The sequence below is a fragment of the Aquarana catesbeiana genome, linkage group LG02 (assembly GCF_042186555.1).
Source record: "Aquarana catesbeiana isolate 2022-GZ linkage group LG02, ASM4218655v1, whole genome shotgun sequence".
In the NCBI taxonomy this organism is placed as follows: Eukaryota; Metazoa; Chordata; class Amphibia; order Anura; family Ranidae; genus Aquarana; species Aquarana catesbeiana.
The window spans coordinates 292,347,432-292,419,520 of record NC_133325.1 but is presented as its reverse complement, the minus strand read 5'-3'; positions in this window follow the sequence as shown (position 1 = coordinate 292,419,520).

Here is a 72,089-nt window from a genome sequence, read left to right as displayed (position 1 = left end):
GAGAGGCCATCGGGACTGGGGCTTTTACCTGTCTTCATTTGTCTTAGTGCCGTAGAGAGTTCGTCGGTTGTGAGAGGAGTGTCTAAGGAGTTTGCGTCTTCTGTAGAGATCGGGGTAGGTCCATATTGCTCTAGAAAGTTCAAAAGGGTGGTTTTTCTGTTTAGTGAGGCTTCAGTGTGCTGGTTTGGGGACAAATTGTACAGTTTGGTGAAGTATTGCACGAATTGTTTAGAGATATCATCATTTTTCACGAATGATTCCCCAGCCGCGTTAGAGATTTTATGAATGGTATGGGAGGCCTTTTTGGATTGGAGTGCTCTAGCTAGCAGTTTGCTGGATTTGTTACCATATTCGTAGTATAATTTTTGTGTTAGCAAGAATTTACGCTTCAGTGTTTTGTTCAGTACGTCCAATAGGTCCTCTCTGGCCTGTGTCAGATCAGTTAGCGAAGCCGTTGCGGTGGAGGCTTTGTGGGCCTGTTCTAACTTATGTATACGTGCAGTGAGTTCGGTGATGCGCGCGTGTTTTAATTTATTGCGGTTGGTGGCTATAGACAACAATTCCCCCCTAATGACACATTTGTGAGCATTCCAAGTGGTCACAGGGGAGACGTCAGTAGTGCAGTTAGTGGCAAAGTAGTCGGTTAGGCGTTTAGTCAGTCTGTCCATGTTTAGCTCATCCGTCAGTAGGGAGCTGTCTAGTCGCCATATGTGCGCCTTTGTATACCTTGTCGGTAATTGAAGGGTAAAAGCAATAGGGTTGTGATCCGAGAGAAGGGATGGTTCAATGGTGGCCTTAGTAAGGTTGTTCAGGTCATTCTGGGAAAGAAAGAAGTGGTCCAGTCTGGTATACTTGTCATGTGGCGGTGAATAGTATGTGTAATCCTTTTCCTTGGGGTGCAATGTGCGCCATGTGTCATGCAGAAGTAGATTACTTAGTTGAGTTTTGATAGCCCGTAGGGCTCTGTATGAGATGGAGGAGGACCCGTTCGAGGTGTCCATTGACGGGTTCAGTGGGATATTGAAATCACCGCCAACGATAAGCGTTCCAGCCTGGAAGTTTGCTAGTAATTGTAGAGTCGTCTTGAAAAAGGGTACTTGGCCCGTGTTGGGGGCGTAAATGTTCGCAATAGTGTATGGTAGTTGGTGTATGGTGCCTTTTATAAAAAGGTATCTTCCTTGTGGGTCTCTTACCGTGTCTGTTACCTGAAGTGGGCAGCGTTTTGAGATGAGGATAGTGACCCCTTTGGATTTTGCCTCCACATTTGAGGCGTGGAATGCCATGGGGAAATAGTTACTTTGCAATTTAGGGATAGAGTCCGTACGGAAATGCGTTTCCTGTATGAGCGCAATATGTGTTCGAGATTGTTGGAGGGAGAGTAGTAATCTCGAGCGTTTTTCAGGGGTGTTTAGACCTCTTATGTTCACCGAATGTAATTGAAGTGATTGGGTTATGGGAGGTAGAAGACCCTGTGTTGGGGGTGAGCGTGTCCTGTCCTCCATGTTTGGGAAATGGGAGAGGAGAGGGGGGGTGGGTGTGTTGAGGTGTGCGGTCGATGTATAGGTAGAGTGTGTGACCAGCGATAGATGTACCGATGAGGAGTGGAACCCTATGTCCACTGACCTCCCTAACTATAAATCGGTGGGGTACAGGTCTTGCGTGGGATGCCACGCCCCTGAAGGGATGTAGAAATCCACAACAGGCCTGTGTGGGAGGTGACCTATAACCAGGCGATGGAGAAGGACAAGGGAGTGTGTAATGAGGGAGGATACCAAGTCCTCCGCCACAGGAGGGTATGAAGCAAATGACTGAGGTATGTAGCTTCGTGGTGTTTTTAGGCGTGAGCGATAAGGACTTTAGGTGGCTAACCTAGGTATGTCTAACAGTATGGGCACCCTAGGGTGCTGAGATCCAACAGAGTAACAAAATGGGGAAACAAAAAAAAAACAAAAAAAAACGAAAAAAAGATTAATGCAAACATGCCTTTAGGTGAAGCGACTTCAAGTGCCGTGTATTAATGTCCACCGGACCCCAAACCCGCAATGGGGTGAGGACCGGTGTCGGCTGCAATTTCTCAGGAAGCACCTTACCTTACCCCCGGAGGTGTCGGTTGGTGCTGATAAAGTAGGGGGTGGGCCAAAAACCGCATCTTGAAATCACTTTTCCCGAGGCTAACAGTTACAACCTTAATAATGGACTGCTCAATAAAGTGGCGTCACATAATGGGGTAGCCAAAACGATTAACCTGGGTCCTAAACCAGGAGCCTGAACTTGTTGTCACAATAGAATAACAGAAAGGCACAACAGGTAAAAATTGGCCGGTAGGCGAGGGGGGTGTATAGCAAGTGAAAGGTCTACCGGTTATTGCGTGCTCCTGTACGTGGGTGAGGGGTTCACTGCAACGAAGCGTGTCCAGCATAACGTTCAGCCTGTGGATAGGGAAAGACGCCTTCCGTAATGAGGTGGGACAGGTCCCTTTAGCAGGCAAGGGCTGATATTTTGTTTACAGCCAGACCGGGGCCGCTGGGAAGGTCCCCCACGCGTCTGTTTGATGTAGAGGTGTGTAAAGTCCAAATTCCGGGACAAGGTAGCAGTAGCTAATGTGAGTTCCTCGCTGTTATGTGACGGTGTAGTGCGGCAGTCTGCGTAGGCGTCCAGTGTGACGTAGGCGTTCAGTGGTGCCGGATTGCATTCTGGGTTGTGTAGTTTCGAAAGGGGAAGTACATTCGGTTTGAGCCCATCTGTATGAGGCGTGGACATCTATCCGAGCAAGCTTCGAGTCAGGTCTGAAGAGCGGTGAATAGTAGTGTCCCAGTAGTTAGCTTTTCTCGCCTCGTAGCTTATGATAGGAAAAAGGTCCAGGAGGCACAATAACAGAGCCCGCATCCTTTCTGCAGGGCTAGAGTTGGGCTTCTGAGGGGACATTCAGGGAAGAGCACGTATAAAAACAACAAGAACAAAGTGTAAAACAAAAGAAATTAAACTGAGAACGGAATATTGAGATATGAACTGAGAGTATCAGGCATGGTCGTTCGTGATAGAGGCAGAGCGGTGTCAGCGAGAGAGAGAGCTGCGCATGTTAGACATGCCTGTGACGGTCCCTTCTTGGGCCCCTGGATCTCTGCGAGAGGTCATGGCTGTTGGCCGGTAGTTGGAACGGTATGAGGTATGGCTTCTATGCGTTGAAGGGGATCGCGCCCTGCTGAGCGGTGGCGTTTGTGTCTCCATAGAGACTTCTCTCATCATCTCCCGGGTTGGAGGCCTGGGGCGAAAGGCTGCGTACCAGTTGGGCACAGATACAAGTGGGATGCCGAGGGTGGCGCAAAAATGGGGTAGGTCTTCAGGGACCTTGAGGATGGCTGTACGGCTGTGGGCAGCAGCCGTGAGGCAGAAGGGGAATTTCCATTTATAAGCTATTTGTTTGTCCTGTAGGACCTCTAGCAGGGGTCTGAGGTTGCGCCTGTGTTGAAGCGTAATTCCGGAGAGATCTTGGAAGATCTGTACTTGCGTACCCTCATACAGGATCTGTGATCTGCCCCGCGCCATTTTGATAATGTCCTCCTTAAGTCGGAAGTCCACTATACAACAGATTATGTCCCGTGGAGGGTCATTCTCCCTGCCCTTAGGTCGTAGGGCACGGTGAATCCGTTCCATGGCTATCGGGGTTTGGGTAGGGCGGTTGAGGAGATTGTTAAAGACGGATATTACTGCTGAGGATATTTGTTCTCCTTCAACGGACTCGGGGAGGCCTCTGATGCGTAAATTATGCCTTCTGCCCCTGTTGTCGAGGTCCTCGAGGTGCCTCTGCATATCCCTCATCTGCCTAGTGTGAAAACCAATGTCTTCCGTGACTGATTGTAAAATGATTTCCTGACTTTCAGCGACCTTTTCTACCGCCTGCACCCTGTCATTAAGTGAACGGAGTTCAAGCTTAAGGTCAGAAATGGCCGCCGACAGGGTTCCCTTAATATCCTCTGCTATGGAGCGGAGGTCTTGAATGTTTAGGGGCGGGTGGGGCCTGAGTTCTATCCCTTCACCTCCATCGGGAGAGAGCAGTGGTTGGGGCGGCATTACTGACTGGTGTAGTGGTTGCGGGGGCGGCTGTGATGAGTGTGCCGGCGTGTGGCGGGAGGGCGCCATGTTGCCTCTGCCCGTCCGAAACATCTCAGGGATATTCTGCCCCTGTGTCCCGGCCAAATCTCTCGGGGATCTCGAGCGTGATGCCGACGAGTTCTGTGATGCGGTCCCCATAGTTTAGTGTGGGTGCGGTGCGGCGGTACCTCGGTAAATAGACAGCTTTGTCCTGTGGCGGACGGAGCTCCGGGATTAGGCGACTGTCTCCATGCCAGGTCAGGCCACGCCCCTTTGCACTCACAGAATTATGCCGCATACACATGATCGGACTTTCTGGCATTCTTGGTCCGGCACACTTTCTGACGGACTTTGTCCGCCAGGTGCGCCGGACTTTAAAACAGACGGACTTGCCCACACATGACCGGACTTTCCGGCGGGCTAAGTCCACCCGTCTTTCCGACGGACTTTCGCCGGAGTTACGGCGGACTTTCAGAATGAACGGACTTGCCCACACATGGACAAGTCCGTTCATTTTGAACGTGACTCAGGTGCGACAGGACTAGAAAAGGAAGTCAATCTTGCCGCTTTTATCGGCAAGATTGACACCTTGCGAGCCCCGCCGCGGGTCATACCAGACCCTTAGGTCTAGTATGGATTTTAAAGGGAAGCCCCCCCATGTCGAAAAAACAGTGTGGGGTCCCCCCTAAAATCCATATCAGACCCCGATCCGAGCACGCAGCCCGGCCGGTCAGGAAAGGGGGTGGGGACGAGCGAGCGCCCCCCTCCTGAACCGTACCAGGCCGCATGCCCTCAACATGGGGGGGTGGGTGCTTTGGGGGAGGGTGATGTTGACCATGCCCCCTAAAACATCACAGTACCAGCATGCCCAGGGACTGTGACATCATAAGGGGGCGGGGTCTCCGCCTATATAAGTCACAACGGAGCCCTCAGAGAGCAGTCCAGCCGGAGAGAACGTCGTGTCAACATCTGGAGAAGAGAAGAGGGAAGAAGACAAGAAGCCAAGAAGCTCAGAAGTCCGGACCTCCGCTGGCAAGAGAGCGGCCTGAAGACAGCGGAGGAGCCAGCCGAAGAACTGGAACACCGGGAGAAGAGGAACCGGAGGGACCCCCGAAGCCGGAAGAAGACCCCCGAAGCCGGAGGAAGACCCCCCGGAGCTGTTTAATAAATTATTTTAAAAACCTGTGTAGTGTGTTTTATTATTGACACTTTTTCCCTAGGTGAATGGGTAGGGGTACCATGTACCCCATACTCATTCACAAAGGGTGGGGGGCCGGGATCTGGGGGCCCTCTTATTATAGGGGGCTCCCGGATTCCGATAAGCCCCCCGCCCGCAGACCCCGACAACCAACGGCCAGGGTTGTCGGGAAGAGGCCCTTGTCCTCATCAACATGGGAACAAGGTGCTTTGGGGTGGGGGGGCCCCCTGCAGGGCGCCCCCTCCCCCAAAGCACCCACCCCCCCATGTTGAGGGCATGCGGCCTGGTACGGTTCAGGAGGGGGGGCGCTCGCTCATCCCCACCTGACTGGCCGGGCTGCGTGTTCGGATCGAGGTCTGGTATGGATTTTAGGGGGGACTTCACGCCGTTTTTTTGGTGTAGGGGCTTCCCTTTATAATCCATACCAGACCTAAGGGCCTGGTATGCCCCGCGCTCGCCGCAATAGGAAAATTTGTTTTTCCTATTGCAGCGAGCGCAAAATGCAATACCCTGCCCTCGCGTCTTATCTGGTCCGTTGGACCAGCATACACACAAGCGGGCTTTCCATCGGACCAGCACACAGACGAGCGGACTTTCCGCCAGAAACTGAGTCTGACGGAAAGATTTAAAACTTGTTTCAAATCTAGGTCCGGCGGGCTTTTGGGAAAAAGTCCGCGGGAAAAGTCCGCCGGAGCCTACACATGGTCGGATTGTTCGGCGGACTCTGGTCCGCCGGACCAAGTATGCTGGAAAGTCCGACCGTGTGTGCGCGGCATTAGAATCTAAGATGACTGCAGGAGAAGTAAGTCAGTTCATTGGAGAAAAACTATTGGTATGCTAGGCAGAACTTTTTGATAAATCTTTAACTTATAAATATAATATACAACACTGGATTCATATTTGTGTGGATTTAACTGGCTGCAGCCTTTTATTATAGGTATCTATATATATATATATATATATATATATATATATATATATACAGCATATGATCAAATACCGATATTAATATATCAACAATAACAACAACACATTTTAGCTTAGCTATTAAAGCTCAAGCTAATAAAACAATAACTTAAAGTCCCTTTTCTAAAGAAAAGGACAAAAACCTCATAATGTGAGCCACAAGGGAGGTCCACAACATAGGCGGGATGTTCTTCCTTCTTCTGATCCCCACCGACTGCACTGCTAATGATGCATTTTTTTTCTTTTTATAGATCCCTGCCAGGACCATTGCAGACATTATAACCTAATCATAGGTAAGTAATAACAACTGCCATAAACTGGTTTACACTGTAATTTATTTGTCTACCAGCATCCCATATGTCTAAAGTCTTCCAGAGACCAAGGTCATTTCCAGCCAAATGGAAGATAATAACGTTAGGAACAGGCCATTGTAAATACAATAAAGATAACACTTTACGTAACTCAGTCCATTTTAAGCCGTGATGCCCGTACCAATATATGTCAAAGCAAGATGTAGGTAAATCTAAATTTGGCCCATAACAGCGAAATTCAGCTCTTCTATGAGCCCAATATATGTAAGTAGGGTTGTCCCGATACCACTTTTTTAGGACCGAGTACAAGTACTGATACTTTTTTCAAGTACTCGCCGATACCGATTACGATACTTTTTTTTTAATGTCACGTGACAGTGTTTTGTTTTTTTTAACAGTGTTTTCTTTTTTTTTTGGGGGGGGGAGGGGGTGAACGGTGTATGTGTGTGTGTTTTTTTGTTTTTTTTTACAATTTTTATTTTTTACAATAATATTTTTTTTATTCTTTATATGTTTTTTGTTTTTTTTTTTTGTTTTTTTTTAATCAGCCCTGTTGGGGGGCTTTGGTGAGATAGACCTCACCAGACTTAACAGACCTTAACAGATAGACTTAACAGACCTCTGATATCTCCCCCTTGAGACAAAGAAAGAGACTGAGAATAGAGATTCCCCAGTCCCTTTCTCTGCAGCCTCAGCTGCACTGAGAATGAATGGAGAGAAGACAGCGGCTCCTCTCCATTCATAAACTGACACATTGTAATCACAGGAGATTACAATGTTTCAGTTATGTGACTGGACAGAGTCAGCTGACTCTGTCCATTCATACAGCGGAGAGAGACAGCAGAACGGAGGGGACAGAGAAGGAGAGGGGAATGGAGGGGACAGCGGAGAGACACAGGGAAGGAGAGGGGAATGGAGGGGACAGCGGAGAGACACAGGGAAGGAGAGGGGAACGGAGGGGACAGCGGAGAGACACAGGGAAGGAGAGGGGAACGGAGGGGACAGTGGAGAGACACAGGGAAGGAGAGAGGGACGGAGGGGGACAGCGGAGAGACACAGGGAAGGAGAGAGGAACGGAGGGGTACAGCGGAGAGACACAGCAGAACAGAGGGGACAGCGGAGAGACACAGGGAAGGAGAGAGGAACAGAGGGGGACAGCGGAGGGGGACAGAGGAAAGGAGGGGCATGGAGGAGGATGCAGTGACAGTCAGCGGTGACCGATCACCGCTGTATGTCACTAAAGCTGCTGAAAGCCACTGGGGAGAATCTTGTAACTCCCCCACGCGCCGATCACAGCTGACTTCCAGGTATCGGCGGAAGCATCGGGAGCATTTGCCCAAGTACAAGTACTTGGGCAAATGCTCGGTATCGGTGCCGATACCGATACTAGTATCGGTATCGGGACAACCCTATATGTAAGAATGTCCAATGTCCCAAGTAATGAATGGAGAATCTGAAATTCAAATAAAAACATTAGGACGAACAGAAGAATGGTAGCATTTAGACTTCCACCTACCAATATTTTTTTTTTTTTTATAAAAGATTCTGAAAAACCTAAATTTGCAGCAGCAGTAGCAGCACCAATACGGAAAGAGTGTGAGGAAATTGGAAGGTGGTCAAGCTTTAAACTACGAAGACATCTGTTCAAAACAGCATTAAATTGATAGATTGTCAAAGGATCACTATTCGCATGAATAAGGAATTGATTATCAGACGGTGGCCGCAACGCAAGTAATTCTGAGTCAGAGATACTGCACATATAGACATATCTATATGCTTGTGGATGGTAACCCAACGGCCATGAACAAATTGATCAGTTTTACTGTTGGTAACAACATGCGAAGAATCTCTGAATGCAGAACCACAGAAGAAAGCAGAAGACCCGAATCAGCAGTTCGATTAGGAGGAAGCAGCTCAGAGATCCTAAAAGCGCCATAGAACCATAAGCAAAAAGACAGTTTTAACAATGATTCAAATGGCGAAAAACATACAACCTCGGTAGCAGAGCATAGTTGGCAATCTCTTATCAGGTAAGCTGTGTTTTTTACGATAGCCCTTTAAAGCTTGTTTTACTGAAAAAAAAACTAGAGCAGGAAGATTAACCTTGCATATTAATAAAAAAAGACACTCCTGCTAATGTCTTCACAATATGAGAATAAGAGTATTTACTAGCCATTAAAAAATTTTAAAAATGACAATACTAAATCTTCTGTAATGCATTCATTTGACACTTTGCGATACCGCAAAAAAGAACACCACAGATTCCACGCAGCTCCATAACATGCCCACATGGATGGAGCCAAAGAATTTCGAATAGCAATCTTCACAGGAATCATATCAGTTTCCATAAATGCGGAGGACACAACAGTCCGATTTGGTCTGCATCTGGAACTAATTCCCGAAATCTGCCCATCTGTTGATGAGACAACTAGTCTGCAATGAGATTATTAATGCTCGGAACATATTTAGCCTTTATCATATATTCAATTCTAAACATTGAACTACTAAATAATGGAAAATAGAAATAACTGGAAGTGATTTGGAAACCAAACAGTTAATCGCAAAAACAACCCCTTTATTATCTGAATGCAATATAATTCTCTTATTTTTATAATGTTTTCCCAAAAGTTCAAGAGCTACGATAACAGGAAACAACTCCAAAAGGACAATATTAGTAGTAAAACCTTTATCAATCCAAGAAGAATGACATCTATTCGCTGACCAGTGACCCTGCCAAAAGGCCCCATGTCCGCAAGCTTCGGAAGCATCTGTAAAAAGATTAAGAGCAGATGTGACACAAAAAGGGGTTTGCCATAAAGAGCATCTATTAAAACAATATAAAAACTTGTGACAACTCAACAAATCAGCACGAATGTTGGCAGTGACCCTAACAAAATGTCTAGGAGAAGTAACTCCTGAAATAGCTCTATAAAGGTGTTTCGAGAGTATTCTTCCCATAGGTATCACTCTAGAAGCAAATGATAACAAACCTAATAATGACGGAATCGCCTTTAATTGAACCTTCTGTTTAGATAAAATAAAATTCAACATCAGCCTAGTCTTTATAATTTTTAACATAGGAAGAGGAAATTCCATAGCCACAGTGTCAATTTGGACATCTAGAAACTCCAAACATGTGGTCGGAGAAACAGACTTCTCAAGAGCTAATGGAACCATAAACAACAAATTATCTGAAATTCAGTGAAAATATATAAACAATCTAAATATTCAGCCTTACCTATGAATAAAAATTCATCCAAATAGTGTACACAATTATAGGAACCTGAATGATGCATAACCATCCATTCTATAAAAGATGAAAAAAACCTCAAAATAATGACAGGAGATAGAACACCCCATCGGTAAATACTTATCAAAGAAGTATTTCTCATCAAAAGCAAAACCCAAGGAATTGAACGCAGACAGATGTATTGGCAACAGACGGAAAGCAGATTTTATGTCAGCTTTTGCCAATAAAGCAGAATTACCAACAGCTCGAATTTTAACCAAAGCATCCTCAAAGGAGGAATAAGATACAGAACACATAGCAGAATCAATTTCATCGTTTAAAGAAAAACCATCAGGGAAAGATAAATGATGTATAATACGGAAAGAGCCAGGTTCCTTTTTGGAATAACCCCCTACTAAAAATAGTAAACGGAGGATAATCAAATTCTCCCTTCCTCAAGCTCTTTGTCAATTTTAAATTTGTTAACTTATTGATGTAAATCAACTGAAGCTAAAAAACTATGCAACCTATACCGGAAAAGGAAGGTAAAAGAAAACTATAACGAAATCCAATAATTAGCATGTCCACTTTATTTCAATCTGGGTACAGATGAAGCCATGGTAACATGTTTTTCAATATCACCAGAGTTACTGCTTTTAAGAAAATTATCCCTCAAAGCAGACAGTGAATGTTGACCTATCTTCTTAAAGCAACAAACAGCTGAGTGCGGCCCTGCATAATGAGCACAACCATAAATTGTTTCTGCAGCAACAATAGATTAAGCCACAGTCTGACATTTTTTTATAACCCATTTTAACCGGTTCAATACCGGGCAATTTCACCCCCTTCCTTCCCAGGCCAATTTTTAGTTTTCAGCACTGTCGCATTTTAAACGTCAATTGCGCGGTCGTGCGATGTTGTACCCAAAAGAAATTGATGTCCTTTTTTTCACTACAAATAGAGCTTTTTTTTGGTGGTATTTGATCGCCTCTGCGGTTTTTATTTTTTGCGCTATAAACAAAAGAAGAGCGACAATTTTGAAAAAAACACAATATTTTTTACTTTTTGCTATAATAAATATCCCAATTTTTTTTTTTTAAAACACATTTTTTCCTCAGTTTTGGCCGATACGTATTCTTCTACATATTTTTGGTAAAAAAAAATCGCAATAACCGTATATTGATTGGTTTGCGCAAAAGTTATAGCGTCTACAAAATACGGGATAGATTTATGGCATTTTTAAAAAAAATATATTTTTTATTTTTTTTAGCGGCGATCGCGATTTTTTTTGGTGACTGCGACATTATGGCGGACACATCGGACACTTTTGACACATTTTTGGGACCAATCACATTTATACAGCGATCAATGCTATAAAATTGCATTGATTACTGTGTAAATGTGACAGGCAGTGAAGGGGTTAACCACTAGGGGGCGGGGAGGGGTTAATATGTTTCCTAGGGAATGATTCTAACTGAAGGGGGAGGGGAGGCACTAGGGGAGGAGACCGATCTGTGTTCCTCCGTTCTGGGAACACAGATCGCTCTCCTCAGAGCTGACAGGCTGTGGATCTGTGTGTTTACACACACAGATCCACATGCCGGCCCGGTTAACGGGCAATCGCGGGTGCCCGGCAGACATCGCGGCCGCCGGGCACACGCACCGGGTCCCGAGGAACGCGGCGGGCGCGCGCGCGCGCCCCCTAGACGGCCGGGAATCCCAGGACGTCATATGACGTCCACCCAGGATGGGAGATCCCATCTGTGGACGTCATATGACTATGGGCGGGTAGGGAAGTGGTTAAAGACTGGTGTATAGAAAACTTTTCCTGGAAAGACTTATAAAGAAAATAGGAAAGACCTATTTTTATACACCTCTAAAATGATTTCTACATGTTGGAACAGACCACTGCATAACTCCGGGTGCCACTCTCCCATAATACGTGTATATATGCAAAAGGCTTGTAATTAATTGTTGAAATGACGAGGAACTGACCTGCGCCTATCATCCTCAAATTTTTTTTCCATCTTTTTTATCAAGCCTGTTGTCGTTAATAGAGGGCAATAACGGAAGTAATTTAATATATTCTCCTTCCCATATCTTCTCTTTAATTGTAACACTTAAATGGAAACCTAAAGGTGACAATTCGCATGAAAGAACTTCTTTCATACATGCTTCTGGTATAAGAGATGCAGATTTATGAGAAGGCCCCACAGACATAGCAGGGGCAAACAACGAAACACTTTGGATTATAGGAGAATTTACAGCATTATCTACATTTTCTCTCCATACAGAAGCTAATCCTTATGGATTAGATGGATGAGGCAATACAGAAGAAGAAGGCAATCACTTAGACAATAAATTGAACATAGATAAGGCAAATTCCTGTAAAATCGAGGCATCAAAAGACTCTCCTTTGGACACTTGCAAATTTGACTGCGAAGGGTTAACAATGCTTTGTGTTATCAGATCTTCAACCGTGGAAACATTAGCAGACATATTACTTTGTGCATTGCCAGTTGCCATAGCAACCATATCAACATCAGGCATATCTACTAATAGCTCTCTGGTAACTGAAGGGTTAACTTCCAATACATCTATAGCTGAGCTTTGCGTAATGTCATCATAGAATCTCATATTTACAGATTGTTTTTTACTACTTTTCTTTTGACTTTTTTCTTCTTTTCCATTCCAGGATCTCTACGCTCCAACAGGGATTCGAACCTGTGTGGGCTCTTGCAGGTCCTCTTCGATATAGCCATCGGCCATATTGAGCATGCGCCGTCTTCAGAGACCAGAGAATATCCAAGATCATTACAGCCATCTTGCATCATGGGGTCAATGGGCAGTTCCCAATGGGAGGAAGAGGCCGTCTCAGCAGCAGGAAGATCTGGAGGCATAGGTGGGAGGACAGCAAAAGGAGGGCCATGGATGAACGAAGGAGGCTGAGACACTAAAGCAGCCAGAGGGGAAGCCATGTATGCTGGTGAAGGTGAAGGGGGAGGTAGAGAGAGAGACACAGCCGCAGCCATCATTTGCCATCATCGGATCCATCCTGCTCCATCATCTGGCACAACAATGACAATGGTACAGCTGTAGATGTGCTTCCATCCCAGCCGACTGCACTGCTAATGATGCATTTTTTTCTTTTTATAGATCCCTGCTCATGCCAGGACCATTGCAGACCTTATAAGCCAATCATAGGTAAGTAATAACAACTGACATAAACTGGTTTAAACTGTAATTTATTTGTCTACCAGCATGCCATATGTAGTGGGGGACATTTCTTGCTCCACCCCCCAATTTTATTCTTATTACAAACATCTTATGCTCAAGCCTTAGCAAAAAATGTATTGTGACTGGAGAAAATCTTGTACAAAACAAAAGACTTGCATTCATGGAATGTGTCCACTCACTTAGTGATCTGAGGACCCATTTTGGCTCTATGCAACTCAAAGCAGTTGATATTTACAGTCTCTTAATTCCTTTATGACCAGAGTACATAACATACAAATTCCTAAGCTATTTGTTTGCAGTTTCAGTATGAATTAGTTAACTAATAACTATTTGACCTATTGACCAGCTAAAAAAAAATATTGCTTTGTAAGGCTTATAAGACTTTCATTCTGTACATTTTGTATATTTAAAGCCGGGCTCCACTCATTTTTTCATTTATTAAAAGTCAGCAGCTACAAAAAGTGTAGCTGCTGACTTTTAATAAACAGACTCTCACCTGTCCCACGGTCCAGCGATGTGGCCGCCCAGAACCTCGCTCCTCTCCCCCTACTCTCCGCAGCACCAACATAGCAACTGTGGGCACTCAGTTGTGAAGCCGTAAGATGTCACGGCTGGGTGCTCACAGTTGCTTTGACGGCACTGAGATCTGCTATTGGCCAGACAATCTGTGACGTGTGCCAGAAGATTAAAGGGAGGGGCCACTTAGTGGGAGAGGAGGAGTCGCCTAGGCGGCCGAGAAGCAGAAGGAGGAAGTGGGACAAAAGGTCCCTCTAAAAAGAAGGTACCCACTCCCCCCAAAAAAAATTACATGCCAAATGTGGCATGTAAGGGGGCGAGGAGTGCTTAAAGCGAAAGTTCCACTTTTGGGTGGAACTCCGCTTTAATGACTATCCTTTGTGTTTTATGGTATGCTGATTGATTGGCAAAATTGGAAAACATATTTTTATTACTTTACACATAACAGTTTGAATAAAACTTTTAAATGTTATTTAGATATTTATTTATTCACTTTATACTTAGTAAACATTTTATCTCCTGTCTGCATATGGCACCGTGCCTTTTCCTCAAAGTGCACAGAAAAATGTACATTGCCTTTTCCAGGCTGGAGAAGTTTGTTTGAAAATAAACTTCAAATGATCAAATTAGCTATCAGTCAGCATAGTTCTTGATCATAAAGCAGAATACACACGGGCTGAATGTCAGGAGACAATGGCCAGTTAAAAAAATGGCTGAAATCCAGCCCATGTGTATGTCGGCCGGCTTCTGTCTGAATGGCAGCTCAGCGGTGGAGATCGTGTACCTTGCTTAAGTCTGAGAGAGAGCAGGGCAATTTTAGAACAGTTCTCATGCAACTGTGAACACAGGATAAGGGTTCTTTAATTCACTAGTTGCAGATGACATACAGTTAACAAATCCACTAGTGTAGTCATAATGCAGATAAGACCATTTAGGTTTTACATTTTAAAGATTTTGAGATAATTTATTTTCACCTAACATTGGGCATCCTCATCCATATCCACTTCAGCTCCGGAAGAATTTACCCCCTTCCCAAACAGAGCACTTTTTGCGATTTGGCACTGTGTCGCTTTAACTGACAATTGCGCGGTCGTGCGACGTTGTACCCAAACAAAATTGACGTCCCTTTTTTCTCACAAATAGAGATTTCTTTTGGTGGTATTTGATCGCCTCTGCGGTTTTTATTTTTTGCGCTATAAACAAAGAAAGAGTGACAATTTTGAAAAAAAGGCATTATTTTTTACTTTTTGCTATAATAAATATCCCCAAAAATATATAAAAACATTTTTTTTCCTCAGTTTAGGCCGATATGTATTCTACATATTTTTGGTAGAAAAAAAATCGCAATAAGCGTATATTGATTAGTTAGCGCAAAAGTTATAACGTCTACAAAATAGGGGATAGATTTATAGCATTTTTATTATTTTTTTTTACTAATAATGACAGCGATCTGCGATTTTTATAGTGACTGCGACAATAAGGTGGACACATCGATCAATTTTGACCCATTTTTGGACCCTTTGTCATTATTACAGAGATCAGTGCGATTAAGAATGCATTGATTACTGTAAAAATGTCACTGGCAGTGAAGGGGTTAACACTAGGGGGCGGTGAAGGGGTTAACTGTGCTCCCTGGGAGGTGATTCTAACTGAAGGGGGAGGGACTAACTAAAGGAAGTGACAGATCGTGGTTCCAAGCTAATAGGAACACACGATCTGTCACTCCTGTCAGAACAGAACAGGGAAGTGTGTGTTTACACACACTCGTCCCTGTTCTGTGTCTCCAGCTCACGATCGCTCATGGACGGTGTTCATTGCGACCGTCCGCCACGAGTATCGGAACCCCTGCTGTGCAGCGCACGCCTGCTATCCGGACCCCGCGAGCCAATGTATAGTTACGTGGTTTCACGCAGAGTAAAACTGCAGCGGCTGGTCCGGAAGTGGATATAGGAAAGTTTTATATACAGTATGAATATATACATTTTTTCACTTTTATTATTTGTAAAAAGATATGTGAAACTGTCATAGAAAATACAAAGACTCTCACAAGGGAGAAGCTTGAAGCCTCAAAGCTTTATCTTTATCGAGTAGAACCAACTTTAGCTTTAGGAAGGCCACTTAGGGTGGTATAATGATTCAGAGATGGAGATAAGAATTTGGTTCAGTGCTAACATGGGTTCACAGCAAATTCTGTGTGTTTGCAGTTCATGAACTTGGGAACTAATGTGGGAATTCAGCGTAGCCATAATGCACTGCCTGGCCTTTGTATTTAGGTCAGGTGGCTTAGAATGGCCAATAATGAGGCTTTTGGGTAAAACACCTCCCTTACTATAAAAGGTAGGTTTCCAGCAGCCATAGTAATAATTCACTTTAGCTGTGATAGGGAACTTTGCTTCTGTCCATAGGGAACCTATTGGCAGCATTTCAAAATATATTCCAACCTGGTTGAGAAACCATCTGCAGTGAGCTGGATTGCCCTCAAACACTGGGGAAGCAGGGCAGAACCAGTCATACCTCTTACATTTGTAGTATTAGTGGAAGCTGCCTGAACAGAGACTGGAGCAGCAGCAGAAAGCATGGCTTTCAACACTGGTTGTACCGCAGCAGCTGGAGTAGGAGAATCTAGATGAGCAATTAAAATCAGGAGCATTTATAACACTATGGCAAACTGACCCGGTGATCTTGCTTGTCCAATCTGGAGAGAATATTACAACTAGGTATATTACCTGCAGGATCGTAGTCAAAAACTAAAGCCAGGGTTTGGAAGCCAGAGTGGGTAATCAGATGAGCCAGGGTCAGGAAATCAGAATTCAGCGTAGTAAGGAGCAAAAACAGGAACAGGTATCGGAAGAGAAGTCAGCCAGGCAAAGTCCTACAAAGTCCTACACAGGAACAAACTGTAGATCAAAGACCACGCAAGGGCACAGAGGAAATGAGCGAAGTTGTTTAATTCGCCAAAAGGGGTTGGCTGTAGGCTAGACTAATGAGGCGGGTAATGGTTACCAGGTGAATCACTGTGGAAACAAGGAGTGGCTGGTAATTAACAGACAGATGAGCAGCCTCTGCGCACTGAAAGAAAAGAGCTGCTCATAAATAACAGGAGCCCAGCCCTGACAGCACCCTATGAATAAGCCCCTCTGTCAGAAACACTATCGGCTGATTGAAACGAGCACTTCAATTGTCAACAGCTACTTTTTTCTATTAAATGGGGTCTTTTTCCTAGATTATAACTTTAAGCTTGTGGTGATTACAGTGTATCAAGGAGTTGTTACCAAGGGTCAATTCAAGAGCTTATTTCTTTTGCATTGTTTGAACAATAAAAAAGAGTGCAAGAACAGTGTGTACCTAAACCACCTAATGTTACATCACCCACATTCTCTGCACCCCCTTTCCACATAGATAAAGTAAAAGTTAGGCAAGGCGCATGCGTGGCGACTCCTGAGATGGCGGCTTAATGGGAGCTCCGCACTGTTCCAGCCGAATAACGGCCTCAGCATTGGCCAACAACAGCAGATCACATCCCTCGCAAACCGCCCGCACTCCAGAAACACCCGAGCCTCGATTTGTATGTCAGGAGAGCGGCAGAGGAGAGACGTCGCCCGCTATCTCTGCTTCGAGGATCAGGCCCAGGGATCACCTAAGATGGGGGCCGCGCTTCATCCAGGAGGAGTCTCAGATGACAAGAACTCCATAGCGGACTTGCTCCCTGCACCTCAGGTCACTTATGGCCCTCCATCCACGCCAGTAAGTGCCCTAATTCTCCCAGCAGCATCCCCTGCATCCACAGAATCTCTCCTGGGCAGATCATTCCATGAGCTCCAGAGCTCACCAATGAACAGCCCTGCTGACCTCAGTGCATTGCATCAGGCTACTCCTTTCACCTCAGGCCAGACCCAAGGCTCAAATACATACTAGATTCTCTGAAATGCTAGCAAATGGTTTAGCCCACACTGCAGCACAAATAACCAACTCCATTAAGAGGACTTGCAGAGCCTTGGCACATGCATAGAAGCCATTGAACAGACTGTGGATCAAACAGTTCTGCAGGCTAACCAGAACACCAATTGTATCCAAACACTGAAGGATCAACTGGACACAGCACTGTCTAAAATCGATGACTTAGAAAACAGAAGCAGACGCTATAATTTTAGGGGTCTACCAAAGTCAATTTTGGATGTCCTGGGGTCAGTTAAAGCACTCATTAAGGATCTCCCCTTAATGAGCCCACAGAGCTCTCCAACCCCCTCACCAGGATGGTCTCCAAAGAGATATTGTGGTAAAACCGCACTTCTTTGCTGTAAAGGATGCAGTGATGAGGAAGGCCAGGGAGACAGATACCCTTACCATACAGGGGAACCCGATTAAAGTATTTGCAGACTTGTCCCCACAACAATCCAAAGCATGAGGTCCCTTAAACCCCTCTTGTGGTGGCTTTCCCAAAAATCGGTGAAATACTGGTGGTCTTTTCCTTTCTGACTACAGTTTCAATTTTGAAATAAAACATATTGGTTTTCCTCCTTTCAAGGAGGGGAATTTCTACTGCCTACTCTTCATCTGACTTGTCATGGTCCATGTTTGATTGGAAGTACATCTTCCCAGTTATTAACTTGTGGCAGTCCCCCACTTTACGACTTTACTGTTCCCTTTTTTTGGGGACGAAGTGACTCAAATCAGTTTCTCCCTCTGTTAAGTTGGGTTCTGAGATCACTCGGTTCTACAGTCAGTTGAGGGAGATGCTGACCTGACCTCGCTTCTCTCTCTTGGTCCTCAGCCCTACTGGCTGAGCCCTTTAAAGGGTAGTGAGCACCACACTCTCTTGATTTTCTGTTAAGCATTTTTGGGGGGGGATTATCCTCAGCGTTTCCTCGCCTAAAATGCTCTGTGATCTAGCACATCGTGGTTTGAGTGCTAAGATACATTACAATGTTCTAGCTTACTATGCACTAGTTAATTTTAAATTTGCGAGGACAGGCCTCTGGCCCATAGATTCATTACTTACTTTAGATATATTTTGTTTTAGTTTCCTCTCTTCACATTTGAGGCTTATAGGCTGGAGCGGTGTTAGTACCCTTCCCCCTGTTGTGACTCAAGGGTTTCAGGTCCCTTGGGCAGCGGCAGGATAGTGCCCTGACTATCACAGGGTGCACTAGTACTCTTATTTCCCTCTCTCTCTACTTAGAATGACAGGACTAGGCACTACTGGCCCTGTGCCTGGAGAACACGGAACAAATTCAGCTCTGAGCTCTTCTCTCCCCCCTCTTTACATCTTCTCCTTCTGCTTTCTCATGTTCCCTCTTATTTTTCAGATACCTGTGTGGGGGCCACTGCCTCTTTTGAAGGATGGTGAAATCACGCCTACGAGGATTAATCTCTCCATGGACTCCTGGTATGCCAATTGGGTACGTAGATATGTATTAATAGGGTGTTTCTCCTCTCCTCTCCATGGCACAGGGAGATTCTCTAAAGCCCTGTACACATGATCGGATTGTTGGCCAACAAAACTGTGGATTTTTGTCCAAAGGGTGTTGTCCCAAATTTGTCTTGCATACACACAGCCACACAATTGTTGGCCAACAATTATGGACGTAGTGACGTACTAGACGTACTACGTGGTTTTTCAGCTCTTTAGCGCCACCCTTTGGGCTCCTTCTGCTAATTTCATGTTAGTAGAAGTTTGGTGAGTGTTGATTCGCGCTTATCATTTCACACTTTTCAGTTTGCGCTTTTCATTTTGCACTTTTCGGTTTGCGCTTTTCATTTCGCACTTTTCAGTTTGCACTTTTCAGTTCGTTTCTGAACGGCCTTTTGTCAACCAGACATGTTGCAGAATCGGAGGAGATAATGTGTTATTTATTATTGGCCTTGGAGGTATTGCTTTGACATTATTTTTTTGGTTGAATAATGATTTGATTTGGTATATTTCCTATATTTTTGGATGCATAGAATGCGCTTTTTGGAGTTCTATTGGAAGATAGCATGCATAATTTTATTTGTTTTATTTTTTCAATGCACAATAAAAAAATTGTGTAGAATAATACCTGGCTATGTGTTTTACTTCAAATAACAGTTTGGGAGTAGGCAGTTACATTTTAACCACTTCAATACCAGGCATTTTCCCCCTTCCTGCCCAGGACAATTCTTAGCTTTCAGCGCTCTCGCACTTTGAATGACAATTGCACGGTCATGCAACACTGTACCCAAACTAAATGTTTATCATTTTCTTCCCACAAATAGAGATTTCTTTTGGTGGTATTTGATCACCTCTGTGATTTTTAATTTTTGCGCTATAAATGAAAAAAGAGTGACAATTTTGATAAAAAAACTGATGGGCACTGATAGGCGGTATTAATAGGCGGCACTGATGGCACTAATAGGTGGCACAGAAGGGAACTGATAGGCGGCACTGATGGGCACTGATGGGCACTTATAGGTGGCACTGGATAGGCAGCACTGATGAGGAGCTAGTGACAGGCTTTACTGAGTGGCACTGATTGGCACTTTGATGGGGCACTGATAGGCATCACTGATGGGGTACCAATTGGCACTTTTTTGGCACTCTTGTGGACACTGATCTGTACTTTCATGGGCACTGACAGGCTTTATAGAGGGGGACAGGCTGGCAGGTGATGGGCAGGTGATTATCAGCACAGACTCCCCCTCTGACAGGGAGAGCCGCCGATTGTCTCTCCCTGTCAGCGTGAACCGAGGAAAGCCATTTACCAGCCCTTCCTGGTTCACGTGATGATAAGCTGTGATTGGTCACAGCTGATCACGTGGTATGAAGCCTCTGTCAGAGGCTTTATACCACGATCAGAGGTGCGGTGTGTCAGACTGACACACCGCACCTCTGATCGCTGCACTGCACGCCCCCACGGGAGCGTGCAGGCTCTGTTATCCTGATCACGTCATATGACATGCGATCAGGATAACTAAACCACTTTGCCGGCGTCATTTTGCTATATGGCGGGTGGCAAGTAGTTAAAAAATACAATGTAAAATTAACAAGGGACACCAACATAGTTGTATCTTTGATCTTAAAAACTACGGGATAATGGTGCTGTGGTAACTTACCCAAATTAAAAAAAAAAAAAACATAATAATATTATTCTTGATATCACTAGAAAAAAAAGCCTTTGAAAATTTGTTTGCAATAACTCCATCAGTATCACCAGCAAAGCAGCTTCATTATTATCCCATTAAAGAAGAAGGGAATTGTGCCCTGCATTTGGAGATTTCATAATTTGTCACGTCATGAATGTTAATTCTCCATTACCAACACTAGTTTATAAGACCGACCGCTTCAGGCTCGTCTTTCCTGCCAAGCATGCGTTTGTACTTTGGACTTTTGTCCGATGGACTTGTGTACACACGCTCGGAAAATCCAACAACACACATTTGTTTTGCGGGAAATTTGAAAACCTGCTAGCCAACATTTGTTGGCGGAAATTCTGACAACAATTGTCCGATGGAGCCTACACATGGTTGGATTTTCCACCAACAGCCTGACATCGAACATTTCCCGTCGGAAAATCTGATCGTGTGTCTGAGGCATTAGAGTGGCATCTCACAACATCCAAGGCCTTAACTCTCCAAAAAAGAGACGCAAGGAATTTCAGCACTATCATTCCCAGGGTCTTGATGTCCTCCTACTCCAGGAGACTCACTTCTCTGGGAACTTTAATCCTGAGTATTTACACCATAACATTCTACCTGGCAAACGCAGAGGTCAAAGAAAGGGGAGTGGCTATCCTATTCTATAAAAGAGTCTCTTTTTCCCATTCTCAAATGCTTAAGGACAGGGAGGGTTGCTACATCCTGGTCAAAGTAATTATTGATGGCTGCCTCTACACGTTCATCTCCTATTACGCCCCGAATAAGGGTCAGGCAAAGTTCTTCTCAGAAATGCTTCAAACCCTCTCCCCCGACTTTGAGGGTAGGCTAGTAATGGGTGGAGACTCTAATATCGCATTTAATCAGCTCTTAGACTAAAAGGGAACAGGAGCACCACAGCTAAAAAAAATCCCTAAATAAAGCCTTCGCATAGCCTGTTTCTTCCATTCTATGGGTCTAGTGGACATTTGGAGGTAACTGAACCCTTCCTCGCAGAAGTTCATGCACTATTCTGCCCCTCATAAAACATACACGAGAATCAATCACATATTCCTTCCCACTTTCAACATCAACACTGCTTTGTAGGTCTCCATCTGGGACATAGCGTGCTCTGATCGTTCCCTAGTTATGCTGAAACTCTGTAAGGCCCGCTCACCTTCAGGCCCTAGACCATGGAAACTCAACAAATCCTTATTGAATGACCAAGTCAGATGCACCATGTTAGAGAAGGAGCTGCAGGAGTACTTCCTGCTGAATGTTGTGGACAATATCTCACCGGGCACCCTGTGGGGAGCTCATAAGGCGGTAATCCACAGTAAGCTTATCCAATTAGCTTCTCAGTTAAAGCAGGAGTGTCAGGTAGACATCGACAAACTAGAAAAGGATTTTAAATTACAATGCAAAATGCACATAATACCATGTAATCCCACCCCCTCCACGCTAGCTAAACTTGACATGGCTAGACTGGCTCTAAACCTGGCCCTTACCTCGGCTGTGGAAAAAAGTCTCAGATGGCAGGGAGCCTGTATTTACACACAAAAAGACAAAATAGGTTCAAAACTAGCAAACAAACTGACCCCTAAATACCGTACGATCTACATTCCTAAAATTAGGGATCTGAAGGGTGACATTACTGAAAACCCCAGCCGTATTATGGAGAATTTCCACTCCTTTTATTCCAAACTGTACAGCAAGGACAATGATGAGGACCCCAGAAGCCTTGATGCCTTTCTGGAGGGGATCCCCCTTCCCACCCTTGCCAATAGTCATCGCTCCCTTCTGGAATCCCCTATTTTGGAAGCCGAGCTTCTGGATGTAATCAAGGGGCTCCATAATGGGTCTACCCCTGGACCTGATGGATTCTCTAACCATTACTATAAGGTGTTTTCACACACCCTGTCTCCTTATATGGTCCGATATTTTAACGAATTGAGGAAAGGTAAACCTCTAGACCCTGCCGTTAACCTGGCATTTATCACTGTTATACCAAAACTGAGTAAAGATCATTGCGAAGTGTGGAACTACAGGCCTATCTCACTGGTTAATAATCACTAAATTCTTGCAAAACTATTATCCAATTGCTTAGCCTCTTTCATAGGTAAATACGTACACAAAGACCAAGTGGGCTTTATACTGGGCAGGCAGGGCCCGGACCAGATAAGGAGAGTGATAGATGTGATCTCCCTACTGAAGTTGGGGTGAGACGGAGGCTCCCCTCAGGAGGGCTACTTACTGTCCCTAGACCTCCAGAAGGCTTTTGATTTGGTTTCTTAGTCATTCCTATTCTCCATCCTTAACAGATGGGGCTTAGGCCCTAACTTCACTAGAGTTTTAGAAGCTTTCTATTCCCACCCTTCTACCCATGTCAGAATGCAGAGCATTTACACAGAAGCCTTCTCTATAGCTAGAGGGACTAGACAGGGATGTCCTCTGTCTCCTTTGATATTCGCTATAGCAATAGAGTCATTGGCCATTGCCATCAGGAACCATCCAGATATCCATGGTCGGGTGTGGCCTGTCTACACACAAATGTGCCCTTTTCGTGAATGATATCCTAAGAGATCCTCACCTCTCCCCTCATCTTGACTCCTAACATTCTCCTATTGTTACACAATTTTGGCCGAGTCTCAGGCCTGAAAGTCAATATGTCCAAATGTCAGGCTCTGAACATATCGACCCCTCCCTCGCTAGTGGAACGCCTAAGGGACCATTTCTCCTTCACCTGGAATGATAAATAAATCCCTTATTTGGAAGTTAATTTGGCCCCCTCTATTAACTGACTCTACAACATTAACTATGCCCCTCTTTACAAAAAACTTTCCACTGATCTATCAAATTGGTCATCCCTAGGGCTCTCCTGGCTAGGCAGAGTCCATGCCATCAAAATGACATTGATCCTATATCTATTCTGATCCCTCCCTATCCCAGTAATCAAGGCTCATCTCGATAAATTACAATCATCTATAATCTGACTCGTGTGGGAGAAGAAAGGACATAGTTTCTCCAAACATATACTATATAGATCCAAGCTTAAGGGTGGTCTCTTACTCCCAAATCCCTGGTGAAAGCCCTGAGAGAATTAATGGAGGCTAGTGATTGCCTTCTATTAAAAAAAAAATGGCAGCTTGATGCCTGACCCTGCTCCTGGCTGTAGAATTCTCCCCATATGCTGGCTGTTGAATGTTTGGGAGGAGAAAGTATATGCTGGTAAAGCATGGGAATTGAAGAATGATAAGCTACTGGTGGGGAGAAAACACCCCAGCTTTATAAAGTCTCTCCCTATTTCATGATTACATTGGAGGAGAGACAGGTGAAGGAGAAGGGTAGGAGTAGAGAAAGGAGGGAATGAAGGTGTATAATGGGGAGGAGGACAAAGAAGTGAAAGAGGAAGGGGAGTAAGGGGATAAGGTGGTGAAGGTGGGGACATTGTGGAAGGGTGAGCAGCCTATGGCCATAGCTTTTCTCCTTGCACCTATGCTTCCAGTGTCTATAATGTAATGAAATAAATTAAAAATATTCAACTAGCTGTTGAGTGACTGGTGTAGAAAGCATATGCTGGCAAACCAGAGGAATTGAAGGCTTGATGCCAGGCTACTGCTGTGTGCAGCCCAACTGCTGCACCATTACCAATATATACAGAACAAAAATGTAAAAAAAAAAAATATATATATATATATATATATATATATATATATATATATATATATTTATATATACATATGAATATTAAAGAAAAATAAAACATGTGAATTAAAAAAAACTACAGATGGGAATCCGCCACTCTGGTTCAACCCAGGCCAGGAAATTTCCACTAAATTATATAGGGGGAGGGGTTGCAGAGCAAAAAGCTTGGACAAAGTGGACTTAGACCAACAGATTTGTGGGTATTATAATGTAGCTTTTTTAGCCATCTAGAGCTACTAAACTATAACCAGCCCCAAATCTAGCAGTGGTTATAGCGGTTATAGTGATACTCGCTGCCAACTGGGGAAAAATCTGGTGTTTGTTGCCACCTTGAGTTTCACAGTTTAGTCAATGTATAATATTTGTAGATAATATCTCTCAAAAAATACACTCTATTGTTTGTTTAAAAAAAAAAATGGTTTGTTTTTCACACTTATATTAGGGCTTAACTGAGCTGTTAACCACTTCATCCCCGGAAGGATTTGCCCCTTAATGACCAGGCCATTTTTTGCGATACAGCACTGTGTCACTTTGACAAAATAGAGCTTTCTTTTGGTGGTATTTGATCACCTCTGCGGTTTTTATTGTTTGCACTATAAACAAAAATAGAGCAACAATTTTGGAAAAAAAAAAACAATATTTTTTAGTTTTTGCTATAATAAATATCCCCAATTTAAAAAAACAAAACACATTTCTTCATCAGTTTAGGCCAATATATATTCTTCTACATATTTTGGTAAAACAAATCACAGTAAGCGTATATCGATTGGTTTGTGCAAAAGTTATAGCATTTAAAGAATAGGGGATAGATTTATGGCATTTTAATTTTTTAATGTTTTTTACTAGTAATGGCAGTGATCAGTGATTTTTATCGGGACTGCGACATTGCGGTGGACAGATCAGACACTTTTGACACATTTTTGGGACCATTGACATTTATACAGTGACCAGTGCTTTTAAAATTAACTGATTACTGTGTAAATGCCACTGGTTGGGAAGGGGTTAACACTGGGGGATGATCAAGGGGTTAAATGTGTTCCCTCAGTGTGTTTCTTACTGTGGGGGATGTGACTGACTAGAGGAGAAACCAGATCGTTGTTCCTAGCTAGTAGTAACAGACAATCTGTCTCTCCTCTCCTGACAAAACCAGGATTTGTGTAATATAAAAATGCCCATTCTGACTCTTGTGCCCGTGATCACATGTGGCCGGCAGCCATCGCAACCGCTGGCCACACTCATCGGCTCCCCCGCCGTGCAGCGCACTTGCCTGCTCTAGCTGTTTGAAGGGCTGACGCACAGCTACGGTGATTTGCGGAAGAGAGCTGCTTGCCGTATAGCCACGCCCTGACATGTTTCGTCACAAACATGTGAATCCCATGAATAAGTCATTTGTGACGAAACATGTCGGGCGTGGCTATACAGCAAGCATCTGAAGCGTGATGGAGGACGTTGTGACATGACACGCTGCATCAAAAAGTGGAGGCTTGGGACGAGGAGTGGATGAGACAGATATAGCAGCCGCACTACCCTAGGTCTGCCGCAATCACTGTAGATCGCTTTACTAGTGCATGGAGTTTCGTGATGTGCTTACCTTTGGCTTGTTTTGAATTTGACACATGTGAGTTCAATGGTGTGAGATGTGTCTAGTTTGTAATAAATTGATTGTACTTTATTACACTATTTGTAGTGTTTTTTCATTAGCATGTGGAACAATCATTTCTTGAGGAAAAAGGAATTTTGGCATTTATGTTTAAAGTTTGGAGATCTAATTTAATCCCGAATAAGTGAGGATTGAGGCGAGTTATGCCAAACACGAGAGTGGGAGGCAAATGCAGCTGCTGAGTGCAAGTCTTTAAGTGGGAGTGGGAGGCAAATGCAGCTGCTGAGTGCAAGTCTTTAAGTGGGAGTGGAATCACAAGCACAGAGGTGTGGTGGATGATCACAAGAACAACAGAGAGTTTTTAAGTATACACCATTCATCGGTTTATTCACAGTTTATGGACTATTTAGTCACACTTTAATGACAGATATTTAAATGTGTCACATCTGTCACAGTGTGTGTGTTCCCTTTCTTTTCTTTATAATGTGTTATCAAACATTTGTTCACATTTATTTATTCACTGATTATTTAGGTGTCACTATTTTTTGTTGATACTAATAGTTAATTTTTATCTATTATTTTATGTTTCATTACTGCCAGTTTAATGCAATATAGTTCTGTGTGCGTCACTGCCAGTCTCACGCCATATAGTATTGTGTGCATTACTGCCAGTTTAATGCCATATAGTTTTGTGTGCGTTACTGCCAGTTTAATGCCATATACTGTAGTTCTGTGTGTGTTATTGCCAGTTTAACGCCATTTACTTCTGTGTGCGTTAATGCCAGTTTAACGCCATATAGTTCTGTGTGCATTACTTCCAGTTTAATGCCATATAGGTTTGTGTGCAATACTGCCAGTTTAACGCCATATAGTTGTGTATGCATTACTGACAGTTTAACGCCATATAGTTTTGTGCGTTACTGCCAGTTTAACGCCATTTACTTCTGTGTGCATTACTGCCAGTTTAATACCATATAGTTTTGTGTGAATTACTCCCAGTTTAACGCCATATAGTTCTGTGTGCGTTATTGCCAGTTTAACGCTATAAAGTTTTGTGTGTGTTACTGCCAGTTTAACGCCATATAGTTCTGTGTGCATTACTGCCAGTTTAACGCCATATATTTCTGTGCGCGTTACTGCCAGTTTAACCCCATATAGTTCTGTGTGTGTTACTGCCAGTTTAACGCCATATAGTTTTTGCATTACTGCCAATTTAATTCCATATAGTTCTGTGTGCATTACTGCCAGTTTAATGCCATATAGTTTTGTGTGCATTACTGCCAGTTTAACGCCATATAGTTTTCTGTGCGTTACTGCCAGTTTAACGCCATACAGTTCTGTGTGCGTTACTGCTAGTTTAACGGCATTTGCTTCTGTGTGCGTTACTGCCAGTTTAATGCCATATTGTTCTGTGTGTGTAACTGCCAGTTTAACACCATATAGTTTTGTGTGCATTACTGCCAGTTTAATACTATATAGATTTGTGTGCGTCAATGCCAGTTTTACGCTATATAGTTCTGTGTGCGTTACTGCCAGTTTAATGCCGTATAGTTCTGTGTGCATTACTGCCAGTTAACGCCATATAGTTTTGTGCGTTAATGCCAGTTTAAAGCCATTTACTTCAGTATGCGTTACTGCCAGTCTAACGCCATATAGTTTTGTGTGCATTACTGGAAGAAAAATTGGTAGGGGGTGCTGAAGTGGAAAATTATGTGCTTATAAGATAAATATAAGACAATAAAAAATATAATGAATAATAAAGAAGCACCAGCCTGCCTAGTTAGATTATAGCAAAAACCATTAACTAGTGAATATGGCCATATAAAAATGCCTAAAACTTGTGTGGTGATAACATCAATTGGTGCAAACAAAAAATAACAATATCCAATAATGTGATGGCCCTGATGGAGCCTAAATTAAACCACAATACATCATAACATATGCAACACAGAAATATGGCACATGACCAAATGAATAAAAAGTCCAAAAAATAATGAATCTTGTGAACAAATCTTCTATTCAGGAGAAAAGTGGAACACCTTCACTGCCTATGGATATCACATAAAGTGCTCAATGAATGGGTGTCAGCTTACCAGATGTAGTTGACCTGATTAATGAAAAAAAGGTCAAACGAGCTTTAGCAAGATAATGCTTGCTGCATGGGAGAAGACTGTAGGCTGGAATTAATCCCTCATGCTGTTAGGAACTTGCAAATGGAATATGAAACAAATGTACAGGAAACCGAATAGTGTAATCTCATTTAATAAAAATAGTAAAAACAAACAAAGCCAAGTGGCTGCTTACATTGCTGGTGCCATCGCCCGGCATTGAGGCTGGAAAGTGTAGCAGGGTATGTAGATAGATGTCCCACAGTGAAGCACTGGAAGCCGGCGTGCATTCACCTGTGACGGCGAACAGCCAGAGGGACCTGAAATGATGTAATCGCGTGACCAAGTACCGCCTCGACGTACGTTTCGTCTAACACATCTTCAAGAAGCGTACTTGGTCACTATGGAGATTTGTCTTATATCGTAGTGATTCATTAGCGTACAGGGAAAATATTTAAATGTTTAACAGCCTCAGCGCCAGTGATGAGCAGGCATTAAGACTGGCAATTAAACAATTATAAATCCTAAAGAGATTATCACAGATACCATAAAGTACAACATGAATAAAAACTTCAGTAGGTGAACGGGATCGTTGAACTATTAAAATGAATCTTCCCACACTGAAGAGGGATAGTAGATTACATATTCCATTAATAATAACCATTAAGGAAACCTTTAATATGATCAAATTGAATAAAATAATGTTATATGTTTCACAAAAGTTGTTTGAATATGGTAATAAAGCAGGATGTCTCTTGGCATATCTGACCAAACCTGACCATACCCCCATTTCTTTACCACAAATCCTTACTACTCAAGGTACAATTAGTGACGACCCAGGAGATATCCTAGACTCCTTTCTAAACTTTTACAGAAAACTGTACACTTCCAGGGTTGACTATGATGATTCCCAGTTGTCTGACTATCTGGCTGACATATCCCTTCCTTACCTGTCAGATGAGGGACGGGACATGTTGGAGGAGCCTATCAAGGTCGAGGAGATTGCAGCAGCGGTCTCCCAAATGCCTGCACATAAAACCCCTGGACCCGATGGTTTTCCAACTGAATGGTATGCTAAGTTCAAGGACCTCCTATCCCCCTTCCTTCTCAGAACCTATAAAAAAGCCCTAGAGACTGGAATCCTTCCCCCGTCGATGAGGGAAGCCTTGATAGTTCTTCTGTTAAAACCCCGAAAGGACCAACTTCACTGTGAATCTTATCGTCCAATTTCTCTTATAAACGTGGACGTTAGGATTCTGGCCAAAATATTAGCAAACCATTTAAATACTGTGGTTACATCCTTGATTAATAGTGACCAAGGTGGATTTATCCCTGGCAGGTCTACTAGAATGAACATACGCAGACTGTTCCATAACTTGCAATATCCACATGACTGCCCTTCTACACGTGTCATTGTGTCCTTAGACACCTGTAAAGCATTTGACAGTGTGGAAGTATGGTTTTGGTCCCCGTGTGATAGCATGGATAAAACTTCTGTACACCTCCCCAACGGCTAGGATAAGGGTTAATTCATCTATTACTGATCCCTTCCCAATTACTAGGGGCACTCGACAGGGGTGCCCGTTGTCGCCCCTGTTGTTTGCCCTGGCCATGGAGCCGCTTACAGTTCGCATTCGCTCCTCCCCTATAATTAAAGGTCTCCCAATTGCAAATCTAGAGGAGCGCATTTCTCTCTATGCTGATGATACACTGGTGTACCTGGCAGATGCTAATGAGTCTCTGAGGGCTTTACTGGAGGAGGTCAATACCTTTGGGGACTATTCTGGATTCTGGGTTAACTGGGAGAAGTCCAGTCTTTTTCCTCTGGACGTGAATGACCCTCCCCAGGTGCACCCGGACTCTAAGCTTCAGGTGGTGTCTTCCTTTAGATATCTTGGGGTGCTGGTTCAGGCTCCCTTATCTTTATATGCTACTAATAATCTTGACCCTTTGCTGACCCGCCTCCAGGAACAAACTAAACAGTGGATGGATTTGCCGTTAGACCTTATGGGGAGGGCCAATATTCTTAAAATGATTTATTTACCCAGACTGCTTTATATCCTCTCTAACTCCCCATGTAAAATATCCAAAGCTACTTTCAAACGCATAGATGTGATATGGGCTTCTTTGCTGTGGAGGGGCGGATCCCCCAAAGTGGCACTGGAGACCTTGAGATTGCCAGCCCATCTGGCAGGTCTGGCGTTCCCTAACTTTTTCCTTTACTACATGGCATCTCAACTGGTGCACATACATGACTGGATGAACCCAGATCCAGCTAATGCCTGTACTGCCACAGAGGGGGCTATCGCATCTTCCCATGAAACCTTACATAACATAATATATAGAGGCCAGGTCCCAGACCGCCCCGGAACTTCTCTACTTTCAGTCTCCCTCTCACTGTTTAAATATATTACCACCAAAATATCGAAACATTCTTGGCTGAAATCCCCTAATAACCCCTTGTGGTTTAATCCCAATCTGCAAGAATTATACTCTTTTCCAGATGCCAATCGTTGGTATTCAAAGGGAGTTAAATATCTATGTCACTTATATACTACACAGGGCTTCAAAACCTTCTCTCAGTTGAGTACAGACTTTGATTTACCAAAATCACATCTATTTTATTATTATCAACTTAGACATGCCATACATACCCAATTTGGTACCTTAGATGATATTACTGACCTGCCCCCACTGGAAAAACTACTTAGGCAACCAGAACCCTCCAAATTAGTTTCCACCTATTACGCAGCTTTAATGACTGACTCTAATCCTAGGTTTCACAGAGCACAGGAGAAATGGGAGAAATTGGATATTGATATGGCAAATGACGACTGGACAGAATTTAGTGACACATAAAAAACCTCTGTTATTTCCTCCCGAGACCGTATCATACAAGTTAAAATTTTTCATCAAACCCACCTCACTCCAGCCAGACTGTATAAAATGGGTCTCTTGCCATCAGCTGTCTGTTTCTGAGGCTGTGGCCAGGAGGCAGACTTCTTACATTGCTTCTGGTCGTGCCCGATGGTTAGTGACTTCTGGAAAGAAGTGGGTGCCTTTATTTCGACTGTGTTGGGCCTTCCTAACATAATCCACCCTAAGAACTGCTTGTTGGGAGTATTTGGAGATTTACATATACCATCACATGCCAAGAGATTGCTCCGTATTCTTTATTTTTATGCTAAAAAATCTATTCTACTATCCTGGAAAGGTGCACAGGCCTCTTTGAAGTCCCTCTGGTTAAAACTTATCAATGACTCCATTCCATTATACAAATTAACCTTTGAAATTTGCAAAAGAAATAAAACCTTTCATAAAATTTGGGGGAAATGGTTGGCAAGTCCACTAACTCTTTCTAAAAATTGAACACAATTGATTATTGATGGGCTTTGCCATAGGGACCCTCATTACCAGGTCCATTAATATGGTTATGTCATGTAAAAGTGCATATATTTGATTGTTGCTATTACCAATATCTCAACTCTCTTGAAACGAAATGACATGCTTACAATGACTTGTGTGATCTACCTACTAATTGAACATCACTTTTGTATACTGAATGGATCAGATATTCATGTGTGTTTTGTTTTTTGTTTTTATTATTTGTGACTGTTTTGTGTCTGTTGGTTTGTGTTGAACCTAAAACCAATAAAAATATCTTTAAAAAAAAAAATTGAATAAAATAAAGATGGACAAATATAAAAAAATATATAAAAAATAATTACAAAATAAAATATAAAATGAAAAATGATTAAAAACCACTCCCCAGGTCGGGAGAAAGAAAAAGAATAATTAATAAGGATCTAAAGGGATATATTTGAGTGGATTAGTCATTAGTTAAAAAACAATTGAGATCCAACTCAATGTTTAAACCCTGGGGCTGCATCATATGTACACGATATAGCCACTGGGTTTCGTTCTGAGAAATGGCCTTCTTTAAATCAGTACCCCTCCAGTGTTGGGTTATTCTGTCTATCCCATAGAAGGTTAGTAAACAAGGGTCTCTATCATGAAACATGCGGAAATGTCCTTATACACTATGATTCAAAAATCATTTAGAAATATTAGCAACATATTCATTGATATGGACCCTAAATTTCCGTGTTGTAAGACCCACATATTGAAGGGAGCAAGGGCACTCCAACACATATGTTGCATGGTTTTAGTTGCATGTTATCAAAGGTTTGATAGTAAATTCCTGTTGTGTAACTTTAGATTGGAATTTGGTGATCTTCTTTCCTAATCGTTTAGTGGTATGGCATGCCTTGCACCTTATACAGTAATGGAACCCCGATCCATCAAGAAAGGTGAAGAGTTTTTTGGGAGGATCTGGGACGTTTGGAGCTATCATGTTCCTTAGTCCAAGTGCTCTTTTATAAATAAATGTAGGTCTCGGAGGTAGGATGGTTTGTAGATCTTTTAAACGTATGAGCCAAAAATTTTTTGAATATTTTTTCTACATTCCTATACTGTCTATGGAACCCCGATACAAATGCAAGGTCCCCTTGGAAGGGAGTTTTTCCCTTTGGAATGAATAATGATTCTCTATCCATAGCCAAAACTTGATTTTTAGTTTTAATGAAATCTTTTAGGGAATATCCCTTCTCATAGAATCTCTGGGTAAGTACCCCCGATTGTTCATGAAAATCAGTTAAATTATCACAATTCCTCCTGATACGCATGTATTGGCCTTTGGGAACTGCTCCCAGCCATTGTGGGTGGTGGCGACTATTGGTTGGCACAAAACCATTTCTATCAGTTGCCTTGAAAAAAGATTTTGTGCCAATCCTATTCCTATTTTTCACCAAAGTGAGATCCAGATAGTGTCTCCAAACTCCATTCTGCAGTAAATTTGAGCCCATATTTGTTATTATTCAGATATGTAATGAACATCTCCAATTCTATCAGGGAGCCATCCCACAAGAGGATAATATCATCAATGTACCTTTTATAGTACTCAAGTGCCTTATTGGATTTGTGGTAGATGTTTCCCGCCGTTTAACACCATTTACTTCTGTGTGCATTACTGCCAGTTTAAAGCCATATAGTTCTGTGTGCGTTATTGCCAGTTTAACGCTATAAAGTTTTGTGTGTGTTACTGCCAGTTTAACGCCATATAGTTCTGTGTGCATTACTGCCAGTTTAACGCCATATATTTCTGTGTGCGTTACTGCCAGTTTAACCCCATATAGTTCTGTGTGCGTTACTGCCAGTTTAACGCCATATAGTTTTGTGCATTACTGCCAGTTTAATGCCATATATTTTTGTGTGCGTTACTGCCAGTTTAACGCCATATTGTTCTGTGTGTGTTACTGCCAGTTTCATGCCATATAGTTTTGTGTGCATTACTGCCAGTTTAATACCATATAGTTTTGTGTGCATTACTGCCAGTTTTATGCTATATAGTTCTGTGTGCGTTACTGCCAGTTTAACACAATATAGTTCTGTGTGCGTTACTGCCAGTTTAACGCAATATAGTTTTTTGTGCGTTACTGCCAGTTTAACGCTATATAGTTTTGTGCATTACTGCCAGTTTAAAGTCATTTACTTCTGTATGCGTTACTGCCAGTCTGACGCCATATAGTTTTTTGTGCGTTACTGCCAGTTTAACGCCACATAGTTCTGGGAGTGTTACTGCCAATTTAACCTCATTTACTTCTATGTGCGTTACTGCCAGGTTAATGCCATATAGTTCTGTGTGCGTTACTGTCAGTTTAACACCATATAGTTCTGTGTGCGTTATTGCCAGTTTAACGCAATAACTTTTTGTGTGCGTTACTGCCAGTTTAATGCCATATAGTTGTGTGTGCATTACTGCCAGTTTAACGCCATATAGGTCTGTCTGCGTTACTGCCAGGGCCGCCATCAGGGTGGTACAGCCATCACGAGTGTAAGGGGCCCGGGGGCCCGAGGGGCCCGCCCGGGCCAGAATACGGCAGGACGGGTGGGTGGAGGGGAGCCGTGCTGTGAATTACACAAACGATCTCCCAGCTTCTGCTGTTCTTGTGTCACTGACACTGAGCTCCGACATTGAGCTCTTTACTGCCACCTCTGGCTACTATGTGCATGTTCACTGTTCGTGTGATTTGTACTGTGCTTCTTAGCAACATGTCAGCTATGTGAAAACGACCTGGGACTTGGTAGGAAGATCTTCTTTACAAGTAGGGGCTGTGAGGAAAAGGGAGGGGGGTTGTTTGTGTACAGAAAGGGGCCAGAGCCTTGTGTGTGTACAGATTTGTGTATGCAGTGGTGTATTTTGGTGTTGTGCTGCCCCAGGCAGGACTAAAACCAGGCGCCTCTCTCCATCTAAAATTGTCCCACCCCTTCCTTCTCAAGTGGCTATTCTGGGCCCCTGGTGGCTGTGCAGTGTCCCTGTGCGGGGTCCCTGGTGGCTGTGCGGGGTCCCTGGTGGCTGTTTGGGATCCCTGGTAGCTGTACAGGATCCCTGGTGGCTGTGCGGGATCCCTGGTGGCTGTGTGGGATCCCTGGTGACTGTGAGGGATCCCTGGTGGCTATGCAGGATCCCATTTACTTCTGTGTGCATTACTGCCAGTTTAACACCATATAGTTCTGTGTGTGTCACTGCCAATTTAACACCATATAGTTTTGTGTGCATTACTGCTAGTTTAACGCCATGTAGTTCTGATTGCGTTACTGCCAGTTTAACGCCATATAGTTTTGTGCATTACTGCCAGTTTAATGCCATATATTTTTGTGTGCGTTACTGCCAGTTTAACGCCATATTGTTCTGTGTGTGTTACTGCCAGTTTCATGCCATATAGTTTTGTGTGCATTACTGCCAGTTTAATACCATATAGTTTTGTGTGCATTACTGCCAGTTTTATGCTATATAGTTCTGTGTGCATTACTGCCAGTTTAACACAATATAGTTCTGTGTGCGTTACTGCCAGTTTAACGCAATATAGTTTTGTGTGCGTTACTGCCAGTTTAACGCTATATAGTTTTGTGCATTACTGCCAGTTTAAAGTCATTTACTTCTGTATGCGTTACTGCCAGTCTGACGCCATATAGTTTTTTGTGCGTTACTGCCAGTTTAACGCCACATAGTTCTGGGAGTGTTACTGCCAATTTAACCTCATTTACTTCTATGTGCGTTACTGCCAGGTTAATGCCATATAGTTTTGTGTGTGTTACTGCCAGTTTAACGCCACATATTTCTGTGTGTGTTACTGCCAGTTTAAGCCCATATAGTTCTATTTGCGTTACTGCCAGTTTAACGCCATATAGTTTTCTGCATTACTGCCAGTTTAACGCCATTTACTTCTGTGTGCGTTACTGCCAGTTTGACACCATATAGTTCTGTGTGCCTTATTGCTATTTTAATGTGATATAGTTGTGTGTGAGTTACTGCCAGTTTAATGCCATATAGTTTTGTGTGCATTACTGCCAGTTTAACGCCATATAGTTTTGTGCGTTACTGCCAGTTCAATGCCATTTACTTATGTGTGCATTACTGCCAGTTTAATGCCATATACTTCTGTGTGCATTACTGCCAGTTTAACGCCATATAGTTCTGTGTGCATTATTGCCAGTTTAACGCCATATAGTTTTGTGCGTTACTTCTAGTTAAACACTATTTACTTTTGTGTGCCTTATTGCCAGGTTAATGCCATATAATCCTGTGAGTCACTGTACGTTTTGCGCATTATATTGCAGTATATTATGGTGTATCTGAGGAGTGTGTCTGTGTAGTGTGAGGACTCAAATTAAATCTACATACAGCTTATAAGCACCGCCTCCTCCCTCCCAATAATGTCTTGGAGGACAACAAGGACAGGCAGATGTTCCCTTGGCACTGTAAAGGGGCCAGCAACAAATGTGTCCACAGCAAAGGTGGATGTTGTGCTCAGTCCTCAGGTAGGGCATCATTTACTCTATTTATTGAGTTTGCCTGTGCTATCCAGCCACAGCATGCAGAGTAGTTGGTGGACTGGCTTACTAAACCTCATCCTCCTCATCCTCTGTCACGCAAGAGGAGGCAAGTGTACAGTCCCCAGCAGTTGCCAGAGTGGATAAACCTGCCTCCTTGTCCATATCTATTCCTGCCATAGCCCCAACATCAGCCATTGAGGAGACAGCTGAGTTATTTGACCACAGCTTCAGCCATTTGCTACTTGATGATGCCCAGCCATTACTGGATTCAGATGTTGGTTCTGAGGTTGAGGATGACAAGAACATGAGCCTAGAGAGAACGAGGAACACTGGTAGACAAACTGACATTCATATTCCCCAAGCCGCAGCATATTGCCAAGCTGTCTCCAGTGGTAATGATGAAGATGGAGGAGATGGAGATGATGATGATGAGGTCACTAATGTGACTTGGATGCCAGATAGAGCAGAGGAGAGAACTGAAGGTGAGGCGGCAAAACCCCAAGGAGGCCAACATCAAGAAAGAGTAGAGAGTAGTCACCCTATTTCATCACATTCTGCAGCTGTTATCTCCTGGGCCCACTCCCCATAGCTTAGCTGTCTGGGCCTTTTTCAGCACATCTGCAGCAGATCGCATTGTTGCGATCTGCAAACTGTGTCTTAGGCACATCAAACGTTGCAAAAAAAAAACAGCCATTTGGGTACCACATGCTTAACAAGGCATTTAACGTCCAACCACTCAAAGCCACACAAAAGCAGCACAAATCTGTCCCTCCTCCTCCTCCTTACCCACTTCAGTCTGCCCCTGCTATACCGAGTCATTACATCTCAGAAGCCTCCACAGTCAGGGATGATGGTATAGCACAGGGTGTCCCAGGTCCTAGCAGCACATCTGCCAGCAGCACACCACCAGCCAGGCATGTACTGGCCATCACGACTACCGGGAGTTTCCCGGTGGGCCGATGGCTTAGTGGGGTGGTCAGGTGTAGTCCTGGAGCTGCTCCTCTCTGACACTGAGTGGTCGCAATTTCACTCCTGTTACCAAGGAGCATCTGCTGACACTTGCTGGAGTGAGGATTAGGCTTTCTGCTCTCTCCAGCCTGCAGGGGGAGATAGACAGCTGGCAGGCTTTCCTTTCTCTCTCCCCTTATCACTTGTCACTTATAACATGACTGGAGAGAGGAACAAGATGCTGCCTTCAAAACCGTGAGTACACCAGACATCCCAACCTACAAAAACTAATTTCAGGGAAGTTTCAAACTCAATTCAGGGAGGTGGCGCTTTGCGCCCGCACCGACCCCGGCCTTACCAGTGCCAATACAATGCAGCCTGATCCATGCCAATTAAATGCAGCCTGAACAGTGCCAATTAAATGCAGCTATACCAGTGCCCATGAAATGCAGCTTGATCACACAGCTGCTGGGGCTGAGCTAACGATCCTCTGGTCTGACTGCTAGGGCCTGGCTGCTGGAGCCAAGGGTCTGGCTGCTGGAGCTGGGCTGCTGGTCCTGGGGTCCGGCTGCTGGGGCCAAGGGTCCGGCTGCTGTGGCCAAGGGTCTGGCTGCTGGTCCTAGGGTCTGGCTGCTGGTCCTGGGGTCTGGCTCCTGGTCTCAGGGTCCCTGCAATGGGGCTGGTGAGCCATCCCAGTCAGAGAATTCCCCAGAAGGAAGGGGGTGGGCAGAGGCAGAGAGAAGACTGTGATCTGCAGGCTGTAGCAATTAAAAGAAAAAAAAACTTTCCCCTGTCAAGTGGATTCTTTCTCCACTTCCGGGTGCCACTGCACAGTGATTTCCTGTGTGACAAGTACATGACAGTCCTGGTCTCTTCTACATCAATCCGCCGGGCAGACCGGTCCAGGACTGTCATGTACTTATATAGTTACATAGTAGGTGAGGTTGAAAAAAGACACAAGTCCATCAAGTCCAACCTATGTGTGTGATTATGTGTCAGTATTACATTACATATCCCTGTATATTGCGGTCATTCAGGTGATTATCTAATAGTTTCTTGAAGCTATCAATGCTCCCCGCTGAGACCACCGCCTGTGGAAGGGAATTCCACATCCTTGCCGCTCTTACAGTAAAGAACCCTCTACGTAGTTTAAGGTTAAACCTCTTTTCCTCTAATTGCAATGAGTGGCCACGAGTCTTATTAAACTCTCTTCTGCGAAAAAGTTTTATCCCTATTGTGGGGTCAGCAGTACAGTATTTGTAAATTGAAATCATATCCCCTCTCAAGCGTCTCTTCTCCAGAGAGAATAAGTTCAGTGCTCGCAACCTTTCCTCATAACTAAGATCCTCCAGACCCTTTATTAGCTTTGTTGCCCTTCTTTGTACTCGCTCCATTTCCAGTACGTCCCTCCTGAGGACTGGTGCCCAGAACTGGACAGCATACTCCAGGTGCGGGCGGACCAGAGTCTTGTAGAGTGGGAGAATTATCGTTTTATCTCTGCAGTTGATCCCCCTTTTAATGCATGCCAATATTCTGTTTGCTTTATTAGCAGCAGCTTGGCATTGCATGCCGTTGCTGAGCCTATCATCCACTAGGACCCCCAAGTCCTTTTCCATCCTAGATTCCCCCAGAGGTTCTCCCCCCAGTGTATAGATTGCATTCATATTTTTGACACCCAAATGCATTATTTTACATTTTTCTACATTGAACTTACTTGTCACACAGGAGATCACTGTGCAGCGGCAGCCGAAAGTGGAGAAAAAGTCTGCTTGACGGGAATTTTTTTCTTTTAATTGCTACAGCCTGCAGATCACAGTATTCTCTTTGCCTCCGCCCACCCCCTCCTTCCCTGCTGAATCGGTCAGACCGCCCCCCCAAAAAAGTACCCATGCAGCAGCCAAAGCAGGCTGTGGACAGCAGTATGGGCTGTCCCCCCTCTGTCTCAGCTTGCAGCGCCTTACATCCGCCTTTCACTCAGCCACAGACAACTCCATTCAGTCACTTGGGATGCTCCTGCCTGTCTGTGGCTGAGTCACAGGTCCAGCCATGAGAACGTCCTGCGCTCGCGGGTGCCCAAGAGCCTGCAGCCAAATGCGGGAGACTTGGGATGTCTGGTACACGTGGGAGGGGGAGGAGAGGGAGGACCCTCTGATGTGAAGGGGGCTGCTGTTGGGGACACTCTGATGTGAAGGGGGCTGCTGATGGAGACACTCTGATGTGAAGGGGGCTGCTGATGGGGGCACTCTGGTGTGAAGGGTACTGCTGATGGGGACACTCTGATGTGAAGGGGGCTGCTGATGAGGACACTCTGATGTAAGGGGGCTGCTGATGGGGACACTGATGTAAGGGTATCTGCTGATGGGGACACTGATGTAAGGGTATCTGCTGATGGGGACACTGATGTAAGGGGACTGCTGATGGGGACACTCTGATGTAAGGGGACTGCTGATGGGGACACTCTGATGTAAGGGGACTGCTGATGGGGATACTCTGATGTAAGGGGGTGCTGTTGGGGACACTCTGATGTAAGGGGGACGCTGTTGGTGGACACTCAAAATTAAAGTGGGCCAGACTGGACGAAGTTCAGGGCCAAATTTGTGTCCCAGTCCAGCCCAGCCACCAGCTGTAGACTGTAGCCTGCAAATTTCTCTGCCCCATCTGCTGCAGCGGAAAAAAATACAGTCCCTACAACCCACATAATTAACGTCTAAATGCAAGCTTGTCAAAGCTGTTGGCTCTCCAATTTCTGCCTTTCAGCCTGGTGGATTCTACCCCCTTCCATGAATTCGCACAATGTGCTGTATCACAATGTCAGGTTCCCAGTTGCTACTACTTTTCATGTAAGGCCTTTCCATCACTCTACCATCACGTGAAAGGGAATATTCTGGCATCGTTGGTCAAGGCAGTCCAGCAAGCATGGTCAGGGACAATATATTTAGTCACAGCACACAGGGTAATGCTGCTTGCAACTTGAATGGATGCAGGAAAGGGCTTGGTGCTGCAGCTTGTTGTGCCCCCATGTCTCCATACAGCTGGTGGTGATGATGCCAGACCTGTGAGCTCTACCCCCTCCTCCTCCTCCTCCGCCACCTCCATGCCCTCCTCTGCAAAATTTTCCTATAAACATCAGGTACCCCCTAAGTGTTCAAAGGGCTATTCCCAGAGTCAGGCTAAAAGGTGCCATGCAGTGCTTCAGCTGGTGTGTTTAGGGACAGGAACCACACCGGAGCAGATGTTCTTGCAGCTCTGCAGGGACAGGCCCAGAGGTGGTTCACACCATGCCAGGTGGAGAAAGGAATGGTAGTGTGCGATAATGGCTCAAACCTCCTGTCTGCTCTTAGACAGGGAAAGTTGATACATGTGCTATGCCTGGCACATGTCCTCAATTTGGCGGTGCAGCGTTTCCTAAATACGTACCCAGGGTTGCAAGATGTGCTAAAGCTGGCCAGAAGAGTCTGTAACCATTTCAGGCGGTCATACACAGCCAGTGCTCGGCTGGCATAAATTCAGCGGGAAATCCACCTGCCTGAAAACCACCTGATTTGTGACATGCCCACCAGTTGGAACTCAACTTTATCAATGCTGCAGTGGCTATACATGTGGCAGAGGGTCATCAACGAATACCTGTGTGAATACAGCGCAACATCAGGCTCAGGGCGCCTCAGTTTTTTTCCCGACGCCAATGGCTGATCATTAAGGATGCATGCACTGTATTGTCACCATTTGAGGAGGCCACAAGGATGGTGAGGCATGACAGTGCATGCATCAGTGACACAATTCCTGCTGTGTTCCTGCTGGAGCAAACTCTGCGTGGACAGGGCACTGGGATCAGAGCAGCAGAGGAAGAGGAGGACTTCCTTACCTCTCAAGGACCACTTTATCCAGACACCATCATTCCTATGTCACAGAACACACTAGAGGAGAGAGGGGATGAGGATGAGGAGGATTCTGGCACTTATAGGACCCTTGGGAGTAGTAAGTGGCTGGGAGGAGGAAGTTCCAGATGCTGTCATCCTGAGTGTCCCCGAGGAGTCCGGTTCTCATGCCTCTGCAAATTTGAGGCACATGGGCAACCTCATGCTTCAAAGCTTGCTAAAGGACCCAAGATTACGTGTTATAAAGGAGAAGGATGATTACTGGTTGGCAACCCTCCTTGACCACCATTATAAGGGGAAGGTGTCAGAACTCATCCTGTCCCCACAGAGAGTGCAGAAGATAAAATCTCTTAAGGACACATTAAAGAGGATTTTATTGAATGTTTTTCCTGACTCCAGTAGGTTACAGTGTTATGGAAAACGTTATTTTGAGTCTTCTGTTGGTCAAGAAAAGAGCGTTGGAAAAGGCATCCACCTAAGTGAGGCATTTCTGAATTTTTTTTTCAGTCCTAGCCGCCCAGGGCTGTCAGATTCCACATCCCATTGGCAGCATCTGCATCACATGGTGGATGATTACCTCAGGGCCACCAGGGGAGCTTTCCAGCTGATGATCCACTGACTGGGTCATGAGAATAGACCACTGGCCAGAACTTGCCCAGTATGCTATTGAGTTGTTGGGCTACCCTGCATCCAGTGTGCTTTCAGAACAGGCATTCAGTGCTGCAGGAGGTTTCGTTACTGATCATAGAACGCGTCTGTCCACGGACTCCGTTTTATAAAAATGAATCAGTCCTATATTACCATCTATGAAGCCCCTGATGCCGATGTCACTGATTAAATCTTTTTGGGATGTGGAATCTCTGCAGGACTTTGAGGCTGCCTAGCTTTGAGGGCGTCCAATCATTTCATCTGGAAGAATGTTTTTGGTATAGGTTTCATGGGCACAGTTAACAGCCAAAGACCAATTTTTCAGCACCTGTTTGATAGGTGCATATCATTGCAATTTGTTTTGCCTTCATCAAGAGCACCTCTACAGGGTTACAGTGGGAAGGTGCTCCCAACACCCAAAGAGTAATTTTTCTGCACCTTTTTGACAGGTGCATATCATTGCATTTTTTTACAGCAAGGCCAATTCTTGCTTTCATCAAGAGTACCTCTATAGGGTTACGGTAGGAAGGCACCACCGACACCCAAAGACTAATTTTTCTGCACCTGTTTGACAGGTGCATATCATTGAAATTTTTTACAGCAAGGCCAATTCTTGCTTTCATCAAGATTACCTCTATAGGGTTACGGTGGGAAGGTGCCACCGACACCCAAAGACCAATTTTTACACACCTGTTACTTCTATGCAAAGTCAAAGTGACACCAGAATGTATCCAAAAAATCTCTAATCTTGTTCCCAGAGCAGTACATTGTGGCTTTATCATACACACTGGCTCCCCAGCTGTTGCTGAGCAAAATAAAGGCAGCTTACAGGGAAAATGTAATTTTTGTTTGGCTTTATAAATGCAATTATTGCTGCAGCAGATTCTAGACATGGTAAAAATCTGTTACTTTACAGGTAGACTAAGGGGACCCTCCAGGCACTATATTGGAAGGAATTTTTTATTTTTAGGTTTTCACTTTACAAATAAAAAAATCACTGCTCATTTAGAATATCGTTTTTCACAAACTTTTTTATTGAAAAAAAATTCAAAGGGTAACATCACTATTCTACACTCACACATCAAATATCACAGAATAAATCAATAAGAATAACTCCTGACTAATGTAATTCCACCACCTATATATCCAAAGAAATTTAGTATTTATGTGTATTTCTGTATAGGAGGGTTCCACATGTGGTAGCACAGTGGCTAACAGGTTAAGACTTCTCCCTAACAGCACTGAGGTTCTTGGTTTGAATCCTAAACATGCCACTTCATGTAGAGAAGTTGTCTGTTCTCCCTATGTTGTTAAACAAAGCTCCTGACTCATGTCCTTCCATAAATTATGTCTAAATGTAGTATTGATGTGTAGAAGGGTTCAGCCACCATTGCAAATCATGTCATATGTTTTCCAAGGACTATAATCAGCCTTAACAAGGTAGCACTCTCAACTCGCAGTAAAAAGGGTCACTGGTTCAAATCCCAACCACGACTCTACCTGCCTGGAGTTTGCATGTTCTCCCTGTGCCTGTGTGGGTTTCCTCCGGGTACTCCGGTTTCCTCCCACACCCTGGTAGGTTAATTGGCTTCTGTCAAAATTGGCCCTAGTATTTGATTGTGAGTTGGGGACCTTGGATTGTGGCTCCTTGAGGGTAGGGGCCAATGTGAGTGTGCAATGTATGGGTGGAGAGCTGCGTAAAATTGACGGTGCTATATGGGTACATTAAATAAAAATAATAATAGAATAGATGGGCATCTTAATGACACACAATGTACAGGGATAGGGACAATTGTAGACACGCACCCACACTCACTCAGGTTGAACTGGATGGACTGGTGTCTTTATTCAACCTTACTAACCATGTAACTATGTATGCCTTCAAAACAGATGACATATGCCAGAAACAGGTTGTTCAATGGCTCTCTAGCCTTCCACAGTACATCTGCATTGATTCACTTCTTGCACCCCTGGGACTTAGGACTGTTTGATTCTTCCTCTCTTGTGTTGTTAAAGTTTCTTTTTCACCAGTGATTACATTTTTTATGGGTTTCACATGATGGAACCCCAGGAAATAACATTATAAATCAGGCAAGTGTGGGCTTGCACCAAATCTAGAACTGTGGTGTTTTGAGCCAGATATGGATGTTTAAGTCTGATGTGATCTTGCACACATATTTTAATATTGTATGCTGTTGATGAATGACAAATGCGCTTTGTCACCAATTTGTGTGAAGCAGCCCTCACAAAGTTGTAATTTCCTGGTTTGTACAATCCACATGCCCAACAACGTACAAGTTTAATTTGAGGATTTTGGGGATCACTGATCATGGACAGAGTCTTGGACATTTGTTATTTTGAGGTTTACCCTGCACAGATATACAGTATCTCAGAAAAGTGAGTACACCCCTCACATTTTTGTAAATATTTTATAATATCTTTTCATGTGACAACACTGAAGAAATGACACTTTTCTACAATGTAAATTAGTGAGTGTGCAGCTTGTATAACAGTGTAAATTTTCTGTCCCCTTAAGATAACTCAACACACAGCCATTAATGTCTAAACTGCTGGCAAAAAAAGTGAGTACACCCCTAAGTGAAAAGGTTCAAACTGGGCCCAACTAGCCATTTTCCCTTCCCAGTGTCATGGGACTCATTAGTGTTACAAAGTCTCAGGTGTGAATGGGGAGCTGTTGTGTTAAATGTGATGTAATTGCTCTCACTCTCTCATACTGGTCACTGGTACTTCATGGCAAAGAACTCTCTGAGGATCTGAAAAAATGAATTGCTGTGCTACTAAAAGATGGCCTAGGCTTTAAGAAAATTGCTAAGACCCTGAAACTGAGCTGAAGCATGGTGGCCAAGACCATGCAGTGGTTTAACAGGACAGGTTCCACTCAGAACAGGCCTCGCCATGGTCGACCAAAGAGTGCACATGCTCAGCGTCTTATCCTGAGGTTGTCTTTGGGAAATAAACATATTAGTGCTGCCAGCATTGCTGCAGAGGTTGAAGGGGTGGGGGGGTCAGTCTGTCAGTGCTAAGACCATACGCAGCACACTGCATCAAATTGGTCTGCATGGCTATCGTCCCAGAAGGAAGCCTCTTCTAAAGATAATGCACAAGAAAGTCCGCAAACAGTTTGCTGAAGACAAGCAGACTAAGGATATGGATTACAGGAACCATGTTTTGTGGTCTGATGAGACCAAGATAAACTCATTTGGTTCAGATGGTGTCAAGCGTGTGTTGTGGCAATCAGGTGAGGAGTACAAAGTGTGTCTTGCCTACAGTCAAGCATGGTGAGGGAGAGAGTCAGGGTCTGGGGCTGCATGAGTACTGCTGACACTGGGGAGATACAGTTCATTGAGGGAACCATGAATGTCAACATGTACTGTGACATACTGAAGCAGAGCATGATCCCCTCCCTTTGAAGATTGGGCTGCAGGACAGTATTCCAACATGATAAAGTGATAAAGACCCCAAACACACCTCCAAGACAACCTCTGCCTTGCTAAAGAACCTGAGGGTATAGGTGATGGACTGGCCAAGCATGTCTCCAGACTTAAACCCTATTGAACATCTGCGTGGCATCCTCAAATGGAAGGTGGAGTAGCACAAGGTCTCTAACTTCCACCAGCTCTGTGATGTCATCATGCAGGAGTGGAAGAGGACTCCAGTGGCAACCTGTGAAGCTCTGGTGAACTCAAAACCCAAGAGGGTAGAGGCAGTGCTGGAAAATAATGGTGGACACACAAAATATTGACACTTTGGGCCCAATTTGGACATTTTCACTTAGGGGTGTACTCACTTTTGTTGCCAGCGGTTTAGACATTAATGGCTGTGTGTTGAGTTATTTTGAGGGGACAGCAAATTTACACTGTAATACAAGCTGTACACTCAATACTTTACATTGTAGCAAAGTGTAATTTCTTCAGTATTATCACATGAAAAGGTATAATAAAATATTTACAAAAATGTGAGGGGTGTACTCACTTTTGTGAGATACTGTAAATGCTGGTGCATTCTTTTATTTGTAAAGAGTGTGTATTCCTGATGAACAGGTGTGAGCACTTGATGCCTACATAAAGAGACAGAATCAATTACACTGGTGGGTGTGTTCTTTACTGGGTGGGTCTAGGTGGGTGTGCTAGCAATTCTAGCTAGGTTATATAAAGGCCTGCATTTTTGGTGGATGTTTGGCCTAAGAACAGGCCTGAATCTTTCTTTGCAGTGTGTATATTGCGTTACAAATAGATATGTTTTTGTGTTTTTTTGGGGGTGTGTATAATTCCCGACCTACACCCCACTAAGGCTGTGGTTTGATGATTGCTTCTAAGTCTCAAATTTTCCTGCTAATTTATTCCTGCTGTGTGTGTCAATGTATTTTGTGCGCTGCCTTTTTGACTTTTGTATTCATTTTGTCTGTTTTTGCTTATGATAATCCTGCCATGTAACTTTTTTGGCGTTTGGGGTGGGAACTTTTGATCACCAAAAAAGTTAGTCATGCTTGTTGTTAGCTTGATCTGTATCCCTGCTTTTCCAATGTGATTTTTTAATGTGTCTAATTTTTTGTGTTCTACCCTTGCAGATTGTAAGCTCTTTTGAGCAGGGCCCTGCTAACTATATTGTCAAATGCTGCAGCAAATGTACCAGATGTTTATACTAATGTTGAAATAAAACGTTTATTTTTGCTTTGTTTGACTCTTGCAGACTAGAAATACTAGAAAGGGGTATGACAGTGCAAACTTTCATACCCCTTCAAATCTCTATTAAATCTAGTTGCATACAATACGAGCGTCACAAGCCACCTGCCACAGGCCACATGCCCTCAACATGGGGAGGGTGCATTGGGGTGCCCCCCAAAGTACCTTGTTCTCATGTTGATGGGGACAAGGGCCTCTTCTTGACAACCCTGGCTTGGGTCTGCAGACGGGGGGTTAATCCGAATCTGGAAGCCCTCTTTTACAAGGGGGCCCCCCAGTTCCTGCCCCCCTCCCCTGTGAATGGGTATCGGGTACATTGTACCCCTACCCATTCACCCAAAATGTGTCAAAAAATACAAACCACAAGAGACAGTTTTTGACAAACCCTTTATTTCCCTTTATTTATAACATGATGCCCGACAGACCCAAAAAATAGAAAAAAATCAAAATGCTCCGCTTCCATGGGAGGGCTCCAGCCGTATGTGCTCTGTGTGCTTTGACAGTTCTTTTATAGGCAAGGGTGGGGCCAGCCGGTACATCACCCAGAGGCCCCGCACCTCTGACATCACATGATGTCATGTGACATCAGAAGGGGGCGGGGTCACCTGATTATGTCACTGGGTGGCCCCGTCCTTGCCAATAGAACACCTGTCAAAGTGAAGAGACAGCAGTCGGCGGGAGCCCTCCCATTGAGGAGGAGCATTTTTTTGTTTGCTATTTCTTGGGTCCATCAGATACTTTGATTGACGATGAATGCACATCACGGGACTCTAAAAAAAATTAAAGGATTTGTCAAAAACTGTCTTGTGGTTTGTATTTTTTTGACATATTTTGGGTGAATGGGTAGGGGTACAATGTACCCGATACCCGTTCACATAGGGGGGGACAGGATTTGGGGGCCCTCTTGTTAAAGGGGGCTTCAAGATTCTGGTAAAGCCCCCCGCCCGCAGACCCCGACAACCACCGGCCAGGGTTGTCGTGAAGAGGCCCTTGTCCCCATGAAGGTGATTTGGGGAGCACCCCAAAGTACCCTCCCCATGTTGAGGACATGTGGCCTGGTATGGTTCAGGAGAGGAGGTGCTTGCTCATCCCCCCTCTATCCTAACCTCCAGGCTGCATGCTCGGATAAGGGTCTGGTATTGATTTTGGGGGGAACCAATGCCAATTTTTTTTTATTTTGGCGTAGGGTTCCTCTTAAAATCTATGCCAGACCTAAAATCCCTGGTGTGGATTTTGGGGGGACCCCACACCAATTTCTTTTTTAAATATTGGCGTTGAGTTCCCCTTAAAATTCATACTGTTTTTTCCATTTTTTTTAATAACCAATGCCACATCAGTATGAGCATAGTTATTTCCATAATATTAATGTCTCATTTGCTAAACATTGTATTGTATAGAATTAAAAACATCAAACACTAGTAAATGTATTTTCTATGCAAGATTGCGCTCAGCCCAAAGGCTAGTGGTCAGCGCTTCTACCTTGAAAGACTCAGGCCTTGAAGGACTCATGGGTTCAAATCCCACAGCTGGTTACCTAAAGATTGCATTACTAAAAATAGGCAAATGTCCATAAGCCACAGCAGCATATGCTGAATGTAATGGTATGTAAGTATTCAATAATATTATGGTGTCAAATTCTAAACATCACACACATGTTCGCCGCTAATAGCGCACATTTTCATTTGCACGTTCACCTAGTTGGACTCTTAATTGCCTGAAAAGGCGTTACATGTAGAGCGCCCAGTACTTCCCGAGAATCTTAGTAAATCAGCCTCATAATGTCTTAATGCTAGCCAATTCCAATCAAACACAAACCTAAAGTCTATGTTTTGTATAATTTGGTAACAACTGGGATAAATTTATGGCCAGGGGAGACAGTAGGATTGTGGTTTTGAAGTGTGTTTGAGCACTCTGCTTTGAAGCTTTTTTTAACTTTCAATGTGGAAAAAGAAGCTCAAAAATACTATGAATTTTTTTTTAAATATATTTTTATTGAAGAAATTCAAGTAAAAGTACAGGGAGAAGTGAGAAATCCAAGTAGGGTACAATTTTCAATGAGTACTGAGGTACAGAGTACATTTCAATCAACACTATTATCAATACAGAAAAGGATAAAGATCATAGAACAAGAACAATTTAGGTATTATCAGTGTAGAGGAACCATCAACCATTAAAAACTTTGTTACCTCTAATTGGAGCATACTGTAACGAGGAAAGCTGAATATCTATTGTAGACCTTTTACACACTGGTGCTACGTCTCATTTTCTTTTTTTTTTACCATATACATCATATGTTATGTGTCATTTGACTGTTCACATGCTTTTTGCATGTGCCTTTACATTGGAGTAATGCCTATAGGGGATTGCTCCACCCAACCTGGTTGCCCATCCGCCTAGTGGATCCCCGTATGGAAGCCCGAGTACGTCCATGTGGCCTGGTATTACCATGTGGGGTCAGGTCATTGCACCCCCCTTTATTTGGGGGAACCCATGCACGTCCGCCTTTGAGGGACCGCGATCCACTCGGAGGCCCTGGTTTCCTGCTGTGTCGCCCTCTGTGGGCATCCTGGCTGTTGGGCTTGATGGTGCCTCCCTATCAGCCCAGCCTTGGGGTGTGGCTGTACGGGGTCTCTGTCTCCACCCACTGACTGTTGCCACAGTGTGTGGCACGGCTTGGGGGTTTGGTTTCCTTCCTGTCATGCAGCCCCTCCCCTTTTGCATCCACGTTGCATCATCACGGTGCAACGCTTGCATCGCTTCTGACACAACGGGGAGGGGTATATAAGGACCCACACAGTGGAAGCCATGTTGTTGGTGTCCATGGGAGCCTCACACTGTTAATGATGGATAACAGGTATGTCTGCACAGATTAACGGCCTTAGTTCACTATATACAGCCATTATGGTAAACTTTATTTCAGCAAATTTTTGCTTTATATCCTTATACTGCATTGGTGATACCTGTGAATGGTCGCAGGGCCCCTCCCTTCCTTAGGAGTCTTTTGACCCACAGATGGTGTTTGAAACAGAGGTAGGTACATAGAGTATCAAATTCCTGTACTGCAGCAGGTTGTGCTCTCCCAATAGAGTGCACGGCACTGCTTGCGAATATATTTTTATCTGTTAGCTGTTTGTGTATTTATAGAACTACAAAGTTGGCTGCTGTTTGGCCAGACAGCTGATGCCGTCTGATGTCTCTCTAGGCTCCCAGTCTCTTCTACCCAAAGGAAGTTTTTCAAGTAAGCCTCATTATTTGAAGACTGTTTTACCTCTATGTTTTGGAAACGGTAGTATGAATCTATATAGATACAGTACATTACATTTTGATTGCTCTACAGGTCACATGCTTTTTAGTTGTGTTTACTTCATCTACCCATACCCATCTCTATGGGAGACCCTGCACATTTGGGCGATTGTTTGGTTGGTTGGTTGCATGGGACTATTGTACCTTACTCCTCTTTCATCTTTTGGTCATAATCTGGCTCCCACGCTCAATCACTGAGGTAGAAACCATTATCTGGGGACACTTGCCATTTGCCTGGCTGCACTCATATGTATATATATTATATGCAATATATCATGTCTTCTCTTATATATATTGTCATTTTTTGTGTATGTATTAGTTACATAGTTGCATAATTAGTCAGGTTAATAAAAGACACAAGTCCATCAAGTTCAACCAAAAAAAATAAATAAATACAATCCCATATACACAAACCTACACCCACAGTTGATCCAGCGGAAGGCAAAAAACCCCAGCAAAGCATGCTCCAATTTTCTACAGCAGGGAAAAATATCCTTCCTGATCCCCCGTGAGGCAATTGGATTTTCCCTGGATCAACTTTACCTATAAATGTTAGTACCCAATTATATTGTGTACATTTAGGAAAGAATCCAGGCCTTTTTTAAAGCAATCGACTGAGCTTGCCAGAACCACCTCTGGAGGGAATCTATTCCACATTTTCACAGCTATTACTGTGAAGAAACCTTTCCGTATTTGGAGATGAAATCTTGTAAAGAGTGCCCCCTAGTCCTCTGTGATGACCTTAAAGTGAATAACTCAACACCAAGTTCATGATATGGACCACTTATGTATTTGTACATGTTGATTATATCCCCCTTAATCTCCTCTTCTCAAGAGGGAATAGATTCAGTTCCTCTAATCTTTCCACATAGATGAGCTCCTCCACGCCTCTTATCAGTTTGGTTGTCCATCCCTGCATTTTCTCCAGTTCCCCGATATCCTTTTTGAAAAATGGTGCCCAAAACTGAACTGCGTATTCCAGATGAGGTCTTACTAATGATTTGTACAGGGGCAAAATGATATATCTCTCTCTGGAGTCCATACCTCTTTTAATACATGAAAGGACTTTGCTCGCTTTGGAAACCGCAGCTTGGCATTGCATGCTATTATTAAACTTATGATCTACCAAAACCCCAGATCCTGCTCCACCATTGATTCTCCCAGTTGTACTCCCCCAAGTATATATGATGTATGCATATTCTTAGCCCCCTAATGCATACCTTTACATTTATCAACATTAATCCTCATTTGCCACTTAGTTGCCCAATTAGTCAGTGCATTGAGTTTGGCTTGTAAATTGGAGACATCCTGTAAGGACGTTATTCAACTGCATAGCTTAGTGTCATCTAAAAAGACAGAAATGCTACTTTTATTTCCAGACCCTATATCATTTATAAAGGTATTAAAAAGTAAGGGTCTCAGTACTGAACCTTGGGGTACATCACTGATAACCTTAGACCATTCCGAGTGTGAGTCATTAAAAACTACTTTCTGAATTCAGCCTTTTAGCCAGTTTTCTATCCATTTACACATTGATCTTTCCAAGCCTGTAGACTTTACCTTACACATGAGCCATGTGGAAGGAACTGTGTCTCTTGCAAAGTCCAGGTATACCACGTCCACAGCCACCCCTCTGTCCAAGGTTTTATTTACCTCCTCATAAAAAGAAATCAGGCTTGTTTGACAACATCTGTCTTTCATGAATCCATGCTGTCTGTTACTTAAAATATTTTTTTTCCATCAAGAACTCGTCTATGTGGTCTTTTATTAAACTCTCCAGTATCTTCCCGACTATAGAAGTTAAACTAACAGGTCTATAGTTACTTGGTAAAGACTTTGATCCATTTTTTAAATAAGGGCACCATATTGGCCCTGTGCCAATCCAGTGGTACCATTCCAGTTATTAACGAGTCCCTAAAAATTAGAAACAATGGCCTTGAAATGACAGAACTCAATTATTTTAGGATCCGTGGGTGGATGCCATGTGGTTTATTCACCTTTATTCTTTCTAAATCTTTCTGGACCATATCACTTTTGAGCCATTGTGGATCATTCGGGGCTGTGTCAATACCACCCCCATTATGGACATGAGCTCCCCCATGCTCCTTTGTATCCACAGAGCTGAAGAAAGTATTTATTAAATTTGCCTTCTCTTTGTCCCCAGTCACTCACTCTAGATTATTTTGTAAAGGACCTACATGCACCGACCTGACCTTTTTATTATTAATATATTTGAAGAATTTTATAGGTTTGTCCTACTATCTTTTGTAATCTGTCGTTCGTTTTGAATTTTTGCGTCCTCGATTTTTTTTTTTTTTTACATATTCTGTTATATTCTTTGTACCATTTAAATGATGATAGCATTCCTTCATTTTTATATTTTTTAAAAGCTCTTTTTTAATTATTTATAGCCATTTTAAATTGGCCGTGAGCCACCTAGGTTTTATTTTTAGCCTTTTAAACTTATTGCCCATGGGAATATACTTTGCAGTGAGTTTACATATAGTCACTTTAACCACCTCAATACAGAACACTTTTACCCCTTCCTGCCCAAGCCATTTTTCAGCTTTCAGCACCGTCGCACTTCGAATGACAATTGTGCGGTCATGCTACACTGCACCCTAATGACATTTTTATATTTTTTCCCCACAAATAGAGCTTTCTTTTGGTGGTATTTGTCACCTCTGCAGTTTTTATTTATTGCACTATAAACAAAAGAAGAGGGACAAGTTTGAAAAAACACAATATTTTTAACTTTTTGCTATAATAAAGATTCCAATTTTTTTTTTAAACAAATTTTTTCCTCAATTTAGGCCGATATGTATTCTTCTACATATTTTTGGTAAAAAATTGCAATAAGCATATATTGATGCGCAGGGCGCACACGCGCACCCCCTAGTGGCTCGGGAAGGCGATCACGTCATATGACGTCCGCCCAGAACGAGAGTTGCCTCGTCCCACCGTCATATGACAGTGGGCGGGCAGCTAGTGGTTAAAGAATTCCCATTTCTGTTATGTGTCCATTGATGCCAATATTCCCTCCCAGTCTAAGTTCTGAAGAGCAGCCCTCATCCTTGGAAAATTTGCTCTCTTACAGTTAAGTGTATTTATCTTACCCATATGTGTTTGTTGCTTACAGCTAGCATTAAATGAAACATGTTATGGTCACTGCTACCCAGATGCTCTTTTATTTTGAATATTGGTAATGAACTCTGCCTGGTTTGAGATTATCAGGTCCAGCAGAGCATCATTCCTAGTCGGGGCTTCAATAAAGTGGAACATAAAATTGTCTTGTAATAGCTTTATACATTTCTGCCCTTTAACTGTCCCAGCAGTGCCATTACTCCAGTCAATTTCCGGATAGTTAAAATCCCCCATTATTATCACTGTCTCAGCCCTTGCAGCCCTTTCCATCTGTGCAAGGAGCCTGGTCTCCACCTCCTCACTAACACTGGGAGGTCTATAACAAACTCCAATGACAATCTTTGGAGTACCCACACCCATGTACAGTTCCACCCATAATTGCTAAACATTTGATTGATACAGTATGTATGTTTATTTAGTAGATGTAATTCCATGTTTTTTCCTGAAGAAGCTGCCCAGCGAAACATATAGAAATATAAATGTGGATCCAGCAATTTAACATCACCAAATATGTCCTTATATACAATTGGACACGGATGTATTGTATGCAATGTTTTTATGAGATTTTTCATTTAATAAAAATTACATATTTTTTATAACTGTGGTTTATGCATTTATATTAAAGTGCACCTGTAAAATCCCATACCTCCCAAACCTTGTTCTTTGAGATCTTTTTACATCTTTTGTGGCTGTTACTTCCACTATTCACCGTAAATCAGACTTTTTAACTCTGGAAAAAACAACCTTTTTACAGCCAAAGCTTCCTAAAAAAACTTTTTTTCAAGTTTAAATGAATTAGATAGGATGCTGCTGTTGCTTTAGGGTAAGTTAAATGTAAACGTTAATAAATCAATCACACATTCAAAATATGTGTATTGTGAATTATGGTATTGCTGATGCTGTGTATGAAATTTGCACTATTCTCTAAAAAAAATAAATCTATTGCAGCCTACCAATCCTTACATTTTGGCTGCATTTGTTTCCTGATTTTGCCTTCACTACCACTTTAAAGGATTTGTGTTGTTTCCATGTTGCCAACAAATTCACATTAAAAGGGTTTTGGTTACAGAGACCGTAGGTCCTATGAGTGGGTGATTAAGTATATCTCTGAAAGACACAGGGGGTATGACTGCCCATGGTAAGCCCTCAATAGGAAAGACAAGGAGGGATTGTTAAAGGGTAATCCATGGTTTGTTGTATTTTTGCAATAATCTAGCCGAGCCACATGGACAACTACATGTTATTTGTCTGGGTTTGGGAACACTATTTCTCCCTTCTGTTTTGGTAAGGTGAGATTCAGCCTGGTAAATAAGAGAGACATCTGGCTCTTAGGTCTTTTTGAAAGCTTGGTGGGAGTTAAATTGGGACCAATTGTCCCGGGACTGAGATGTCCAAACCAGATAAATGCTTCTTCATCCCATTGTCTGGGCAAGGGGATTGAAGATGAGTTCAAATATTCTCTTCAGTTGCGAGGGCATGTTTGTCCCCAATTATCTGATATGTGATTTGGACCACTGGAACGGGAAAGATGGTTTAACCCTTTGATGTTGTGGAGGAGGGACTGAAATATTCATGGTTTTCGACTTTAATATATTGATTTTTAAGTTGGACAGAGTGCCATAGTGGTGTAATTCTCTTAGAAGAGCCAGGCTCGAGACTGTAGGAGAAGTAAAGGAGAGAATGAGACCTTCTGTAAAAATGACTACTTTATGGGGGCTTCGGGGTAGGGGAGGAGGGGGTTTGGAAGACTGATATATCAGCTTTGGCTCATATGGTGTGGAGAAAAGGCTCTAGAGAGAGTCTGAAGATTACAGGGAAGAGGGAGCATCCCTGCTGTGTACTATTGCTGATAGAGGAGGGGGAGGACATCAACCTGTTCACCTTTACCAAGGCCTTGGGTGTAGAATATGGAGCCTTCAACCATAATTTCATGTTGGGTTCCAGTTCTATGTGAGCTAGAATAGCTTGGATAAAGTTCCAACTGACCCTGTTGAAGGCTTTTTCCGCATCTGCGGAGATGAGGATAAAGGTATCATTTTGGTTTGGGCTAGGTAGTTCAAATTAAGAACCCGTTGAGTATTATCTCTACCCTCTCATTTTGGTTGCAAAGATGGACTGATCTCGATGAATATGGCTTAGGATAAAAGGGGCCAGTTTATAGACCAGAATTTTTGTAAAGATTTTTAAATCTACCTTCAAAAGGGATAAAGGGCCAGTTGCTAGGACAAATTTGGGGTCTTTCCCCTCTTTGGAGATTACAATAATCAGTGCCTTTAAGCTGTCACAGGGGAGTGTATGACGCTGTTGTATAGAGTTATATGCTTCCATGTACCTACTGGCCAGAATATCTTGGAAAGTTTTAAGTCAAGGTGTAGTCATCAGGTCCGGTGCTTTCCCTGGTTTCATGCTTTTAATTGTTTGGGTAAACTCAACAATCAAGATAGGTTTTTCAAGTTCCTGTATGACTTCATCCAGTAAAGAGGGCATTTGTGATTTTTGCAAATATTGTATTATGATAGTGAGTCTTTGAGCTGAATCCACTCCAGAGGCAGGCTGGGCAAGATTGCAGAGTTGTGAGTAATAGGTTTTAAAGATCACAGCTCTCTTTGGGGAATTCCTGGCACCCATGCCATAGTTTTGTTTTATATGAAAAATTTAATTGTAAGTTCTAATAGTTCTCAGGACCTTGGCTAACATCCTGGCAGGTCTATGCTCTACAACATAAAACTAGTTGGGCGTGATTCATTAAAAGGATATTAAGCTTTTCATGGCGCAATTGTAGTTGGACTCTTGTGGTTTGGGGATTTTTTTATGGCGACTTTCAAGTTTTCTGATCTGGGTTTACAAAGACTCAATTTCTTTAGTGAGGGTTTGTTTTTACTGGGCTTCCAATTTAATGAGAGAACCTCGGACATAACACTATTGAGCCTTCCAGATGGACAATGGTGGGGTGTCTTGATTAGCATTAGTGATGATGAAGAAAAGTGTAATGGGGCGTATACACGGTCGGACTTTTCAGCTACAAAAGTCCGACAGCCTGTCCGACAGACTTCCGGCGGACTTTCGGCGGACTTGCGGCAGACTTTCTAACGAACGGACTTGCCTACACACGACCACACAAAAGTTCGACAGCCTAGTACGCGGTGACGTACACCAAGTCCGGCGAGACTATAAAACGGAAGTTCAATAGCCCGTACGACACCCTTTGGGCTCCTTCTGCTAATCTCGTGTTTATCTCGTGTTAGTAGAAGTTTGGTGAGAGACGATTCACGCTTGTGAGACTCGTATTTTTCAGTTCGTTTTAACTGTTGTTCAGTCTGTGCTTGTGAGGTTTGTATCTGCTTTTCAGTGCGTTTGGTCAGTTGGCATTGAGAAATCTTTGTTTTATTGTCCGCTCGTTCCTGATTTTCAGGTCGCTCTTCACAGGCCTTGCTGTTCTTCAGTGCGTTCTGTTTAGCCGACCGTTTTGAAACCATGTTACCTGTACGTACTCGTCGTCGAGCTCGTGCATTGTATGTGTTTGGTGCTGTAGTTTATTCTTCAGACCAAGACCAGTCCATGAACAGGGCGAGGAGGAGTTCATGGACCAAGAATTGGTTGCTCCAGCGTGACCAGTTCTGTCACATGCCTTTGCTCCGTGAGATCCGTGAGAATAATCCTGAGGATTTCAGGAACTTTCTCCGGATGACGGACCCCGTTTTTGACCGTTTGTTGGCTTTGCTGACCCCCTATATCAGCAGGCAGGATACCTGCATGAGGCAAGCCATCACTCCGGAGCAGAGGCTAGTTGCCACGTTGCGGTACTTGGCGACAGGGAGAAGCCTGCAGGACCTCAAGTTCTCGACAGGCATCTCCCCCCAGGCTCTGGGGATCATTATCCCAGAGACCTGTTCTGCCATCATCCAGGTCCTGCAGAAGGACTATATTAAGGTAAGAAATTTTTCTTTTATTAGCATCACATGTTCTTTTATGTAATCTTTGATAATGTAATGTATTTCTTGCCTCAAACACTACTTACCATCATTGCAATATAGTGTGAATGTCCCCTTTTTATCCTCACACATGCAGGATTTTTTTCCTGTTCTTTTTTGTCATGCATGTATATTTTCCTTCAATAACCTCCCCAGCATGCAATGATGGGCACATATCCACCTAGTCTACTCATTTTGAATGTATTTTGTTTGAGTGTATTTAGTGTGCTTATAATTAGCAATTAGCTTGATTTCCCAACCCCCTCCCCCCCACCTAAACTCAATCCAAATAGTGTGCTTATAATTAGCAATTAGCTTGATTTCCCAACCCCCTCCCCTCCACCTAAACTCAATCCAAATAGTGTGCTTATAATTAGCAATTAGCTTGATTCCCCCCCCCACCCTCGTAAAAATTTGCTAGAATGTTCTGTGGTGTTGATTTGTATAAAGCAAATATATGTTGCACTTTGCAAAATGCATGTGCACTCTCCAAGTGCATTTGTTCCAGTGCTTTAGTAAATGAGCAGAAGCTCTGCTGATTTCCATCATCAAATCATATGCAAGCCACAAAGTGTTTTCATTAATTGCCCTTGCATGTGATTGTGTACTCCTTGCAACATGACTGTCTTTTTACCTTACCTCATTTACTGTAAGCTGGGTAGCAACTGCACTTGCAGAGTGCGACAACTGCAGTCTTGTAGCCTTTTTAGTCCCTAAATCCCTGCGTGTCCTAAAAGTTATCTTTTTTAGGGATTTCACAACCCCCTAAAATGTAATCAATGTTCCATCAGAGGGGGTGAGCAATCTGATAAGTGTGCCTTTCCATATTAGTTCTTCCCGAAGATTTAAATTATTTAATGTTATACTGATGCTGGGGAATAATGTTTTTAATTGTATAATTTTCTTGCAATGTTATCTTCAAAATTAATGATTTTGGTTTTCTTGTTTGATTCCCCAGTTTCCTTCAACGCCACAGGAATGGCAGACTGTGGCATCCCATTTTGCCACCCGTTGGGACTTTCCCAATTGTGGAGGGACTATAGATGGGAAACATGTCCACATCGTGCCACCACCCCATTCGGGGTCATATTATTTTAATTATAAGGGGTTCCACAGTATTGTTTTAATGGCGGTGGTGTCGGCACACTATGAATTTTTATATGTGGACGTGGGGAAGAATGGCCGGATGTCGGATGGAGGAGTATTTGCCCAGACGGAGTTCTGCCAGCGTCTCCAGAGTGGTGGCCTGGGATTGCCACCTGATGCGGATAACGTGGAAGGACTCCCCTTTGTCTTCATTGCCGATGAAGCCTTCGCTCTGAGCAAGCACCTCATGAGGCCATTCCCCCAAAGAACCCTCACCCCGGAGAGGAGGGTTTTTAATTTCCGGTTGGCCAGAGCTAGAAGAGTGGTTGAGAATGCGTTTGGGATTCTGGCCAGCCGGTTCCGCCTGTTTCAAACCTCCATTAATTTGGCGGAATACAAACTTAATTTTATCATTTTATCGTGCTGCATCCTGCACAACTTTTTACACCAACATTCTCCAAATTATATGGTAACAGTTGGGCCTGAGGCCGGACTTATCGATGACAACCTTATGGGCCTGGATACTGTCCGTACTGGCTTGGCCCCCCAAAGTGCCCGTCAAGTTAGACAGTAATATGTTAATTATTTTATGGGTAGGGGGGCCATTGCAATGGGCCAGGATATCTAAATATTTTAAATAAAAAAAAATCTTGATGAAATCGTGAATTATATTTATTGCTTGCCTTTCTTTTGGGCTTTCTCCTAGGTTATGGTCGAGCAGTTGTAGTGCCAACTGTATTTTCCTTTTAAATGTCTAAATAAGCTCCATTGCCACTGTAAACAACTTTTTTAAAATTATAACCAAACTGATACTGAGCATTGAAATAACAAACCACACATTTATTTAATTCCTAAGCAGATGTTTTTATTAATCGTTGTTATGCATTCAGTTATGCATTTAGTATAAAATGTTCCTAGCCAAAAATATAATGATATCTTAATAATTTAGAAAAATATAATTATAGTTAAATATTTTTACATAATCAAAAATACAATTTTTTGGGCATTTTGATTTTAGCAAACATGCTTTTTTTTAATTTTTTTTTTTGTTTTTTAAAATCCTTTTTTTTTTTTTGGTTTTTTAAAATCCATTTTTTTTTTTTTTTGGTTTTTTAAAATCCATTTTTTTTTTTTTTTGGTTTTTTAAAATCCCTTTTTTTTTTTTTTTTGATTTTTAAGGTATTTTCTCTAAACAGCCCTCCTTTTTTAAATGCTGTTAAACAGCCATATAATTTGACCAAAAATAATAAAGAGAAGGCCCAGAATGGGGTCAGCAAACCAGGAAATAAAGGACATGATCGATATATATATATATGTCTATGTGTATATATATATATAGAGAGAGATATATATGTATATATTATATATAGATATGTAACGATGTTTATTAAAAGATCGTTTCAAACGATGCAAACAATCGTATAGGAATGAAAAGCACATGGAGCGGTATACGAGGTAATCAACACAAGATGAAAACACAGGTACTTACTTTTTTGCAGCACTTTACGGATCCATCTGAACTGATTCGGCTCCCTGAGTTTCAGGTCAGACCATCTTTTTCTAATTTGATCCTTGGAGCGCTGTACCCCAAAATAAGCCTGTAAAGTGTCCACCACCTTCGCCATTATTTTGGCCTTGCGCAAATTTGGCCGGGCGTACGGCCCATACTTCCCATCATAGTCCTTTTTTTGAAGAATGGCCACCATCTCCACCATCTCTTCAAAGGACATATTGGAGGCCTTAAATCTAGGCCTCACAGATCTTGACGTTCCGGCCTCCGGGCTTTTTTCGCTACCTGAGGTAGTAAACATGTCATGTGTCTCCGCCATTATTCACGCCACTACGCGCCGTAACTAAAAATGGGCGGAGAACATGAGTTAAAATAGACCGTCAGGGGCGGGCGACGCAGGCGGAGTTTCACACATGCGTAGTGTATAAAGAGGGGCCTTGCGCACGTGTCGTACGTACGTTCTGTGCGTAGAATTAAGGGGCGGAAAACATGAGTTAAAATTGAACGTCAGGGGCGGGCGATGCAGGCGGAGTTTCACACATGCGTAGTGTATAAAGAGGGGCCTTGCGCACGTGTCGTACGTACGTTCTGTGCGTAGAATTAAGGGGCGGAGAACATGAGTTAAAATTGAACGTCAGGGGCGGGCGACGCAGGCGGAGTTTCACACATGCGTAGTGTATAAAGAGGGGCCTTGCGCACGTGTCGTACGTACGTTCTGTGCGTAGAATTAAGGGGCGGAGAACATGAGTTAAAATTGAACGTCAGGGGCGGGCGACGCAGGCGGAGTTTCACACATGTGTAGTGTATAAAGAGGGGCCTTGTGCACGTGTCGTATGTACGTTCTGTGCGTAGAGTCAAGGGCGGGTTATATGCGTAAACAAAAAGAACGTCAGGGGCGGGCCAAATAGGCGTAGTATTACGCATGTGCAGTGTATAAAGCGCTGTTACGTATTGTGTCGTATGTACGTTCTGTGCGTAGGTGATAGTGGACCGGGACGCTACTAAACGAAGGTAATTTAAAATTTATACTTTTGGTCAAGACTTTGTAGCAAGCGGCCTATATGGCTTGACAGATTGATGAGGCCTACATAGGGATAAGATGATGAGGGTTTAGCAGAAACCTAATAAGTGTTTTTTGTCTTGTGACTTTATCTTTTATACAGACATTATGAATCCCCTATTTAAGGATCCAGAGTTCCTTACTGCTTTTATTTCTAAATATAGAGAGATGAGGAATTTGTGGGAGGTGAAACACCCACAGTATTATGCAAAGCATGTGAGGAAGTCAACGCTGGAGAGACTTCTGTCCTTTGTCCAGGCGACCATCCCGGAAGCAACAATGGAGACATTGCTCAAGAAAATTGGGGTCTTGAGGAACATGTATAAGAGGGAACATAAGAAGATCCAGGAATCAATGAGATCAGGAGCATCAGCAGATGATGTTTATGTACCCAGGCTGTGGTACTACAATCAACTCCGTTTTCTTGATGACCAGACTGAAGCCAGGGCATCACTTTCAACCCTTCCCTCCACCCTTCCCTCCACCCTTCCCTCCACCCCAGCAGAGGCTGATGAGGAGCAAGCTGGGTCTTCCATCCTGGATGAACCGGATATGACCATCTGGAGTCAGGTAAATTATTTTAACAAATATTTACTGTACTAATATTAATGATGTTAACTGGATGTTATAATTGTCTAAAATAATTTTGCCCTCAAAATTGTGTATACATATAAATTGACAGTAGTGGCTAAATATGTTTGGCACCTGCTTGAAATAATTAGGGTGTCTGATTAGACTCTTTTATTAAAGAGATGTATTCACATTGAATTTGCTAGTCATGAGAAGCAAACTGTGTGTCATTGATGAACCCAAAAAAATATACTAAAACTATTGTCCTTTTTTTATACACAGGATGAGTCCATCCAGGAGGAATGTGGGGAAAGTGGCAGGCAGGAGGAGACCGGGCCCATGGACAGCCTGGAGGAGGCCGGATTCACCATCATCCTGGAGGAGGCTGGGCCCAGTGTCAGGCAGGAGGTGGCTGCTCCCAGTGAGGTGGCTGCTCCCAGTGAGGTGGCTGGGCCAAGTGAGGTGGCTGGGCCCAGTAGGAGCCTGACCGAATCCCAAGTGCCTCCCCTCCACCTTCCCAAAAAAAGGGCCAGGAAGGGGATGGATAAAAACAAAAATTATAAAGGGTTCTTTGTGGTAACTTTACAAACATTAAAAAAAAAATAAAAAATATATATAAAAATGGGTTCCCTGTGGTAACTTTACAAAAAAATTTATAGATAAACAGAAAAAAAGTTCCACAACAATCATAAAATAAATATCTGGATAAAAATTACAAGAAAAGATGACTCCACCAAAAAAAAAAAAAAAGTTTAAAAAGTATTATTAGTATGGAAACATTGTTTTGAAAAAGCATACCATGTCATTCATGAGATCAAAGAGAAAAAGAATCCAGAAATCTGTTTGGGAGAACTCTGTTTGAATATGAACAGCAAAACATCTTCGTTCTTTATAGCATTCATAAAGAAGACATTAAATGCGCTGCATTCAACGATCACAGATTTTGCAGCGTGAGGAATGTGCTACCTACAATACGAACACTAGTTTTACTAGACCGAGTGCTTCCGTTTAGTTTTTGCTTATGAGCATGCGTCGTTTTTTTGTCCGTCTGACTAGCATACAGACGAGCGGACTTCGGGGTCCGTCGTAGTTACGACGTAAAGATTTGAAGCATGTTTCAAATCTAAAGTCCGTCGGATTTGAGGCTAAAAAAGTCCATTGAAAGTCCGGAGAAGCCCACACACAATCGGATTACCAGCCAGCTTTAGTCCGTCAGCGTCCGTTGGACTTTTGTAGACGAAAAGTCCGACCGTGTGTACGCGGCATAAGATATTGTAAGAAAGGTTTGTAGGTAGGGTCCTGGAGAAGAGACTCATTCAATTTCCACTGCCATGTTTTTTCTTTCATGTGAATCTCCTCCCTCAGTTCTTTGCATGTAAGAACTGAGGGAGGGTGGTTTGTTCAATAAAAAGGTAGTCTATGCAAGAGTAGGTGTTATGGGAATTTAACATTGTACATTAGATGTCCTTCATGTATCTATTAGGCAATAGTCATGGACTGTTTTCCTGAGTCTCCATAGGGCTGAGGAAGATAGCTGAGAGGAGTACTGGGAAACATCTAAAAGAGGGTAGAGTGCTACCTCCTAAAATAATCATGTTTTCTTTCATGTCCTCCTAAAATAAGCATGTTTTCTTTGTGGTGGTTGGCATTGGATAGGTACATGTTTACCAGGGTGGTTTTACATTGGAACATCCTCATCTGTTATGACCTCGTCCTCCTTCCAGGGGACACAACTACATAGAGAATAGAAAATCCCATAGTGTTTGATGAACTTGCAGGTCTTTTATGGTAAGCTGTTGGAAATCTATGGCTATAAAGCTTTGAACGAATCAGATTTTTTTACAAATCTTCGGTTTAATGAAAACCTTCAAACGTCCTTAACCACTTCAGCCCTGGAATGATTTACCCCCTTAATGACCAGTCCATTTTTTGTGATATGGCACTGCATTGCTTTAACTGATAATTGTGCTGGCATGCGACACTGTACCCAAACAAAATTGATGTTTTTTTAGAGCTTTCTTTTGGTGGTATTTGATCACCTCTGCAGTTTTTATTTTTTGCGCTATAAACAAAAAAAGAGCGACAATTTTGAAAAAAAAAAAAAATTACTTTCTTCTATAATACACATCGAAAAAAATGTATTAAAAAATCTAATTTCTTCATCAGTTTAGGCTAATATGTATTCTGCTACATATTTTTGGTAAAAAAAATCCCAATAAGCATATATTGATTGGTTTGCGCAAAAGTTATAGCATCTACAAAATATGATAGATAGATTTAAGTAGTTTAATTTTTTTTATCGTTTTTACTGGTAATGGTGGCGATCTGCAATTTTTAGTGGGGCTGCGACATTGCTGTGGACAAATTTGACCCTAAGTTACACTTTTTGGGGACCTGTGACACCAATAGAGTGATCAGTGCTAAAAAATGCACTGATCAATGTATAAATGACACTGGCAGGGAAGGGGTTAACACTAGGGGGCGATCAAGGGGTTAACTGTGTTCTGGGTGTGTTCTAACTGTGTGGGGGCTGGGCTTACTGGGACAACACAGTGAGCTCTGTCCCTAATCACTAGGAACAGAACATCATCATTCTGCCTCTCTGCGCCGCGATCGCGGGTGACTGGCAGACATCAAAACTGCAGGACCTGGCCTGTACACCAAGAGAGGCTGTGGAAGATCTGGGGACTGAGAGGGGCAACATGTGTGGCAAGGTGGAGTGGGAGTGACTGGGGGCAGTGATACCCTACTGAGGCTGACAGTAGAGGCAGGCGATAAAGTAGCAGGACTGGGAGAGACAAGCTTACCAGGCAGAGAGACAGGCTGACCAGGGAAGGAGCTGGCAAGCCCTACAGGAGACTGCGACAGGTGACTGAGTACCTGAAAGTAGCTGAGTACTGCTAGGTGGCTGAGTACTGCTAAGTGGCTGAGTATCTGAGAGTAGCTGCTTACTGCTAGGTGGCTGAGTACTTCTGAGTACCTGTGAGTATATGAGTATTGCTAAGTGGCTGAGTACCTGAGTACTGCTGAGTACCTGAGAATAACTGAGTATTGCTACTGCAGGACCCACGTGCATTCTCCGACGGCATGTAGCAGGTGCTCCCACACTATGACATGCCCAGATCGATGTACAGGCACGTCGGTTTGCACAGCCAAGCCGCCTTTCTGCAGGATATATGCAGAAGGCAGTCGGCAAGTGGTTAAATAAATATGTTCATCCCCGGCCTGTACACCGAGAGAGGCTGCGGAAGATCTGGGGTCCAAGAGCGACGACAGGTGTGGCGAGTAGGAGTGACCGGGGGCAGTGACACTCGACTGAGGCTGACTGAGGCTGGCAGGCAGACAATAAATTAGCAGGACTAGGAGTGACAGGCTTACCAGGAGAGGCGATGGGTAAGTGAAACCGCAGACCGGAGGGGGGGTGTGACAAGCAGACAGTGAAGAGGTGGGAGCAGAGAGGCAGGCTGACCAGGGGAGGTGCTGGCAAGCCCTATAGGAGATTGTGACAGGTGACTGAGTACCTGAGAGTAACTGAGTACCTGAGAGTAACTGAGTACCTGAGAGTAACTGAGTACTGCTAGGTGGATGAGTACTGCTGAGTACCTGAGAGTAACTGAGTACTGCTAGGTGGCTTAGTACTGCTGAGTACCTGTGAGTAACTGAGTACTGCTAGGTGGCTGAGTACTGCTGAGTACCTGTGAGTAACTGAGTACTGCTAAGTGGCTGAGTACCTGAGAATAGCTGAGTACTGCTAGGTGGCAGAGTACTTCTGAGTACCTGTGAGTAACTGAGTGCTGCTAAGTGGCTGAGTACTTGAGTACCTGAGGGTGACTGAGTATTGCTAAGTGACTGAGTACCTGTGAGTATATGAGTACTGCTAGGTGGCTGAGTACCTAAGTACTGCTGAGTACCCGAGAGTAACTGAGTATTGCTAAGTGGCTGAGTACCTGAGAGTAACTGGGTACTGCTGTGTGATTGAGTACCTGGGAGTAACTGAGTACTACTATACCTGAGAGTAACTGAGTATTGCTAAGTCACTGAGTACTGCTGAGTACCTAACAGTAACCGGGTGCTGCTGAATGACTGAGTAACTGAGTACTGCTGTACCTGGGAGTAACTGTGTCCTGCTGAGTAATTAAGTACTGCTGAGTACCTGAGAGGAATTAAGTGCTGCTAAGTGACTGGGAGTAAGATTCAGGAAGCTAGTTAACCCGGTAATCAGAATTCCGAATCCCCATTAAATTAGTAGGTACGATGCCTGGGGGATGTGGAGATGGGACTCGGTGCACATCTTGTGGCATGTATGTGTTTCTCGATCATCCGATCAAGGGTGAATACTACTGCACAAAATGTAAGCATGTTGCTTCCCTGGAAGCCCAGATACTGAATCTTGGGAAGCAACTGGCAACACTGAGAAGAATCTCCCTACTAAAAGAAAGTTGGGAATGTACCCGACAGGTGCTGGCAGGGGCCAGCACAGAGGCGGGCGGAGATACAAGGATGCAGGCAACAGAGTAGAGTAGTTAGGTGACAAGAAGGGTAGAGGGGAAATTGCCAGGAAGGCTGGTCCTCGGCTGGAATATCCCCATAGGTACGCCCTGTTGCGTGATGTTGGAGAAACTAGTCAGGGACCAGCATTGCTGGAGCAGAGTGACATCCCTAGCTGCCAAGGGAAAAACTCCTCCAGTGAGGGTGGCTGAGGAGGGGTTCGGGTTCCTGGAGAACTGGGCCAACTTCTCAGTCAGTTAACGGCTCTTTAGTAGGTACAAGCTGCACCTAAATGGGGAGAGTGCTGGGAGAGAAGATGGCTGAAAAGTTACAGGGGATTTTAAACTAGGTGATGGGGGGAGGGTCCAGATGTAGAGCTAGCAAGCGTGGACAAAGGTTCAGTGAATAATATTGGGGGCATTAGCGATAGGATGACTAGAATACCAAAACACAAGGTAAGTAAGTTGGCATATCCAAATTGCAGTCTCATTACAACTAACAAGAATATTGTATGCAACCGGACAAAATTACGAGGCTTGTATACCAATGCTAAAAGTCTAACAAGATGGGAGAACTGGAGCTGCTAATGTATGAGGAGGATCTCAATTTTGTGGGAATTTCAGAGTCTTGGTTTGGCAACTGTCATGATTGGCTGGCAATCATTCAGGGGTATTCCCTATATCACAGAGCTAAGGAGGGTAAAGGGGAGGTATGACTGTACATCAGAAATTATGTGCAAGTGAATGTGAAGAACGATATCACTAATGGAGCTAGGGAGGAGGTGGAATCCAAAGAGAGGAAACTAAGGGCAAAGTAATACTGGGTGTAGGCTATAGGCCCCCTAACCAGAGAGAAGAGAGGGAGGCGGACCTCCTAGCACAGCTTGGAATGGCAGCAAGAATGAGAAATGTCATTATAATGGGGGATTTTAATTATTCAGATATAGACTGGACAGAAGGAACTACGCATTCGTCTAAGGCTCGCCATTTCCTAAATGTCTTGCAGGACAACTTCGTGGGGCAGATGGTGAATGCACCAACAAGAAACTAGACCTACTGAATACTAGCAATACAGAACTGATCATGGATGTAGAAATACGAGGCAACTTAGGAAACAGCGACCACAGGTCAAATCGTTTCAGTATAAATCACAGAAATAGGAAACACAAGGGTAACACAAGGACACTGAATTTCAAAAGAGCCAACTTCCCTAAACTGCCCTCTTTGCTAGATGAGATTAAATGGAATAAAATCCTAGGAACAAAAAACAAGGAGGAAAAATGGGAGTGCTTTAAGAGCATACTAAATAAAGATATTGGCCAGTGCATTCCAACGGGTAATACGTTTAAAAGAGCTAAAAAAAATCCTGGGTGGCTAAATTCCAACATAAAAATGCATATAAAAGTAAAAGAAAACATAAAAGCAAAAGAAAAGGCCTTCAAAAAATACAATGTCAGCATTTCAACTATACAAAGAATGCAATAAGAAATGTAACGGTGAAATCAGGGCGGCTAAGATAGAACACAAAAGGCACATAGCGGAGGAGAGTAAAAAAAGCCCCAAGAAATTCTTTAAGTATGTAAACAGTAAGAAAGCGAGCCCAGAACATATTGCCCCATAAAGGATGATGAAGGGAATTTGGCTACAAAGGACAGAAAGAAGGCGAAGGTTTTGAATATATTCTTCTCCTCAGTCTTCACAAAGGAAACGGGGATACAGCAACCAAGACTGTAATGTTAATTTTCATAACACATCACAGGAAGCACCCTCATGGCTAACAGAAGACAGAATCAGAAATAGACTTTGAAAACTTAACATAAATATGTCACCGAGCCAGATGCCTTACACCCGAGGGTTCTTAAGGAGCTCAGCCAGGTGATAGCCAGACCATTGTTCCTAATTTTATGGACAGTTTACTGACTAGAACGGTGCCAGCTGATTGGAGAAAAGCCAATGTGGCACCGATATTTAAAAAAGGCCAGAGACATAACCCTGGGAACTACAGGCCAATTAGCCTAACATCAATAGTCTGTAAGCTATTGGAAGGGATGATAAGGGATTATACCGAATACAAGATTTTAGTAATGAAAATTATATCATAAGTCGTAGTAGCCAGATCTATTAACCTTCTATGAAGAAGTGAGCTGCAATCTAGATAGAGTAAGGCCTGTGGATGTGGTGTGAATTTTGCGAAGACATTGGATACAGTTCCCCACAAGCATTTACTGTAAAAACTGAGGTCTATCGTCATGGACCATAGGGTGAGTACCTGGATTGAAAACTGGTGGCTACAGGGACAAGTCCAAAGGGTGATGATAAATGATGAGTACTGGGAATGGTCTGGTGAGGAAAGTGGGGTCCCCCAGGGATCTGTCTTGGGACTAATCCTGTTTAATTTATTCATAAACGATCTAGAGGATGGGATAAACAGCTCAATCTCAATATTTGCAGATGGTACCAAGTTAAGCAGGACAATAACTGCTACGCAAGATGTGGAAACCTTGCAAGTAGACCTAAACAAAATAATGGGGTGGGCAACTACATGGCAAATGAGGTTTATTGTTGAAAAATGCAAGGTAATGCATTTGGGTGCCAAAAATAAGAATGCAAGTTACTGGCTAGGGGGAGAACCTCTGGGGAAATCTAGGATGGAAAAGGACCTGAGGGTCCTAGTAGATGACAGGCTCACCAATGGCATGCAATACCAGGCTGCTTCAAGCAAAGCCAACAGAATAAATACAGTACTCCTGCACTGTCAAATTAAAAACTAAGGGTACACTGCAGCAGACACCTGGTTAGCAGATCCTTAACAGATAGAGAGGTAAATGAATACATAGTGATGTTGCGCAATGGACTCATTTTTGAGTTTGCTTAAATTGCTTTATTAATGATTTCTAGCATTTTTAAATCTTTTTAAATATATTTTTAAATATTCTTTAAATATTCTTTAATTATCTTTGAACTTTATTTCTAAATATTGCCTGTTGCACCTTTTTACATTATATAATCCTGTCAGATGTCTGTGTATGACACCCAGACCTCCACTACTCAATTACGTGGCTCTAATTACATATGTATTGTCCAGTTTTTATATCCTGTACCATTTTACTTTTATACCACTTTTTATTATATGATATGGGCATTTGCCCCTGCTATTGCTCCCACATATGTCCTTTTATATATCATTCCTTATGCCATTCCCGGTACCCCTGACGCTCCTTCGTTGTTTTTGTCATTTTACTTTTTTTATATATTTTTCACATTTATTTAGGAGGCTAGAAGTGTTCTGCTATAAGCCTATTAGAGTGCGTTTTTGTCCTCTTGTTTATCTATATATTTTTACCCAATCAAGTTATTATATATTTCACATTAATACTCCTTAATTCTGTTCCCGGGGTCTCTAGCACATTATTTATATGTCTTTCGACCTATATTTTTTCCATGACTTCTTTATAATGGCCACTATAATGTTAGTCTATGTGGAGACCAATGGAAAATGGCCGCCATAATATTACTCTATGGGAGACTAAGGCAAGGCTAGAGGACCTCAGCTATAGGAAAAGACTACAAGCATTGAACTTATTTTCTCTGGAGAGGAGACGCTTGAGAGGGGATATTATATCAATGTACAAATATGGTACTGGCGACCCTAGCATAGCAAAAAAACTATTTAGTAAAAGAGAATTAAAAAAAACATGCAGCCTTTAACTAAGGTTGGAAAAGAAGCGGTTTAACCATAAACTGTCAAAGCGGTAAGGATGTGGAATTCTCTTCCACAAACAGTAGAGCAGGGAGTTAATAGTTTAAAAAAGCTATTAGATGGGCACCTCAACGATCACAACATACAGGGATACATGATGTACTATTGACTAGGGATGAGCCGAACACCCCCCTGTTCGGTTCGCACCAGAACATGCGAACAGGAAAAAAGTTCGTTCGAACACGCGAACACCGTTAAAGTCTATGGGACACGAACATGAATAATCAAAAGTGCTAATTTTAAAGGCTGGGGACATGGATCAATGCAAAAAAAAGTTTTAAAAACGGCCGTTTTTTCAGGAGCAGTGATTTTAATAATGCTTAAAGTCAAACAATAAAAGTGTAATATCCCTTTAAATTTCGTACCTGGGGGGTGTCTATAGTATGCCTGTAAAGGGGCGCATGTTTCCTGTGTTTAGAACAGTCTGACAGCAAAATGACATTTTGAAGGAAAAAACTCATTTAAAACTACCCGCGGCTATTGCATTGCCGACAATACACATAGAAGTTCATTGATAAAAACGGCATGGGAATTCCCCAAAGGGGAACCCCGAACCAAAATTAAAAAAAAAAAATGACGTGGGAGTCCCCCTAAATTCCATACCAGGCCCTTCAGGTCTGGTATGGATATTAAGGGGAACCCCGCGCCAAAAAAAAAAAAAAAAAAACGGCGTGGGGTCCCCCCAAAAATCCATACCAGACCCTTATCCTTAACCTGGCAGGCCGCAGGAAAAGAGGGGGGGACGAGAGTGCGCCCCCCCTCCTGAACCGTACCAGGCCACATGCCCTCAACATTGGGAGGGTGCTTTGGGGTAGCCCCCCAAAACACCTTGTCCCCATGTTGATGAGGACAAGGGCCTCATCCCCACAACCTTGGCCGGTGGTTGTTGGGGTCTGCGGGCGGGGGGCTTATCGGAATCTGGAAGCCCCCTTTAACAAGGGGACCCCCAGATCCCGGCCCCCCCCTGTGTGAAATGGTAAGGGGGTACAAAAGTACCCCTACCATTTCACTAAAAAACTGTCAAAAATGTTAAAAATGACAAGAGACAGTTTTTGACAATTCCTTTATTTAAATACTTCTTCTTTCTTCTATCTTCCTTCATCTTCTGGTTCTTCTGGTTCTTCCTCCGGCGTTCTCGTCCAGCATCTCCTCCGCGGCGTCTTCTATCTTCTTCTCCTCGGGCCGCTCCGCACCCATGGCATGGGGGGAGGCTCCCGCTCTTCTCTTCTTCTTCATCTTCTTCTCTTCTTCTCTTCTTCATTTTCTTCTCCGGGCCGCTCCGCATCCATGCTGGCATGAAGTGAGGCTCCCGCTGTGTGACGGCGCTCCTCGTCTGACAGTTCTTAAATAACGGGGGGCGGGGCCACCCGGTGACCCCGCCCCCCTCTGACGCACGGGACATGATGGGACTTCCCTGTGGCATTCCCCGTGACGTCACAGGGAAGTCCCGTCAAGTCACCGTGCGTCAGAGGGGGGCGGGGTCACCGGGTGGCCCCGCCCCCCGTTATTTAAGAACTGTCAGACGAGGAGCGCCGTCACACAGCGGGAGCCTCCCGCCATGCTAGCATGTGTGAGGAGCGGCCCGGAGAAGAAAATGAAGAAGAGAAGAAAAGAAGAAGAGAAAAAGATGAAGAAGAAGAGAAGAGCGGGAGCCTCCCCCCATGCCATGGGTGCGGAGCGGCCCGAGGAGAAGAAGATAGAAGACGCCGCGGAGGAGATGCTGGACGAGAACGCCGGAGGAAGAACCAGAAGAGCCAGAAGAACCAGAAGAACCAGAAGATGAAGGAAGATAGAAGAAAGAAGAAGTATTTAAATAAAGGAATTGTCAAAAACTGTCTCTTGTCATTTTTAACATTTTTGACAGTTTTTTAGTGAAATGGTAGGGGTACTTTTGTACCCCCTTACCATTTCACACAGGGGGGGGGCCGGGATCTGGGGGTCCCCTTGTTAAAGGGGGCTTCCAGATTCCGATAAGCCCCCCGCCCGCAGACCCCCACAACCACCGGCCAGGGTTGTGGGAATGAGGCCCTTGTCCTCATCAACATGGGGACAAGGTGTTTTGGGGGGCTACCCCAAAGCACCCTCCCAATGTTGAGGGCATGTGGCCTGGAACGGTTCAGGAGGGGGGGGCCGCACTCTCGTCCCCCCCTCTTTTCCTGCGGCCTGCCAGGTTGCGTGCTCGGATAAGGGTCTGGTATGGATTTTCGGGGGGACCCCACGCCGTTTTTTTTTTTTTTTTTTTTGGCGCGGGGTTCCCCTTAAAATCCATACCAGACCTGAAGGGTCTGGTATGGAATTTAGGGGGAACCCCACGTCATTTTTTTTTTTTAAATTTTGGCCGGGGTTCCCCTTAATATCCATACCAGACCTGAAGGGCCTGGTATGGAATTTAGGGGGACTCCCACGTCATTTTTTTTTTTTAATTTTGGTTCGGGGTTCCCCTTTGGGGAATTCCCATGCCGTTTTTATCAATGAACTTCTATGTGTATTGTCGGCAATGCAATAGCCGCGGGTAGTTTTAAATTAGTTTTTTCCTTCAAAATGTCATTTTGCTGTCAGACTGTTCTAAACACAGGAAACATGCGCCCCTTTACAGGCATACTATAGACACCCCCCAGGTACGAAATTTAAAGGGATATTACACTTTTATTGTTTGACTTTAAGCATTATTAAAATCACTGCTCCTGAAAAAACGGCCGTTTTTAAAACTTTTTTTTGCATTGATCCATGTCCCCTGGGGCAGGACCTGGGTCCCCAAACACTTTTTATGACAATAACTTGCATATTAGCCTTTAAAATTAGCACTTTTGATTTCTCCCATAGACTTTTAAAGGGTGTTCCGCGGCATTCGAATTTGCCGCGAACACCCCAAATTGTTCGCTGTTCGGCGAACTTGCGAACAGCCAATGTTCGAGTCGAACATGAGTTCGACTCGAACTCGAAGCTCATCCCTACTATTGACATAAACACATGCACAAACACACACGCATCATAGGTTGAACTGGATGTACTGATGTCTTTTTTTTAACCTCACCAGCTATATAACTATGTAAAGATATAATGGAAAAGTGAATGCT